The 61,474-nt window shown below is 52.6% G+C and overlaps 1 protein-coding gene and 1 pseudogene across 2 annotated transcripts in view; one reads left to right on the forward strand and one right to left on the reverse strand.

Moving 5' to 3' along the window:
* LOC309603525 (olfactory receptor 14C36-like) overlaps window positions 1–9,033 on the forward strand; it is a 24,979-nt pseudogene extending 15,946 nt beyond the window's left edge. The window contains exon 2 of the transcript in view: window positions 8,431–9,033. The product of the transcript in view is annotated as an olfactory receptor 14C36-like (transcript). The remainder of the gene's footprint in view (window positions 1–8,430) is intronic.
* Window positions 9,034–19,663: 10,630 nt separating this feature from the next.
* Window positions 19,664–55,067, reverse strand: LOC309603526 (olfactory receptor 14A16-like; the record flags this gene model as incomplete). The annotated part of the gene is made up of 2 exons (XM_082338350.1): window positions 19,664–20,478; window positions 54,953–55,067. The coding sequence occupies 2 exons, from the start codon at window positions 55,065–55,067 to the stop codon at window positions 19,664–19,666; spliced, it is 930 nt and encodes a 309-aa protein (XP_082194476.1).
* Window positions 55,068–61,474: the final 6,407 nt, after the last annotated feature.

Genomic DNA, 61,474 nt, shown 5'->3' on the forward strand with positions numbered 1-61,474 from the left:
TGCAGAGAAGTGTAAATCCTCTTTAGGTGTCCAGGACACAGGGAGAAGAGAGCACGTTTCAGTTTCCCAAATCCCATGGCAGTGCCCAAACCATCCTTTCCTTGGCCTCTGACATCCCGTTTCTTGAGATGCAAACCTGGTGAGTCTCCTGCTGATAATGCATCAATAAGCCTTCAGGTGCTTCTGTGATTTCCCTAAAAGCAGCAGGCTCTCTCTTTCTCTTCTCCATCAGCTGTATTCACTAGGCCTTCACTCACTCTACTGGCAGTTGCCTCATGTTCATCCCCACATTGCCTTACAGAGATCCTGGTGTCTCCTCAATTTGATGTTTAAACCCTGGCCCACAGAGCTCCATGAGAAGCCAAGGCTTGCAGAGACAGCACAGGACCAGTGACGAGTGGTGTTCCTCAGGGGTCAGTCTTGGGACTGGCGCTGTTTAACATCTTTGTCAGTGACTTGGACAGAGGGATTGAGTGCACCCTCAGCAAGTTTGCTGATGACACCAAGCTGTGGGGTGCAGTTGACACGCTGGTGGGAAGGGATGCCATCCAGAGGGACCTTGACAGGCTGGAGAGTTGGGCCCATGCGAACTTCATGAAGTTCAACAAGGCCATGTGCAAGGTCCTGTACATGTTCGGGGCAATCCCAAGCAGAAATACAGGCTGCGCTGGGAATGGATTGAGAGCAGCCCTGAGGAGAAGGACTTGGGGGTGTTGGTTAATCAGAAACTCAACATGACCTGGCAATGTAGTCTTGCAGCCCAGAAGGCCAACCGTATCCTGGGCTGCTTCAAAAGAAGTGTGACCAGCAGGGCGAGGGAGGTGATTCTGCCCCTCTACTCCACTCTTGTGAGGCCCCGCCTTGAGTACTGCATTCTGGTCTGGGGTCCCCAATAGAAGACGGACATGGACCTGTTGGAGTGAGTCCAGAGGAGGGCCATGAAGGTGATCAGAGGGCTGGAGCAGCTCTCCTATGAAGACAGGCTGAGAGAGTTGGGGTTGTTCAGCCTGGAGAAGAGAAGGCTCTGGGGGCAGCTTCTAGCAGCCTTCCAGTACCTGAAGGGGGTCTGTAAGAAAGCTCGAGAAGGACTTTTTATAAGGACATGTAGTGCTAGGACAAGGCGTAATGGTTTTAAAGTGAAAGAGGGTAGGTTTAGATTAGATACAAGGAAGAAATTCTTCTGTATGAGGGTGGTGAGGCACTAGAAGAGGTTGCCCAGGGAAGCTGTGGATGCCCCCTCCCTGGAAGTGTTCAAGGACAGCTTGGATGGGGCCTTGAGCAACCTGGTACAGAGGTGCTGCGCTGCACGTACAGCCTGGCCTTCACGCCTGTGCTGTGCTGCACAGATCCCTTGGCCGCAGGACAACCGCAGCAGCTCATTGTCCCAAGGCGCCTGCAGGCAGCTCCCACTCAGGACCAGCCCTTACGCCTCCTGCATGGCCTTGCCTGTACCTAACAGTGCAGCAAGGAGTTCTCATGAGAACATCCTTTCTCTTTCACTGTAGGAATGAAGAACAGAGTTGTTTTCTTGTAAGCAAAGCTAAGAGCAGCTTGAATGACCAAACCAGGAGACTGTCTTCTATGGGTGGGTCTGCAGGGCATGCTGTGTGGGGGTCAGAGGCCTGTTCAGTGCTACACCACTTGGGGATCCCACCATCTAAAGGCGCCTAAGATGATCTGCATGATTCTCTCCTTACAGGGCTAGTGCTAATGAACAGCATTTTACAAGATCCCTCACAGCGTCCGAGTGCCTTTCTTACTGGAATTACAATGAACCAGTGCCTCCAGTGAAAAACACTCTCTCAGCACCCTTGGGTGCAGCCCCTCTGGTCCCATGGACTGGTAAGGGTGTAGTTTGCTCAAGTAACCCCTGCCTTGATCCTCATCCACTGCTGGTTGCTCTCCTCCAGAGTTCTGCCCTGGCTGGCTGGGGTGGAGTTCATTGTCTTCATAGCAGCCCAGAGGGTTCCATGTTTTGGATTTGTGACCAAAACTCTTTTAGCTATTGCTGAACAGTGCTTAAACAACATGAAGACCTTCTCTGTTTCTCACGCTGCCCTTCCAATGAGTGGGCTGTACCGTGGTCTTCTGGTCAGGATCACTGCTCAGGTTTCCCTGTGAGAAGTCTGCGCTCCACCCTGGTGCCACAGCTGAGCTGCTGCGGCCAAATTGTGCACAGCCAGGAGGAGGTGGATCGCAGGCAGGAGGAGCTGGACCCCCGTGGCTTGTCACACAACTGTGACGGTTTGGGATGAAATGAGATGTGGTGGGACAGCTTGCTCGTGTGGGGTTCTGCAATGGAGGAAAACAGGCTCTGCTGGAGAGACTGGCAGAGAGGATGAGTCTGGGGGATGCTCCCTGTGTTGAGCAGATGCCCCCTGTGTTCTCCTCCATTGGAGGAGGACAGCCAGCAGTGGATGGGGATCGACTCAAGGGTTTCTGGAGCAAACTCAAGCACCGTTACAGAAATGGAGATGGGTCAGTTGACCAGGTCCCTGAACACAAGTATTGGTATGCCATGACGCCTGAGATTCCACTTTTTGGTCCAGAGGAATATGATAGCCCTTGAGAAGTCCTGGAATATCTCCTGACCCATGTGGTGGTTTAGGCTGTGAGGGGAATCCAAACAGCACCTCTGACTGGAGCAATTTCACCTTCGATGCTGACATACAGGGCAGATGGAGGGAATTCACACCTTCCAGGCACTCTGTGAAAGTGTTAGGTCTTCAGAGATGCAATATGGAGAAAATGGTGTTGTGTCAGTGTCCATCACATAAAAATTTGGCCTGCTTTGTGCTTTTGCCGAGTTTGGGATCTGCCCCTTGACATTTTTCAGTAAAACATTAAACTCCTCACACACACACACACTTGAAAGAAGGATGAAAGACAGACAGCACAAGTGAATTAAGGGCAACATTGTCTGACAGGTATTACCATGAAATGGTAAGAAAGGGTTAGCAATGAGAGAAAAAGCAGTGTTCTAAACACTTCATGCCAGTATCTAAATACTCTTAAGTTAGAGCTATCTTGTGAATTCAGAATGAATGACAAAAATAAAATGAAAGAAATTAAATTTATCATCATGCAGAAGAAGAGGAAATTTTAGAGCATTGTACTGTTACTGCTTTTAATGAAAACAGAAATAAGTCTGTAATGTGGCCGCTACGCCCCCAGCCAGTCACTCACTCACTCTTCTCTCCTGAGGGGTTGGGAGAGAATCGGAATGGCAAAGTGAGAAGAACTCATGGGTCAAGATGAGGAGACTTGAACAGGTAAAGCAAAAGCTGTGCCCACAAGCAAAGCAAAATCAGGAATACATTAGCTCCTTCCCATCGTCAGGCAGGTGTTTAGTCACTTCCAGGAAAGCAGGGCTCCATCGTGAGTAACAATTACCTGGGAAGAGAAATGCCAAAACTCCAAACGTCTTCCTCCTTCTTCCCCCAGCTTTTATTGCTGAGCATGATATCATATGGTGTGGGACATCCCTTTGGTCAGTTGGGGTCAGCTGTCCTGGTTGTTTCCCCTCCCAACTTGTAGCCAAAACCCCAGCCCACTCATTGGAAGGGCAGCGTGAGAAACAGAGAAGGTCTTCCTGTTTAAGCACTGTTCAGCAATAGCTAAAAGAGTTTTGGTCACAAATCCAAAACATGGAACCCTCCGGGCTGCTATGAAGACAATGAACTCCACCCCAGCCAGCCAGGGCAGGCTGGCCTTTTTGGAAGGTGTGAGAATGAGAACAGTGAAGAATTTGAGAGGGGGAAAAGGGAAGCAGTAAATTAAAGATGAGGCCAGGGATGGCCTCGGGACTGTTTGGGGTGCCTGTGATGCTGCCTTGTACCTGATGGGAATTATTTCCACAGTCAGAGGGAACCTGAGGGCTTTCCCTCATGTTGAGGACACGGAGGGTGGGGAATGAAAGTGTCATTCAGGCTGGAAGGGACCTGGCTAGATATCTGTAGAAAACATCCTCCTCAAAGCAGGGTCACACCAGGTTGCTCATGGTTTTATCCAGATGAGTCTGAGAAACTTCCAGGGATGGAGAGTGCACACGCTCTGGGAAATGGCTTCCATGTCTGGCTGTCCTCATGTTGCAAAAGTTTCTCCCTATATTGAGACTGACCCCCTCGTGTTTCAGCTCATTGCCTCCTGTGCTCCTGCCTCACAGCAGAGTGTCTTCTTGGGAACCTCACCGTAGGCAATGCAAGTCTGCTCCATCCTCCCCACAAAGCCCTCCATTCTCCCGGGTGAACAAGCCCAGCTCCCTCAGCCTCTCCTAACAGGACCTGTGCTCCAACCTTGACCATCTCTGTGGCCCTCCACTGAAATTTGCAGGTCCTCCAGCTTGCCAATGTCTCTCTGGCATTGCGGGCAACCAAAACCTGGGCAAGTATTCTGGATGTGGTGTTACAAGTGCTGAGCAGAGGGAGAGAATCACTTGCCCTGGCTGTGCTCCTGCTCACACAGCCCAGGATGGTGTTGGCCATCTTTGCCGATGGCTCATCTTTTGCCTAATGGAACCCAAAGACCAGCAGACCCTTTCCTGTGGAGCTGCTACCCGCCTAGACACTCCCTGTCCTATGCCATTTCAGGGCCTACATCCACATCAGGAGCAGGACTTTGGTGGAATCTTTACTGGATATCATGAGGTTTCTATGTCCTTTGGGATGGCAGCCCTGCCCTCCAGCCCTGCCCTGCTCTCCTCACTGGGATGTCTTCTACAAATGTATATCAAAAAGTACTCCCTCCTATCCTCCAGGTCATTTAAAAGATGTGAAACAGGGCAGGTTGCAAGCTAGACCCCTGCAGGACCCTACTAGCTAGATGCCTCCAGGCAGAGCACCACGCATGTACCGCACTCCTCCAAGCCCAACTGCTCTCCAGCAGGGTTTTTACTCAATGACATATCCACCCATGCAGCCCATACTGTCCTAACTTGGACACCAGAAATTTCTGGAGGGATGATGCTGAAACCTTGATGACTTCCAGGTAAAAGACCATCTCTGCTCTCCCCGCATCCAGCAATCGTGTCCTTTCATCACAGAAAGCAAAGAGGATGGTGAGATACAAGCTCCCCTGGGTAAACCCAGTCCCCTTCTCTTTCAGACACCCAGAAATGGGATCCGAGTGGACATGCGCTGGGGCACAGCCTTTCATTTCCCGGCTCATCATTTGGGCATTCTGCAAAGGTGTATGCATTGTAGAGGTGCTGCCAGTGATCAGGGAGTTCCCAGAGTCTTCGTGACCTATCAAAGATGCTGGAGAGTGGCCTGGCTGTGCCATTGGCCTGCTCACTCAGCTCCCTGGGATCCCACTGCTCCAGTCCCATGCACTGGTAAAAGATTGTTTGCTCAAGTGATCCCCGACTTGATCCCCATCCACTGCTAGTTGACCTCCTCCAGAGTCCTGCCCTGAGTCACAGAGGCCTGGGAGACCTTGCTGGGGAAGACTGAGGCAAAGAGGACACACAGAGTCTCACATCTATCTACACCTGCTCTTCCTAAATTCAGCAGCGGCCACACAGGATCTTTGTTTTTCCTTCAACTGTTCCTGAAGCAGAAAACACTCCTTATGGTGCCCTTCAACTGACTTTCAGGTTTACACTGAGTTTTGATCTGGACCCTTGCGGAGCTTGGAGGATGCTGTCCCTGAAGAGCAGCTGTCTTGAGCTCTGCCACCACGCCTTTGCAGTTTACTCCATCAGCATCACAGCTCTGTATCTGACTTTAACATACCGCTCATTCTGTCTGTGCCCCTGGCTGAAAGCACAGCTGCACATTTGGGCTGAAGCAACACAGCTGTGGAACCAGTGGAGCTCACATTTGCCATAAGGAACCCTGGTACCAAGCGTCCAAGACCCCGTGGGTGCAAAGGCTTTGCTTCAGAGCAGAGACAAGGCATTGACAAGAGAGCTGCATGTCTTTCTAGCCCCAGGTCTAAGGACCCAGGATGAAATGCCTCAATTCACTCAACGGAACATATCCTCCCAGCTTGGAGAAGTTAGATCCTTCCCTGTCACCTTCCTGGGTGTCCTAAGGATGGGACAAAAAAGTGATTATTATGCCCAACTATTTTTCTGATAGGAGTAATGACCCTGATGGAAGTAAGTATCTCTCCCCGCAGCTGAGGGAGGGAACATGAGTGATGCCTTGAGCCTGTTTCCCAGCAGGTTCCCCTGGAGCCCCAGGGACCCCTGGAGGGAGCCCAGAGGGGCAGAGAAAGTGGTGCCTTGGGCTGGGCCTCTGCTGCTGAGCTGGGCTGGGCTCCCGGGATGGAGGGAGCTGCTGGCAAGTGGGCAGCACTGCAGAGAGACAGCTCTGCCCAGGAGCAGCTCCTCTGCAAAGGGCAGCAGGGCTGAGGGCACTGCCTGCAGGCACCAAGGGGAGATCTGCAAGGCTCAGAGAGCTTAAAGGCTTCTCCAAAGGATTGCTGCAAGGGTGTGCATCCAAGGGTGGCCAGGGCTGTCCTTCAGAGCAGGGTCCCTGCACCCCAGGGGGCTGTGTGCTGGGGCAGGGACTCTGCCACCTGCCAGGGTCAGCACTCAGCCCTCCCAGGGAGCTCCGCACAGCTCTATGAGAAGAAGCTGTGGGTGGAAGGAGGCACCACTGGCAGGGCAGGGCAGGGTCCTTCTGCTGTTAAGAGGGTGCTGCGTGGGACCGCCGCTCACAGATTGAGCTCGTGCCCAGGTCATTTCCAAGGGGACATTTCATGAGTCCATTCAGGGTAGGGCTTTCCTGCTTGAGTCTCTGCTTTCCTCAATTTGTGCTTCCACTTTTCTCTGGCTCGGCTTGGTGGGAATGGAAACACAGTTGTGTGCTTTAGAGAAAGGGCTGAGACTCCTAAGCCATCACACTGAGGTTTACTGGGAACTTCAGCAAGTGCCTTCACCCCCACCAGCCCACAGATAACACCAGCATCACCTTTCCAGGTTCATCAGGGTTTCTGCGACCTGTTCTTTAACACCTGCGCACACAGAGCAGCTGCAGGGTGTGCTGTGCCCTGAGGGTGACTGCCCTGCACTGTCACCGGGAGGTGGTGTGCAGTGCTGGGTAAGCGAAAGGCTTTCCTGAGTGCCCCCTGTCTCTCTCCTTGCCTCCCTCAGCTGCTCTTGGTGTTGCTGTCAGGCTCTCTGGGAATGGGAGTTTCAGCTGCAGAGTCAGGCACTGATCTTGTGGGTCCTCCCATTTGGGTGTGTTTATGGCAATGAGGTGTCCCAGCTTTCCTCTAACCTGTGACGTTCTGGGCAATGAAGTCTGTGAGGCTCGGGAATGAGCTGACCCTCCCTTAACCAGATGCCATCATTAGCACAGCTGGCTACCTCCTTGGGGTGTCCTTCCAAGCTGTGAGCTGCCTTCCAGGATGCAAACCTGCCCTATAGCACCTTTATGTTATCTGAAGGCCCCATGGAGAAGTGCAGAGATGCTACAACAGAGAAAATGCTGTTGGGTTTGTGAAAAGAGCCATGTGTGTCCTAGGCTAAATGTGGGGTGTTGAGACCTTGAGAAAGGGTGAGACATTTAGTGGTCTGCAGTGGATCCCTCAGCTCTCAGCAGTGTCCGGTGGCTTTTCAGGGTAAAGTGGGAGTGTGATCACCCTCCACCTCAGAAAGCTGCAAGCCCAGGGCAGCTGGGAACAAGATGGATAAAAAGACTGGCTCTCCTCACTCTACACTAAGCCACAGGCACTCCTCTTGCCTTGTAGGACTCCCTCTGTTCTCCCTGAGGGCAGCACAAATGCTGAGGCTTTCTGACATCCAAACACAATCCCCAGGGGAGATGGAGGGAAGCTGTAAAACTAACCTCTCCAACTGCCTTCTGCCATCCCCATTCCTTAGCACTGGGAGTGCAGATGCTGACAGGCCCTTCTGTGCTGGGAGCAGTTTCATTTGACAAAGTCCAACACCAGCACTGGACCCTGCACCCACCATTCTCATGAACTCTGCTGTAGAGCAGGGCTGACTCCTCGGCAGCCAGTGGGAGGAGCCCCTGCTCCTCATGGCACATTCAGCCAGCACCAACCTGAGCTCCAGGCACGGAGCTGAAGGAAGGTCTGCTAGAAAAGGAAAAGGGTGGGTGCGTGTGTCAGGGAGACGGTCCAGGGAATATCGCTTTGATTTTGCTCAGAGAAGTTCATCCTAACTTGTCGCTGCCTTTTCCTCCTTGGACAGCACCCCATGCCCAGAGGAAGGACATGTCCAACAGCAGCTCCATCACAGAGTTCTTCCTCCTGGCATTTGCAGGCACACGGGAGCTGCAGATCTTGCACTTCTGGCTCTTCCTGGCCATCTACCTGGCTGCCCTCCTGGGCAATGGCCTCATCATCACTGCTGTAACCTGCGACCACCGCCTCCACACCCCCATGTACTTCTTCCTCTTTGCATTTTTTATTTCAGCAGAATTGTGTCTCCTCACCATCATGGCCTATGACGGCTACGTTGCCATCTGCAAAGCCCTGCACTACGGGACCCTCCTGGGCAGCAGAGCTTGTGTCCACATGGCAGCAGCTGCCTGGGGCACTGGGTTTCTCAATTCTCTCCTGCACACTGCCAATACATTTTCCCTCCCCCTCTGCCAAGGCAATGCTGTGGACCAGTTCTTCTGTGAAATCCCCCACATCCGCAAGCTCTCCTGCTCACACTCCTACCTCAGGGAGGTGGGGCTTCTTGTGGTTAGTGTCTTTGTGGGCGTCGGGTGTTTTGTTTTCATTGTGCTGTCTTATGTGCAGATCTTCAGGGCCGTGCTGAGGATCCCCTCACAGCAGGGACGCCACAAAGCCTTTTCCACGTGCCTCCCTCACCTGGCCGTGGTCTCCCTCTTTATCAGCATTGTCATGTTTGCCTACCTGAAGCCCCCCTCCATCTCCTCCCCATCCCTGGATGTGGTGGTGGCAGTGCTGTTCTCAGTGGTGCCTCCAGCAGTGAACCCCCTCATCTACAGCCTGAGGAACCAGGAGCTCAAAGATGCAGTGTGGAAAATGACGACTGGATGTTTTTCTGAAGCAATTAACTGTCCATTTTCTTATGCATATCACTTATAATGTATCTCATTACAGGCTCAACCTGTCTTTTGGAGGTTTGGTGGTTGTGGTATTTTTTTTTTTTTTTTTTACTCATTTTTACTTGTGATAATGTTGTGCACAAAGATTTGTCATTTTTCATACCATATCTAATTCACTATCTACCTTTCCAGCGTTACCCAGAGCCTTGAAAGGAGAGCCATGTTCTCTGTGCATTTAAAAAACAAAGGACCCTGCAGCGACTTTTTTGTCTGAGACTTTCCTTTTTCTGAGACTTTCTCTGGAGCTGCACAGCACTGTCTGTGTGGTGACGTGGAGGGGGAAAGAGTCTCAGCACAGCAGCACGGCCAGGCAGCACCAGCTCTTGGTCTTTCCCGAGCTGCTCTCTTTTAAATTCTGCACTCTCTTCCTGAGCCCCTCTCTTGGTGTAAGGAAGGATTGCTCTGGCAGCTTGGTCAGACTCCTTTTGCGTGGCACCCCTGTGACTGCAGGCAGGGACAGGCAATGGCCACTTCTGTGACAGAGCTGACCTCCAGAACAGAGTTTCCATCATACAAGAGGATCTCCTGATGGCAGTGCCTGAAATCTTAGGTCTTCTACTTTTTCTCTCAAGAGCAAGCCCAGGAAAGTGCCCTCAAGAGGAAAACACAGCCAAACTGTTTGAGTATTCGGTGTGGGAGCACGTGGCAGTGTCCTCGCACAGCCAGGCCTCCTGGGGGAGATAGGAAGGACCAGCAGAGCAGGCTCTGGGCTGAGCCCGTGGTCGCTGGGCACCCCAGAGAAGCTGCCCCAAGGCAACCGTCACAGAGCAGCCCATGACAATCACCCTTTCCAGCACTGGACTGTCACCCCACCTCGTACAGGCTGTTTATCCCTCCACACTGGCTCACCAAATGACTAGGTCAGAAGTCCATGTTTGTGTTGTACAGAGGTGAGATCACGGAGGAGATATTCCTGGAAGACATGTCAAAGAGTATTGAAGAGAGGGAGGTGATTAGAGGAAGCCAATATGGCTTCACAAAGGCCAACTTGTGCCTGACTCCTCTAGTGGCCTTACATGGAGTAACTGCATTAATGTACAACGGAAGAGCTACAGACGTCACCTGTCTAGCCTTCTCTAAGTCCTCTGATATGGTCCCCCACAACGTTCTTGCTGCTGCTAAGTTGGAGAGATACAGATGTGACAAATGAATTCTTAGATGGATAAGGAACTGGCTGGATGGGTGCATCCAAAGAGTTACAGGCAACGGATCCATGTCTGAGTGGAAACCAGTACCGAGTGGTGTCCCTCAAGGGTGCATACTGGGACCAGTACTGTTTAATATCTTCATCAATGACATAGTCAGTGGGATTAAGTGCACCCTCAGCAAGCTTGCAGATGACACCAAGCTGAGTGGGGCGGTTGATTCGCTTGAGGGGAGGGACGACATCCCGAGGGACCGTGACAGGCTTGACTAGTATGTCCGTGCAAACCTCATGAAGTTCAACAAAGCCAAGTGCAAGGTCCTGCACCTGGGTCAGGGCAATCCCCCCCTCTCAGTAAAGACTGGGAGATGAATGGATTGAGAGCAGCCCTGCAGAGAAATGCTTGGGGATAGTGGTGGGTAGAAACTTGGACATGGGCTGGCAATGTGTGCTTGCAGCCCAGAAAGCCAACCATATCCTGGGCTGCCAAAAAACCTGACATCCAGCAGGTCGAGGGAAGTGATTCTCCCCTCTACTCCGCTCTCGTGAGACCCCACCTGGAGCCCTGCGTCCAGCTCTGGGGGTGGCAACAGGAGGCCAGAGAGACACTACCACTGCTGCGATGCACTCCGGTTCTCTCCCCCATCCCGCCGGGGGCAGTGAGGGAGTGGCTGTGTGCTGCTGAGTTGCCCGCTGGGGTTAAACCATGACAGGTGGCCACATCCTATGCTCAGTGCTGGGCTGTGCGCCACCTGCTTCTCTCTGCAAGACTCACGGAGTGCAAGGTCTGTTTTGAGGAGGCAGCTGCACCTTGGCTGGGGAGATTTCTGTCATCTAAAGTAATCACTTCATTCTTGTCCCAGATACAGACCTGTGGTCCCAAAGTACTGCACTACTACTGGGATTTCACTGGAGCTCTCCTGCAGTGACACCATGACACTCCTGTCCTTTGCTTTCATAACCTGCTTTTGAGATCCAGTCCTCCCCTTCCTCTTCACACGGTCATCCTGTGTGTGCCTCAGAGCTGCCAGCCTGGGGCAGCTGTCCTGCCCAGCGTGGGCAGGCCAAAAGCCTTCTCCACCTGCTCCTCTCACCTCACTCATGCCACTGTTTTCGACAGCATCCTCATCCTCGTCTGTGTGATGCCCAGAACTGCAGTCCTGAGATAGTTTGACAAAGCCCCTTTTCCACACCATCCTCAGGCCCCTGCTCAATTCCCTCATCTACAGCCTGAGGAGCAGAAAGGTTGAGGGGAGGGAGACACTGAGAAAAACACTCAGGAAAGCTGTGAGCTGCACAGAGAGCCCATCAGAGTTGTTGGCCTGCTGGAAGAAACAGCTTCTGGTTCTCTTCTAAACAGGCCCAGAAAACCTGGACAGAGGCGTGCCGTGTCCTGGGCCCTCTCCTGGAACTGTGAGAGATGGAGGGGTTTGGTGTGGGAACAGGCAGTGAGGTGCTGGCAGGGCTGGCTGGTTTCCTTGTGAGACCTCTCTCAAACACCTTGTAAAGGCCAGAGCCCTCAGAGAGATTGCGTACGTGGACTTTAGCAAGGCCTTAACATGGTCTCCCTTAGAGCCAGATTGGTGATATCTGGACTGAAGAAGCAGACAATGAGGTGGGCGGGAGATTGGCTGGACGATTGGGCTCAGATGCCATCAGTGGTACAGAGTCCTCCTTGCAGCCAGTCATTATCGGCGTCTCTCAGTGACCAGCACTAAGTTCACCCTGCCTTGAGCAGGAGAGTCGGACAAGATGACACTCAGGTCTCTTCTAACCTGAGTTATTTGATGATTCAGTGAATCTTCTCCTTAGAGAGCTCTTTGAAGACAGGATAGGCAGAGGAAGGAGAAAAGACAGAGGCAGAAGTCGAGAGAGAAAATATTCCAATATAAATATAGTAGATCTTCTGAGCAATGTTTCTCCATTTGAACCAATGGTAAGAAAATAGTGGCTTCATAAAACTCTTCCCATAGCACGAGAGAGCGTAATTAGCTTGCCAGTATGTACCCTTGGCACTATTAATAAAAGAATTATGAAAAAATGAATGAAAATTCATAAAAATCCTAGCAATGCTGGAGAGGAAGACTTTTCCAGCTATTACATTGGGTTCTTTTCTGCAGAAGTTTCAAGTTTTTTCCTAAAATCTGCATTCACAGTTGGATTCAGTTATGCACACAGAGGGTGCAACTGCCCTGGGGCAGCTGAAGAACCCTTGTGCTTGTATGTTGGCTGTGAGGTCCCTTCTGACTGGCCAGCAGTGGGGACACAGGTGCTTGGAGGTCTTCAAAGCCATTACAATACAGCTCCCAACAAGCTGAAAGATTTGGGGAGGTCAGGGGAAGCTGGGACAAGGCAGATGGGAGCTTTGGGGGAGGAAAGAAGGGCTTGGCCAAAAGAAATGAAAGATTTGGAAGAGGTAAGATCCGTTCAGGTAATTTTGATGCCACTGTGAAAATGACTGTGAAAATACTCATGTTAAGCCTTTACCCTATTTCTAACCAGTAACCTTAAGTCCTAGCCCTACCCCTAAATGCTACCCCTCACCCTGAAGGCAATCCACTACTCTAATCCCTCATCTCAAAGTTTACCTCTAAACCAAAGTCGAAACACGTAACTCCTTGCCCTTACGCTTACCTTATTTATCACCCTACTCCCTTGCCCATACCCCTAGCATTGAAATGTTGGCCTTAACCCTAGCCTTCACTCCAGCCCTAATCAAAACCTTAATCCACAAAGCTAGCCCATGCCCTAACACTAACCAGCCACCCTCAGCACAACACCAAACCTACCTTATCAAACTTTGCCTAATCCCCAACCACTGAAGGCAAGATCTAGTCCCTAAACCCTAACCTGAACACCTCACCCCCAAGGGCCTTTTTCCCATGCTTTACACCCCCTTACCTTCAGCCCCATTCCTAACCCTAACTTAAACTTTTTGGCCCCTTGGGGCAGGAAGGGGATTGTGAGTTCCAAGAGCAGTCGCGTGGCATTGGATCAGGAATGTGAGGTTACTTGCATCTGATCAGCTCACAGGCCATGAGGAGGAGATGGGTGGGAATGTTATGATGAGGTCAGCTGTGCCTCGAGATCTCATGGGCCAGCAGCAGGCACAAGGCTGTGAAGGGGGCTGTGATTTCATGTCTCTCTCTGGAGTTGATAGGCCAGCAGCAGCAATGTGTCTGGGAAAGGGACTGTCAGGTCCCTTCTTCCTGAAACAGCTGATAGGTCAGCCATTGAATCATGGTTGGGATATATGCTGTTAGGCTCCCACCTGCCAGTGTCTCTGATAGGTCAGCAGAAGGCACATGGTTGGCAAGTTGATTGTGGGACTCCCTTTCCCTAAGTAACTGGTAGGCCCATCCAGGAAGAGGGCTTGGATATGGCTGTCATGTCCTTTCTGCCCGAGTACGTGCTGGGACAGAAGCAGGCACGAGGTTTGGTTGTGTTTATCCGAGAAGCTGAAAGGCCGGCAGCAGGCACGTGGCTTGGAAGATCATGGTGAGGTTACTTGTGTCTGGTCAGCTGGTGCAGCGAGTCTTGCAGATCCCGTCTGCAGAAGGGTTATCCCATTTTGCTGCTGGGATCACTTTCAGTGTTTTCTTAGAAGGAAAAAAATCCAAGTCATCATTTCTACTGACCCCAAAAGAGGCTGTTCACCTGTGATTTCATTGTTGCAGTCTTAGATATAGGGAAGGACATGAAGGTGACCTAATCACTGCTACCACGTGGGAGCTGCCTGCATAATTCTCATTACAATCAAATTTAGTCTGCAACCCAGGAATATGCTCAGCACAACACAGCCCGAAGACTCAGCTGTACGTGGAGCACAGCACAGCACAGGCCTGGGCCTGCTCAGGTTTCCTGTTGCATGGATCACTAACGTCTTGATGTACAATGGTCTTGTGGTCAGGATGCCTGAACTGCCTGAGGAAGGTTGGGAAGAGGATGAGTTGTCCTCTAAGGCAGCTGGAGATACGGACACAATTTTAGGACCTGGTAGTCCCTGAGAACTTGGAAGGCCATGGACCTCTGCTAGAAAGCCACGGCTGAAAGGAGGATGGAAGGTGATCCCTGACCCAACATGGTGGGAATGTTCTCCTGGATATGCTTTTCACAAGAAGACAAGGCAGGACTGGTGGAAGGTATGGAGGGCAGCTTTGGCTGCAGCGTGAGTGAGGTGGTAGAGTAGAAAATCCTGTGGGAAGTGAGCAAGACAAATTGTAGCGGTGCTGAGGAGAGAGGAAGGATGACCCTCCCCCACCTGCTGGCAGTGCTCTTCCTCATGCAGCCCAGGGTGCCGTTGTCCGCCTTTGCTGCAAAGGTGCAAAGCCTGGAGAAGAGAAGGCTTTGGGGAGACCTCCTAACAGCCTCCCCATACCATCTTGGATGTCAGTAAGGAAATGGAGCCGGGTTCTTCACTGTTGTGCATGATGGGAGGATGAGGGCCAATGGGCATCAGCTGAAACAAGGGAGGAGAAACTTCCTTCCCATCAAGACAGTCAAGCACTGAAGCAGATTTCCCAGAGAGCTTGTGTCATCTCCATCCTTGGAGCTTTTCAAGCCCCAAAGCAACCGGGTTTTTAGCTTTTCAAGCCCTAAGCAACCGGGTCTGAGCCCAGAGCTGACCCTGCTCTGAGCAGGAGGTGGGCTTAGACACCTCACGAGATCCCTTCCAGCAGAAATGAGTCGGCATTTCCTTCCACCACACATCACGCTTTCCTGATGGGTGGCAAAGCACTCAGGTTCCCAGTGACCACTGAAGTCAGCCAGAAAGAAGTTGGGTCGGATGATCTGTGGTGTTCTTGTCTCGCTCCAGGCATTGTTGCTCCCATGCAGGGCTGCTTGGCAGGTATCCCCAGACAGCCCTGGTTGGTTCCTTTGCTTCACCTTTTCTTTCTTTTTTCCCTCTTCCCACTCACAATTTCTTCCCCTTCACCATCCTTGTACCCTCCCATGCAAACAACCCATCTCTGTTTTCCCTTTCCTCCTTGGCCCTAGTTTGCCTTCCTTTGTACCCTCATTTGGTGTTTCTGAGCTTGTCGCCATGGGAATTCCTACCCTGGTCAGCAATGCCATTAAACTCGTACCTCCTTCTATTATCTGTAGTGTTTTGTAATTCCTGATAGTCTTATCTTGGCAGAGGCACCACATGGCAGCGTCAGCCATCTGTGCGCACACATTAACAGCTGGCCCAATGGAGCTTCACTCTTAGAGGACCTTGAGAAACTCTGGGATTCGGCCAGTAGAAACCTCACAAAGCTTTACACGGAGAAGCAGCAAGTCCTTTCTTGGGGGCGGAATAACCCCAAACACAAGGGCCGACTGGGACCTGGACCACTCAGGAGTGACCCTTAGGAGAAGGGCCTGGGCCTTACGAGGGGTGCCATCTGAGCCAGTGGGGCATACTCACCACGAGTAAGGCCAACTGCATACAGGGCTGCATTGGGGGGAGCATGGCCACCCAGACAAGGGAGTTATCATCCCCCTTGAATCAGCACCGGTGTGGCCACATCCAGGCTCGTGTGTCTGCATGTGGGGCTCCCGGTTGTGGAGGAAAGAGGAGGAACTGGAGAGGCTCCAGAGGAGATCTGCCAGGATGGGGAGTGGGGGCTATGTGGAGAAGTTGAGGGACCTGGGCTTCTGTACCTTTTGAAGTGGAGGCTCAGTCACTATAGTGGTAGCCTTCAACTGTTTGAAGGGTGGTTTCAGGGATGATGGAGCTTTTTTTGGTAGTGGGAAGAGAAGGAAACCTCCACAAAGTGCTGCTTGGAAGGTTCAGACTAGAGGTGTTGAAAAAGAAAGGTCACTCAAAGGGTAGCGTTGTGGTGCAAGAGGTCGCCCAGAGGGAGACTGGATCAGCCCATGGTTTTGCGTTTCAAGGAAGAGCCAGTGAGGATGGAGAGACATCAGTGAAGGTATAGAAATGCCAGGGTGAGAGCTGGTGGTAAAGGAAGATGGGTGTCTGTAGCTTGGAAGGCAAGAGGTGCAGGCATGGGGCAGTGTAAGACAGCCTGCAGTCGAGATGGGCAAGGGCTCTGCCAAGACTGAAAGGCCCAAAGGAACCAAGGTCTTTGTCCCCTTGGCTATGGCAGTGACCTCTGCCACTGAGGCCTTCAGGCAGAAACTTTATTTTGAGGCTCTGGACTTTGTTGCTTCCTCGCCCCCACTTGGGGATGCCAGGAGGTGTTGCACAGTTTTTCGACACTTGGCACTGCTCGCCCTCACATCCCACTGCCCCCAGGAAGAGCCCTGAGCCACACGTGAGGGACAGGATCTGCCTTGCCAGGGCCTGGGGAACAGGGCTTGGCCTTGCTGCTTGCTGATAAACCAAGGGGTTTCTCTGCATTACAGCCACCTGCCCAGTGCCTTTGCCTCCCTGCAATCACAGCCTCCAACTGTCTGCTCTAAGGAGTCCCTGGGGAGGCTTTGTCAGTAATGGCCCTCACTGGGGCTCATTAATGCTTCAAGGTACTTTGGGTTTTGTTCTGACTTGGACTTCTGGAGAGGGTTGTTCAATCTTCTCTCAGCATCTGAGGTTCATGGACTCAGCCCCAAACACACCATGGGGCTCGTTAAAATACAAAAAGCCCTAACAAGCTCTTTCTCTTCCTGTAATTTTCTTTAAGACTTCAAGACTTGTACAGCTAATTGGAGTTTTTTCATAGTGTAGTTAAGGAGGAAGATTTCAGACCGTACCTAATAAAAATGACTTTTTTTTAATTTAAAGCCTATATTTTATTAATTTTCAGTTTGAAGAAGAGGTAATAGAAGCCTACTCCAGCTGATGTTGATGCAGAGTGTCTCCTCAGGAGGTCTGGAGAGGGAGGAAGAGCAGTCCCCTGAGGTCTGACACTGTATGGACAACTTTGCTCCTCACCTCCCCAACCCCAACATTTCTCTCCTTGCCCACCTGGGACTGACATCACTGTTCTTGCATCAGACTTCACTGATCTCTGCAGCTGGATGGTACAGCTCCTTTGCACCATCTCCCCCCTGTTCTCCTTAGAGACCTGGCTGCACACACGTACAGAAGGCTTTTCCAATTTGTAAGGAGAGAAAATTAAAGCATGATCAGTCTTCATAAACAATAAACACGCTCCACAACCATATGCTAAGTACAAGCTGCCTCTAATGAGGTGGCCTCTCTACAAGGGATAATCTTATCAGAAATGTTTTAGATGGCTACAAAAAGATAGATATGAACAGAATTCAAGAGAGAGCTAAAGAGACAATTAGACTGCTGAAAGACAGGCAAGCTTCTAGCTACCTGAAGATCAAGACAGCTGCACAGGTGAGAGGCATCTGAATGAACAAGGAGTAAGGGGAGGGAAAAACTGGAGAATAATGGAAAGGGCCTTTGTCTAGAGAGTCTGCATCTGAAAAGATGACATTAGAAATGGTCGTTGTATCAGGACAGGTGAAAATGTATGAAAGAGAAATTAAATACACAGTATAGAAGGCAGAATAGTGGTAATGAAGTTAGAGGGGAAGATTGATATTTCATTGGAATATCCCTTTTGAAAGGTCACGGGATTGGTAGATGTCTCTTGGGAGTGAGGACAAGCCAATGTTGCACCCATCGTTGAAAGAGGCCAAAAGTGCAACCCCGGGAACCCCAGGCTGTACAAGCTCACTTGGGGGAGGAGTGAGCCTTCCCCTGAGTGCTCTTGGGGGACATTGCTGGGCACCTCAAAGAGCAGAAGGTGTCCAAATGCAGTCAGCATGGATTAGCCAAGGGTAAATCCTGCCTCACCAACCTGATGGCCTTCCTGATGAAGGAACTGCTTTTATGCACGAGGGGAGAACAGTGGATGTCCTTTACCTCCACTCCAGCAAGGCTTTTGGCATGGTCTCCCTCGATAGCCTTGTACCCACGTTAGGCCATTACAGTCTGGTACGACCTGGTAGCCAAGGCAGCCAGCAGAGTCCTGGAGTCTCACCAAAGAGTGAGGGCAGTGATTGTCTCCCCCTGCTCATCGCTCCTTAGACCACCTGTACACAACCGTGTCTATTTTGGGCCCCCACTGGGGAAGGGGAGGAGGGAGGGAGCGCCTGTGGAGCTGCTGGGCTCTGGGCCAGAGATCACCACCACAGCAAGGGAGGTGTTGGTAAGTGGCAGGGAGTTGAGTGGAGAGTCATCGAGCTGCTGAGGGGCTGGAGCACTTGCCTGGGAGGAGAAAGTGGAGGAAAGAGCCTTGTTCAACGTGCAGAAGGGAAGGCCTTGGGACCCTCATCGTGACCTGCCAGTCCCCATGGGGAGGTTTTCAGGAACGTGAAATCGGTCTTGTAATAGTATTGCTTGGCAGGAGAATAATAGGCAATAGGCAGTTGTTGAAATGAGGAAGTTTCTGGCCAGAGATAAGGCAATGAGATACCTGCAGAGCATGGGGTGCTTTGGGTTGTAAACAGAATGTAAACCAATCCTCTGACTTGGGATCTCATTCAATGGAAATGTTCAATATTTGTCATGACCAGGCCATGAGCAGCTGATCTAGCTGGAGCTGTCTGAGAACAGGCTTGGGTGAGAGACCACCTGTGGCAAAAGCTGTGGATTTTGGTGTGAAACGAGTGTCAGTAGGAAATGAGTTTCCATTGTATTAATAATGGCAATGGGGTTAAGTATGACTGAGCCCCAGAGGAGGATGGGGGTGACGATGCAGCAAAGGTCCCTCCTGAGGGCTGTGGTGTATGGCCAGAGATGGAAATGGCCAGTGTGTGGGACTCGTCTACGACAATTTCCCAGAGTCCTGGCCCTGGCAGTCCTCAGGCAGCTCCTGCAGCTCTCCACTCTCCCTTCCCTGTGCCTGCTGAGTCCCCACTGACTTCCATGGCACTGCAGAGTCCTCCTTCGTGGATACATCAATTTAGAGCTTTACTTTTGGAGGACTTTTTACCCTTGATGACGTTTCACCTTCTGAGTCTGCATTCATTCCAACCCCACCTGAGTTATGTGATGAATCCCCATCGTCTCCTGACCCCTCCAAATTCATTTCCAGAGAGTCTGGTACATGCCATCAGTCCTGTCAGACATGAAGCAACCTGAGGTAATAATGAGGAGCTGATGGACCATCTCCACTGCCACTGAACACCAAGAAGAGAGCCTTTAAATCAGAACTTTTAATCCGATGGAAGCCAGTGTTACCATGCGCTTAACCCCAAAACCACTGAGAACACAAGGAGAACAGAAATTTTAAAAGGCCAATTCCTTGGACATTTTCTTGGAAGCAACCTTGGAGGAAGAGCCCAGCCTTCAGTCATTGCACCCAGGAGATCACCTTTAATAGAAGAGCTGCAATCTGACAGGCCACATTTGACACAGTATTGTGCAGGGGTCAGACACAACAGGATCAAACCTCCACAGAAGGAGGATAAACCCAGAAAATTATCTCTCCGTAGAATTATCACGAGTGAAAAAAAACAGACTCTTTGTCTGGGAAAGATGTAGAGGAGCAGAGGCAGGTTATTGTCATTGAAACAGCACCCATTGGATCAGTTTCCATAAGGTGCCCTTGAGCTCCCGGTTTCTCATGCTGTAGATGAGGGGGTTCACAGCTGGAGGCACCACTGAGTACAGAACTGCCACCACCAGATCCAGCGATGGGGAGGAGATGGAAGGGGGCTTCAGGTAGGCAAACATGCCAGTGCTGATAAACAGGGAGACCACGGCCAGGTGAGGGAGGCACGTGGAAAAGGCTTTGTGCCATCCTTGCTCAGAGGGCATCCTCAGCACGGCCCTGAAGATCTGCACATAGGACAGCACAATGAAAACAAAACACCCACAGTTCACAAAGACACTAATGACAAGAAGCCCAGCCTCCCTGAGGTAGGAGTGTGCGCAGGAGAGCTTGAGGATGTGGGGGATTTCACAGAAGAACTGGTCCACAGCATTGCCTCGGCAGAGGGATAGTGAAAGTGTATTGGCAGTGTGCAGGAGAGCATAGAGGAACCCATTGCCCCAGGCAGCTGCTGCCATGTGGACACAAGCTCTGCTGCCCAGGAGGGTCCCATAGTGCAGGGGTTTGCAGATGGCCACGTAGCGGTCATAGGCCATGATGGTGAGGAGAAAATACTCTGCTGACATCAAAAATACGAACAGAAAGATTTGTGAAGCACATCCTGCGTAGGAGATGGCCCTGGTGTTCCAGAGGGAATTGTCCATGGCTTTGGGGACAGTGGTGGAGATGCAGCCCAGGTCAAGAACAGAGAGGTTGAGGAGGAAGAAGTACATGGGGGTGTGGAGGCGGTGGTCACAGGCGATGGCAGTGATGATGAGGCCGTTGCCTAGGAGGGCAGACAGGTAGATGGCCAGGAAGAGCCAGAAGTGCAAGAGCTGCAGCTCCCACGTGTCTGTGAATGGCAAGAGGAGGAAGTGGGTGATGGAGCTGCTGTTGGACATCTTTTGCCTCTGGGCATGGAGGACTGTACTAGAGGACAAAGACAGCGAAAAGTTAGGAGAGATTTCTCTGAGCAAAATAAAAGACATTTCTCATAGAACCCCTCTTCCCAAAATGTCTCTCTCTCCATTCAGGAAGGTGTTTGGCAGGTCCCTTTCATAAGCTCTGGTTGGTGCTGGCTGAGGGTGCCCCAGGGAGCAGGAGGTTCTGCTGGGGGCTCTGCAGGACTCAGTCCTGCCCTACAGCAGTAGGAAAATAGGAACTCAGAGTGACTGCACATTAAATCCACTCGTGATATCACAGACATTTTCAGCATTGTCACTTCAAAATCACTCTACTGCAGAGCAGAAAAAATGGGAAATTTGTTTTCATAGAATAATCGTTAGGATTGGAAAAGACCCTCAAGATCATCGAGTCCAACCGTTAACCTAGCACTGCCAAGTCCACCACTAAGGCATGTCCCGAAGCACCACATCTACCCATCTTTTAAATACCTCCAGGGATGGAGACTAAACCACTTCCCTGGGCAGCCTGTGCCAATGCCTGACTACCCTTTCGGCAAAGAAGTTTTTCCTAATACCCAACCTAAATCTGCTGTGGCACAGCTTGAGGCCGTTTCCTATCATCCTATCACTTGTTACTTGGGAGAAGAGACCGACCCCCACCTCGCTACAACCTCCTTTCAGGTAGTTGTAGAGAGCAATAAGGTCTCCCCTCAGCCTCCTCTTCTCCAGGCTGAGCACCCCCAGCTCCCTCAGCCGCTCCTCACCAGCCTTGTGCTCCAGACCCTTCACCAACTTCATTGCCCTTCTTTGGACACGCTCCAGCATCTCGATTTCCTTCTTGTAGTGAAGGGCCCAACACTGCACACAGGATTTGAGGTGCGGCCTCACCAGTGCCGAGTACAGGGGCACTACCATCTCCCTGGTCCTGCTGGCCACACTATTCCTGAAACAAGCCAGGATGCCATTGGCCCTCTTGGCCATGTGAGCACACTGCTGGCTCATATTCAGGCAGCTGTTGACCAACACCCCCAGGACCTTTTCTGCCAGGCAGGTCTCCAGCCACTCCTCCCCAAGCCTTTAGTGCTGCATGGGGTTGTTGTGACCCAAGTGCAAGACCCAAGTGCAGAGCGACGACAGCCACTCTGGCCATCAGCCCTGCTCTCAGCTGCCCTGTGCTGGCAGCTCTTCCACCGGGAGGACTATCGCACTCGGGTGTTCCCCCCAAAAGAAAGAGGCCACTGCTGGGAGCAGAGGAATCCAGTTTCCAAGTGCAGATCTCCAAACCCCTCACGCCATCTCATTGTACCTGAGGAGGATCTCAGCTCTGTCCTCCCAGCCAGGGACACAGAGGGCTCATGACAGCTGCCCACAGGCAGCCATCCAGCAGCATCTCAATGGCCTTAGCACCGAGGTGTCTTCTCCATGGGGCTCCTGCATAACACAGAGATGCCCTGGGAGAGCTGTGCCCTATGGGAGGGCAGCCTGCAGCCCAGCAGGACCTCCCAAGGACAGAGTCAACTGTCCTGAATTTGTTACGTCCTGAAGGGAGGGTGAGATCCCTGCCAGCCGCACCCACTGCAGTACCCAGAGCCCCACAGGTGAACAGGGTGCGAGCTGGGTGCTTTTCCTCCATGGCCATACGTGCATGACAGCACACACAGTGTTGGTGTCTGAGCTGCACTTGAATCCTCACCCCCCCCCACCAGTGAGTGTAACAGTAAGAAAAAGGGCGTTAGGGAGAAGAGGAGAACATGCCAAAGGACACCTGCCAATGGAGGCACGAGAGGGACACTCTGTCACACGCTTGAGTTTTTCTCCTCTTTGATGGTAAGGCTGCTGGGTAGGGCAACTCATGGCCAAGTCCCCATGACATTAAGGGCAGAGGCTCTGCTGTGTGAGTGAGGAGACCAGGGGGTTGCTCCAGTGAAAGCACCTGCACTACAGGGGGTGGCAGGGAGATGTCTGATTCCCCACTCGCACAACATTTCTGGGAGCAGGTCTCTCTTCCTTCCTGCCCATGGCTCTGCTGCCTGGAGCTCTTCTTGGCCACGACCTCTTTCTCTGTCCCCACATCTCCTCCCTGTCAGTGCTCACAGAGCCCATCCTACCTGCTGTGTGCTCAGCTCTGCCCTGCAGGCACCTCCTGGCAGCAGGGCATTGCCCAGGGGCATCTCTGTGTGTGCAGGGGCTAAGGAGCAGCTCAGAGAACTCCTAATGAGAATTGGGGTCTCATTGCCTATTCCGGAGCAGAGAAGTAAATTCCCATCTCCCATTGCCCACCCAGCCAACCAAGAGTGGAAAAACTCAAAGCACAGATTTCTTCCCTTTCAGGCAATCCCCTACCTTGACATCCCTCTTTAGAATGACTCTCTGCAAATGTCCTCTCGGTGATGTAGAAGTCTGAGCAGCCCTGACCCATGCTGCACCCTCTGGACAACAGAGGGATCCTGCCCTGCTTCCACCCACAGGTTCTCCCCGCAGCTTTGAAGGGTGTTCCCTGGGCAGGCTGAGGGCTGACCCGGTCAGACGGCAGAGTCCCTGCCCTGGTGCACAGCCCCCTGGGGTGCAGGGACCCTGCTCTGAAGGACAGCATGGGCACCCCTGCATGCACACCCCTGCAGCCATCCCAGGGACAAGCAGTCATGTCCTATCCTCTGACAGTGTGGCAGGACAGAACATGTCCTTCTCCACAGTAAAGGAACCCTGAGAGCCACCCTGCAATTTTTATCTGCAGGATGATGTGCCATGTCTAGGAGACCCCTCCAAGACACTCATGGGCATTGCCCTGCTGCCAGAGACTTACTCTGTTAAGGACTGTGAAGATTTCTCCTCCAGTGAGCTCTCAGCATCCTCCCACCTCATGCAGCCTTTAAGATTACTCTTACTTCTCTCATCACCCCTCGCTGCCTGCAGGCAGTGCCCTCAGCCCTGCTGCCCTTTGCAGAGGAGCTGCTCCTGGGCAGAGCTGTCTCTCTGCAGTGCTGCCCACTTGCCAGCAGCTCCCTCCATCCCAGGAGCCCAGCCCAGCTCAGCAGCAGAGGCCCAGCCCAAGGCACCACTTTCTCTGCCCCTCTGGGCTCCCTCCAGGTGTCCCTGGGGCTCCAGGGGAACCTGCCGGGAAACAGGCTGAAGGCATGTCTGATGCTGCCTCCCTCAGCTGCAGAGACACAATTACTTCCAGCAGTGTCATTTCTCCTATCATGAAAAGACATGAGAATCCCCTTTTTTTGTCCCATCATTAGGCAGGACACCCAGGAAGGTGACAAGGAAAGATCTAATTTCTTCAAGCTGGGGACTTATCCTCAGTTCAATGAAATAGGCATTTCATGCTGGGTCTTTAGAGCTGGGGCTAGGAAGACATGCAGCTCTCTTTTGCCCACACCATGTCTCTGCTTTTGCACCCACGGGGTCTTGGACCCTTGGTACCAGGGTTCCTTATGGCGAGTCAGAGCTTGCTTGGTTGCACAGCTTTGTTGCTTCAGTCCAAATGTGCAGCAGTGCCCTCAGCCAGGGGCACAGGCAGGAGGAGCTGGAGCTGTTCCTGAGCAGACAGAGCTGTGACATGGTGGCAGAGCTCAGGACAGCTGCTCTTCAAGGACAGCATCCTCCAAGCTCAGCAAGGGTCCAGATGGAAACTCAGTCTAAACTTGAAAGGCAACTGAAGGGCACCATAAGGAGTGTTTACTGCTTCAGGAACAGTTAAAGAAGAAACAAAGGTACTGTGTGGCCACTGCTGAATTTAGTAAGAGCAGGTGTAGATATGTGTAAGATTCTGTGTGTCCTCTTTGCCTCAGTCTTCCCCAGCAAGGTCTCCCAGGCCTCTGTGACTCAGGGCAGGACTCTGGAGGAGATCAACCAGCGGTGGATGGGGATCAAGTCGGATCACTTGAGCAAACTCCATCCTTCCCAGTGTATGGGACAGGAGGGGCAGCATCGCAGGGAGCTGAGTGAGCAGGCCAATGGCACAGCCAGGCCACTCTCCATCATCTTTAGAAGGTCATGGAATCTGTGGCAACAGAAAATGGGAAAATATAAATGTTGCAGGCACCTTTTTAAAATGCCCAGAGGATGAGCAGGGGAATGAAAGGCTGTGCCCCAGATTGTGTTCACTTGGATCCCATTTCTGGGTGTCTGAAAGAGAAGGGGACTGGATTTACCCAGAGGAGCTTGTATCTCACCATCTTCCTTGCTTTCTGTGATGAAAGGACAGGATTGCTGGACCCAGGGAGGGCAGTGGTTGTCTTTTGACCTGGAAGTCAGTGAAGTTTTCAGCATCACCCACCTGCTCCAATATTCTTACGCCCACGTTAGGATATTATGGTCTGCCTGTTTGGAAAAACAGGTGGGTAAAAAAACAGATGGATGGTTGGGCTCAGAGGGACATAGTCAATGTTTGGCACTGTGCCTGGAGGCATCTAGCTGGTAGGGTCCTGCAGGGGTCTCTGCTGCCACCTGCCTTGTTTAATGTGTTTTTAATGACCCAGAGGAGATGAGAGGGTGTATTTTCATAACATTTGTAGAAGACAACACATTGAGGAGAGCAGACACTACAGTGGAGGGCAGGGTGGCCATCCCAAACGACAAAGACAAGCTGGAGTAATGGGCCAATAGGAACCTCAGGATAGCCAATAAGTTGTGCCCTTGATGTCGACTAAGCCCATGACACAACACGGACCAGGGACTGTCCAGGTGGGCAGCAGCTCAGAGAAAAAGGCTTTGGTCCTTGGGTTCCATTAAGCAAAAGAGGAGCAATCAGGAAAGAAGGCCAACAGCATCCTGGGCTGTAGGAGCTGGAGCACAGCCAGTCTGCTGAGCACTTTTGACACCATAGCCAGAATATTTTCCTAGGTTTTGAGAGAGAGACCTCGACATAGTGGAGCCAGGTCAGTGGCGGGCCACCAAGGTCAGCAGGGTAGAAGAACTTGAACGGGGAGAAGAGGCTTAGAGGGCTGGGCTTGTTCAGACAGGAGTAGAGAGGATCTTGTGGGAAATATGTAGCAGCATTGCATGGTTCCCAGGAAGATGGAGTCAGGCTCATGTCCATGACACAAGGACAAGAGGCAATGGGCTGAAACAAGAGAGGGTCAGCCTAGAGAGAGGGAGAAATTATTCCAGCATAAGGATAGTCAAGTGCTGGAAGCTGTTTCCCAGGGAGCGTGCAGTGGCTCTGTCCTGGAATGGGATCAAGATGTGTTTGGATAAAGGCCTGAGTAGTCCGTCTGACCCTGCTTTGAGCAGGAGGTTGGTCCAGACACCTCCCGAGGTCCCCTCCATCCTCAATGATGCTGTCCTTCCTTCCCCCTCATGTCTGCAAACTAGGGAAAGTGCTCAGGTTCTCCCTGACCCCAGAAGTCATTCACATCAGGTTCAGGGCTGCTTCACAGATGTCCCCAAACTGCCCTGACACATACAGATTTTTTTACCTCATGTGCATGGTTCAGCCTGACAGATGGGGAACGCCCACTGCTTGGGGTGTCTGTGCTCAGTCATGCCCCATGAGCTGACCTGGCTGTCCTCCCCTCCTCCACTCCTCACACTTGGGTGGGTGTCAGGAAACCTCCCTGAGCCTGGAGGATGCACAGCCCTCCTGGGGTGAGGTCCCACCACTGCAGGGGAAGAGGAAGGGTTGGTGAGACACAGGGGCATGCAGAGAGGGAGCAGTGCAGGTGCAGCAGTGAGTGCATTGAAGGCAGGAAGAAGACTTGACATGTCGGGGGCTGTCATGCTGAAGTGAAATAGGTTGAGTCTTGATTTGGAAGCAGCAGCAGAAGGAGGATGGGCAGCTGAGTGCTGGGATGGGGAGCTAAACAGAGGATTCTAGCATGTCAGTGTAGCTATGGTGGGGATGGCCAAGGGCCTTGGTGGGGCTTTCACACCCCAACAGAACGGAGGCCCTTGTCCACTCAGCTATGGCTTCTGTCTCTTCCACTGAGACCCACGAGAGGACATGAGGTCCTTACAGCTCCAGCGCCTCGTTGCCTCCTCCTCGCCCACCCTCCATAGAGCCTGGGAGGTATCCTACCACTGACCCGTGCCTGCCATCACACACTCCCACATCACAATGCCCCCAGGCAGAGCCCAGAGCATCACAAGAGGGAAAGGAGCCCCCTCTGCAGGGGATGGGGGTCAGGGTTTGGCCATCCTGTTTGGTGAAGCACATCAAAGGTTTTCACAGTGTGAAAACTTCACATTTCAATTTCCTCCTGTGCCAAGTGCCTCCGACTCCCTGCTTCACCAGCCCCCAGGGACAGGAACCTTCTCTGCTCATTCCCTGCATGGTCTCTTCAGTGATGGTCTTCAGCAGGGCCTGCTAACACCCTCTGAAACCTTCAGCTGTGCTTCTTTTACTTCTCTGGAGGCTTGGTCAGTCTTTCAGGAGCTGCAGTTCAGGAACTCGGCACCAGAGGGCTCATTGCAACACAAAACACCCCAAGGAGCCTCTTCTGGGCATAACTTTCCTTTAGTCCTCAATTCTTACGTGGCTTCCTAGAGAGATTTCAGGCGTGTAGTCAAAGTGAGAAGATGTCAAAGCAAAGAGGCAACGTGAATCAAATGCTCGATTTTGAATAGGCAGTTCTGCATGAATCCCAATGTATTTGGGTTATAGGAATGTCTTCAAGTGGAATCTTGCACCATCAAGACCCATGTGGATGGACCACCACAGCTACCGTCAGCAGGGGGAATCCCCATCTGCTAGGCTGAGGCATGCATTCAAGATGCAAACCAGTGCCCACTTGTTCCAGGCCTCCAGGCAGAGTGTGGCCCATTCTGCATGACCTTCTAAGCCTCTGTCAGCTCATTTTGATGTTCATTTTGATGTTCCTTTTCCCTGCAACTCTCAAGCCTATGGGAGCTTTCGCTTTGGCATCCTCCCTTCATCCTGGGGCAGGTTTTCTCAATTCCTCCTTTGCATCTTCCCCTGCTTCCACCTCCTGGGGGCTGCCTTTTTGCTCAGTTTATACCAGCAGCCCCCTGAGATGAATGTTTCTCTTCATGGCTATTCAAAGAGATCATTCTTGTCTTTGGAGGAGGCAGTCCTGTAAGGCCTGTCAGATTTCCTGAGCTCCTTTACCCTTCAGAGCTGCTTCCCATGGCACCACCTGTATCAGTTTCCCACGTATGTCCAAGTCTTGTCTGGGGTGCACCCATCTGTGCTCCACTGCTGGCCTTCCTCAATCCTCTTTGGCACCTGGGACCCCGCTATTTCCTGGTCACGACAGCCAAGGCTGACACTGATGATCACATCCCTGACCAACTCTTCCTTCTTTGCCATACCAGATCCAGGGGAGCATCACGCTTCTTGGCCCACCTGGCAGCTCTGCTAAGAAGTCATCCCAAGATCCTCCAGACTGTTGGCACCCTGTTGCTTTGCCTGGCCAGTGAATGCCAGGGCAATTACAGCTCCCCGTGGGAACCTGTGCATTGATCTTCAGACTGCCTCACATTGCTGACAGAAGACTTTCTCCTTCTGCCGTTTTTGATCAAGTGGATCGTAACTGCCAACACAATGTCACCCTTACTGACTCCTCTGGTCCTTAATGACAGGCTAACCCGACCCGCTGCCTGTCATATGAAGAGCCTGAATAAATCTGAGCTGGGCCTTCATACAGGGGTCATCCCCTCTCCTCAGATTCCCCACCACTCTCTCCAGCAGAGCCTGTATCCCTCCACTGCAGCACCCCAGGTAAGCAAGCTGCCCCACCACATCTCAGTTAAGCCAAAACCACCCCAGTTCTGTGACAAGACATGGGGCTCCAGCTCCTCCTGGCTGGGCTCCAGCTCCTCCTGCCCATGCACATGTTGGCCGCAGCACCTCAGCTGTGGCACCAGAGTGGAGCTCAGACTCCTCCCAGGGAAACCTGAGCGGTCATCCTGACCGGAACACTGTACCTGGAGCAGTCAGTGCTGGGCTGGGCTGGGCTGTGCTGGGCTGCATGTACACCATAGCCTTCACACCTGGGCTGTGCTGCACAGATCCCTTGGCCGCAGGAGAAGCTCAGCAGCTTGTTGTAACAGAGGAGCCTGCAGGCAGCTCCCACTCGGTACTGGCCATTATGCCCCCTGCGTGGCCTTGCTTGTATCAGCCAGGGCAGGAAGAAGTTCTCCTGAGAACATTGCTTCTGTTTGACTGTAGAGATGATAAATAGACTTGTTTCCTTGTAAGAAAATCCTGCAATAGCTAGAATGACCAAAACAAGAGACTCCCTGCTATGGATGGGGTCTGCATAGTGTGCTGCATTTGGGTTGGAGGCCCATTCAGTGCTACACAACCTGGGTACCCACCATCTAAAGGGACATAAGATTCTCTGTAGGATTCTTTCCTTACAGTGTTAGCTGTCATGCAAAGCATTTTAAAAAATACCTTACAAAGTCTGAGTGCCTGTCTTACTGGGATCATATTGGCCCAGCACCTCCTGGTGAAAAACACTCTCTCAGAACACTTACTTACAATCATAGAATTGTTTAGGTTAGAAAAGACCTTTAAGGTTATCAAGTCCAACCACTAACCTAACACTGCCAAGTCCATGACTAAACCATGTCCCTAAGCACCACGTCTACCCGTCTTTTCAACACCTCCAGGGATGGGGACTCAACCACTTCCCAGGGCAGCCTGTTCCAGTGCCTGATTACCCTCACAGGGAAGAAATATTTCCAATCTAAACCTCCTCTGGTGAAACTTGAGGCCATTTCCTCTTGCCCTAGTGCTTGTTACTTGGGAGAAGAGACCGACACTCGCGTCGCTACAACCTCCTTTCAGGTAGTTGTAGAGAGCAATAAGGTCTCCCCTCAGCCTCCTCTTCTCCAGGCTAAACAACCCCAGTTCCCTCAGCCGCTCCTCATAAGACTTGTGCTCTAGACCCTTCACCAGCTTCGTTGCCCTTCTTTGGACATGCTCCATCACTTCTGTAGTGAGGGGCCCAACACTGAAGACCATATTCGAGGTGCGGCCTCACCAGTGCCGAATACAGGGGGACAATCACCTCCCTGGTCCTGCTGGCCACACTATTCCTGATACAAGCCAGGATGCCATTGGCCTTCTTGGCCACCTGAGCACACTGCTGGCTCATCTTCAGCCAGCTGTCGACCAACACCCGCAGGTCCTTTTCTGCCAGGCAGCTCTCCAGCCACTCCTCCCCCAGCCTGTAGCGTTGCATGGAGTTTTTGGCTGACCAAGTGCAGGACCTGGCCCTGAGCCTTGTTGAACCTCATACAGTTGGCCTCAGCCCATCGATCCAGCCTGTCCAGGTCCCTCTGTAGGGCCTTCCTACCCTCCAGCAGGTCAACACTTCCACCCAACTTGGTGTCATCTGCAACTTACTGAGGGTGCGCTCAATGCCCTCATCCAGATCATTGATAAAGATACTAAGCAGAAGTGGCCCCAGTACTGAGCCCTGGAGAACACCACTTATGACTGGCTTCCAACTAGATTTAAATCCATTCACCCCAACTCTTTGGGCCCGGCCACCCAGTCAGTTTTTTACCCAGTGAAGCGTATGCTCATACAAGCCATGAGCCACTAGTTTCTCCAGGAGAATGCTGTGGGAAACAGTGTCAAAGGCTTTACTAAAGTCTAAGCAGACAACATCCACAGCCTTTCCCTAATCCACTAAGCAGGTCACCTCTTCCTGAGTTCCAGTCAAAGCTCCCTATTCAGCCAGACCCATCTTATCCCCTGCCGTCTTTCGGCACTTGGGGATGGCTTGCTCCTGCTCCTTTAAGGTCTCCTTCTTGAAGAATGTCCAGCCTTCCTCGACTCCTTTGCCCTTCAGGACTGCTTCCCAAGGGACTCTGTCAACCAGGATCCTAAACAGGTGAGAGGCTGCCCTCTGGAAATCCAAGGTAACAGTTCTGCTGACCCTACTCCTTACTTCTCCAAGAATCAAAAACTATCATTTCTTGATCACTATGCCCTAGACTGCCTCCAACCGTCACATCACTCATCAGGCCTTCTCTGTTTGCAAACAACAGGTCCAGTGGGGCGCGTGCCCTCATTGGCTCCCTCACCAGCTGTGTCAGGAAGTTATCTTCCACACACTCCAGGAACCTCCTAGGCTGTTTCCTCTCTCTGTATTTTATTTCCAGCAGGCATCTGGTAAGATCAAGTCCTTCATGAGAACAAGGGCTAGTGATGGTGAGACTTCTCCCAGCTGCTTATAGGATACTTTGTCCACCTTTTCATCCTGGTTGGGTGGTCTCTAACAGACTCCCACCATGATATCTGCCTTGTTGACCTTCCCCCTGATTCTTACCCATAAACACTCAACCCTGTGGTCACCATCATTAAGCTCTAGACAACCAAAACAGTCCCTAACGTACACGGCTAACCCCATCACCTCTCCTTCCTTGCCTGTCCCTTCTGAAGAGTTTAGAGCCGTCCATTGCAGCACTCCAGTTGTGCGAGTCATCCCACCATGTTTCTGTGATGGCAACTATGTCACAGTTTTCCTGCTGCACAATGGCTTCCAACTCCTCCTGTTTGTTGCCCATGATCAAAAAAACTGAAATCTTGCCGGAGACACCAGGCTCGGAGCCAGGTATTGATCTGCTGGCTCTTCCTGTGTCTTCCCTCATCATTCCCTGCAACTGGAGGGGTAGAGCAGAACACTGCTTGGGCTCCTGATCCCTTAACCAGTCAGCCCAACGACCTGAAGTCTCTCTTGATTACCCTTGGACTTCTAGTTGAAACTTCCTCACTGCCTACCTGAGAAACCAATAATGGGTAGTCATCTGAGGGCGGTACCAGGGCAGGAAGCTTTCTCTTCACATCTTTAACCCGGGTCCCCGGGAGGCGGCAGACTTCCCTAAGAAGTGGCTCCAGTATGCATATCGGGCTTTCTGTTCCCCTCAGGAGAGAGTCTCCTATGACAATGACGCGTCTTTTCTTCTTTGTGGAAGCTGTTTTGATGCAGGGTGTAGGCTGACTTACCCTTGGTGACACCTCCAAGCTGGATGTACCATCGTCCCCGGCGTTGTTTGGTTCCACTTGCAGAGCTTCACACCTGTTTTGTAATGGCACCTGGGAAGGTGGGGCAGTCACAGAGGAGACTCGCCTGTGCTGCACCGGGCAGGAACTTGTCACCATTGCCCCCTATCCCTTAAGTCACTATGTTCAGCCAGGTGGAGAGAGGATAAGGCATCTTCTGTCTCATGGGTCCTGTCTGCCTGTTGGGCCTGTCTGAGGGAAGGTAGGGTGTGATTCCAGTAATCCATCCTCTCTTGCACTCCCTCATACTCCTCAGCCTACTCACCTCCTCCCACAGCTCCATCACTAAGCAGAGGAGCTCCTCTACCTGGGCGTGCCTCCCACAGGGGTGCTCACTGCTGCCGTCCGGTACTGGCGTAAGCGCAGGGCAAACCCTGCAGCCTGACACCTGGGTGGCAGCGTGTTCCCACTGGAGCTCTGTCTGGGCAGCTGCGTCCGTCGTGGTGGGTGCAGAGCTTAGCGAGGCCATGTTTTTTTGCCGGATGCTCCCTGGTTGATCTTCAGGGCCCTTCCTGCACGCCCTTCTGCGTGAACTGCTGCGCCATGCCCTTTCTGACGTGTCGTACCCTTTCTGATGCACGACACCCTTTCTGACACGCCATGCCCGCCCTGTTGGTGGTGCTATGGGTCGCTCGCGCTCCCTAAGGGCTTCCTTTATACGTGGCGGAGGCTGGGCTGCTGTTGCTCCTGGCCCCGCCTAGGTCTCATCAGCCCAAAGCTGCTCACTGTGGCAACTGAGGCCAAGCAGAGTTCCTCAGGAGATGGTCTGGATGAATAGGAATAGGAGAAGGCTGATCTCACTTGTTCTGTAAGCAGAAAAATAAAGAAAACTGGAAAAAGAAGAAAAAATGATTTATTCTTCCTTATTATTTAAATCTTCTATGCTCTTATTCTTCTCATTCCGTCTTCCTTGACAAGATAGCTATAATTTAAAAGTATTTAGATTCTGGCATGAACTGTTTAGAACACTGCTTTTTCTCTCATTGCTAACCCTTTCTTACTGTTTCATGGTAATACCTTTCAGACAATGTTGCCCCTGATTAATTTCTGCTGTCTTTCATCCTTCTTTCAAGTGTGTGTGTGTGTGTGAGGAGCTTATGGTTTTACCAAAAAATGTCAAGGGGCAGATCCCAAACTGGGAAAAAGCACAAAACAGGCCCAATTTTTATGTGATGGACACTGACACAACACCATTATCTTCATTTTGGATCCCTGAAGACCTAACCCTTGCACAGAGTGCCTGCAAGGTCTGAAGTCCCTCCATCTGCCCTGTACATCAGCACTGAAGGTGAAACTACTCCAGTCAGAGGTGTTGTTTTGATTCCCCTCACAGCCTAAACCACCACATGGGTCAGGAGATATTCCAGGACCTCTCAAGGGCTATCATATTCCTCTGGACCAAAAAGTGGAATCCCAGGGGTCGTGGCATACCAATACTTGTGTTCAGGGATCTGGTCACATGACCCATCTCTATTTCTGTAATAGTGCTTGAGTTTGCTCAAGCAAAGTCAATCCTCATCCACTGCTGGATGTCGTCCTCCACAGGAGGAGAACACCAGGGGCATCTGCTCAACACAAGGAGCATTCCCCAGACTCATCCTCTCTGCCAGTCTCTCCAGCAGAGCCTGTTTTCCTCCATTGCAGAACCCCACACAAGCAAGCTGTCCCACCACATCTCATTTCATCCCAAACCATCACAGTTGTGTGACAAGCCATGGGGGTCCAGCTCCTCCTGCCTGCGATCCACCTCCTCCTGGCTGTGCATGTTTCAGCCGCAGCAGCTCAGCTGTGGCACCAGGGTGGAGCGCAGACTTCTCACAGGCAAACCTGAGCAGTGATCCTGACCAGAAGACCACGGTACAGCCAGCTGGGATGCACTGCACATACAGCCTGGCCTTCACGCCTGTGCTGTGCTGCACAGATCCTTTGGCTGCAGGACAACCTCAGCAGCTCATTGTCCCAAGGGGCCTGCAGGCAGCTCCCACTCAGTATCAGCCCTTCTGCCTCCTGCGTGGCCTTGTCTGTACCTAACAGTGCAGCAAGGAGTTCTCATGAGAACGTCCTTTCTCTTTGACTGTAGAGATGAGGAAAAGAGGTGGTTTCTTGTAAAAAAAGCAAAGAGCAGCTTGAATGACCAAACCAGGAGACTGTCTTCTATGAGTGGGTCTGCATGGCATGCTGTGTGGGGGTCAGAGGCCTGTTCAGTGCTACACCACTTGGGGTTCCCACCATCTAAAGGCACCTGAGATGATCTGCATGATTCTCTCCTTACAGGGTTAGTGCTAATGAGCAGCATTTTACAAGATCCCTCACAGCGTCCGAGTGCCTTTCTTACTGGAATTAGAATGGACCAGTGCCTCCTGGTGAAAAACACTCTCTCAGCACCCTTGAGTGCAGCCCCTCTGGTCCCATGGACAGGTAAGGGTGTAGTTTGCTCAAGTAACCCCTGCCTTGGTCCTCATCCACTGCTGGTTGCTCTCCTCCAGAGTTCTGCCTCAGAGCACAAAGGCCTGGGAGACCTTGCTGGTGGCAACTGAGGCAAAGAGGACGTAGAGTGTCTCAGCCTACCTACACCTACTCTTACTACATTTAGCAGTGGTCCCACAGTATTTCTGATTCCTCTGTAGCTGTTCCTGAAATAGAAACAGCTCATCTTGGTGCCCTTGCATGCCCTTTTCAGTTTCAGTTTTGTTTTGGTAGGACCCGTTGCTGTGCTTGGGGGATACTTTCTTTGAAGACAAGGTGTATCCAGGCACACGGTGAAAATGGTTCGTCTGTTCCTTGGCTGTATCATCGTGGGTGTGAGTAAAGACCCCAGTGTGATGTGCTTTGTGTTCAGGCAATGCCTGCAGCTTTTGGGAAGAGAAGGGACCTTGCCTCTCTGATGGCATCTGATGACTGATGCCTCTGACTGATGGCATCAGTCAACAGCACACAGGCACCAAATCACACTGCTTGCAATGCCTTCTGGGGTGTCTGTCACACACCCACCCTGAATGGGAATTGCTTTCCTGTTGGTAAATAGAACCATCATAGAATCAAAGAATGGTTTGGGTTGGAAGAAACCTTAAAGATGATCTGGTTCCAACCCCCCTGCCATGGGCAGGGACACCTTCCACTAGACCAGGTTGCTCAAAGCCCCATCCAAGCTGTCCTTGAACACTTCCAGGGAGGGGGCATCCACAGCTTCCCTGGGCAGCCTCTTCCAGGGCCTCATCACCCTCATAGAGAAGAATTTCTTCCTTGTATCTAATCTAAACGTACCCTCTTTCACTTTAAAACCATTACCCCTTGTCCTAGCACTACAATGCCCTTATAAAAAGTCCCTCTCCAGCTTTCTTACAGGCCCCCTTCAGGTACTGGAAGGCTGCTAGAAGCTGCCCCCAGAGCCTTCTCTTCTCCAGGCTGAACAACCCCAACTCTCTCAGCCTGTCTTCATAGGAGAGCTGCTCCAGCCCTCTGATCACCTTCATGGCCCTCCTCTGGACTCACTCCAACAGGTCCATGTCCGTCTTCTATTGGGGACCCCAGACCAGAATGCAGTACTCAAGGCGGGGCCTCACGAGAGTGGAGTAGAGGGGCAGAATCACCTCCCTCGCCCTGCTGGTCATGCTTCTTTTGAAGCGGCCCAGGATACGGTTGGCCTTCTGGGCTGCGAGAGCACATTGCCGGGTCATGTTGAGTTTCTGATTAAGCAGCATCCGCAAGTCCTTCTCCTCAGGGCTGCTCTCAATCCATTCTCAGCACAGCCTGTATTTCTGCTTGGGATTGCCCCGAACATGTACAGGACCTTGCACATGGCCTTGTTGAACTTCATGAGGTTCGCATGGGCCCACCTCTCCAGCCTGTCAAGGTCCCTCTGGATGGCATCCCTTCCCACCAGCGTGTCGACTGCACCCCACAGCTTGGTGTCGTCAGCAAACTTGCTGAGGGTGCACTGAATCCCACTGTCCAAGTCGCCGACAAAGATGTCAAACAGCGCCAGTCCCAAGACTGACCCCTGAGGAACACCACTCATCACTGCTCCTGTGCTGTCTCTGCAAGCCTTGGCATCTCATGTAGTTCTGTGGGCCTGGATTTAAACATTACATTGAGTAGACACCCGGATCTCTGTAAGGCAATGTGGTGATGAACATGTGGCCACTGCCAGTAGAGTGAGTGGAGACCTGGTAAATACAGCTGATGGAGAAGAGAAAGAGAGAGCCTGAGCTCTCCGTGTGGCACATGGCTCCAGTGGTTCAGACGAATAACTCTCAAGGCTGCCCTGAACATAATGAGTGGGGGCAGGTTCACTTGCTCTCATTTGGGCATCAGCTGTCATTTCAGTTGGCCAAAGAAAATTCCCAGCAGCCTCTAAGAGGATTCCCCCAGATGTTGGCCTGTCTCTACGAACGGCTTCATTAGAGCTTGCAGCTGCCTGCACAGACCACTCCTGGCACCTTCAATGTCACCAGGCGTTGTGTCTGAACAGCCCAGTCCTGCCCTCCATCCCCATTAACAGGCATGGGAACTGAGGCAAGGAGCTCACATGCGGGTGCCTATTCTGTGCCCACTTGAACACCTGATGCAAGAGGACTCTCACCTCCTGTTGGTTTGTGTTGTGCGTGGGAGGGAGCTAAGTCCCCTTCTAGCCCCAGGACTGCAAACCCACAAATGAGATGTGTCTACTGACTCATCTGCATCCCTTCCCTCAGCAGGGGTAACGCAGATCCCTCCTTGTCACTGTCTGCTTGTCCTGTCTCATGATGGGACAAGGTAAGCTGATTCTCCTGCCCAAATCTTTTTCTGATAGGAGAAATGACAGTGCTGGGAATAATTGTGTCTCCCCAGCTGAGGGAGGGAAAAGAAGTGTTTTCATTCAGCCTGTTTCCCAGCAGGTTCCCCTGGAGCCCCAGGGACACCTGGAGGGAGCCCAGAGGGGCAGAGAAAGTGGTGCCTTGGGCTGGGCCTCTGCTGCTGAGCTGGGCTGGGCTCCTGGGATGCAGGGAGCTGATGGCAAGTGGGCAGCCCTGCAGAGAGACAGCTCTGCCCAGGAGCAGCTCCTCTGCAAAGGGCAGCAGGGCTGAGGGCACTGCCTGCAAGTGCTGAGAGGAGAGGAGTGAGGCAGAGAGACTGTAAGGCAGTGTGGAGTGGGAGGATGGTGAGAGCTCACTGCATGGGAGAGATCTTCACAGCCCTCTACATGGTAAGTCCCTGGTTGCAGGCCAATGTAGCTGGTGTTCCTGGAGGGATATCCAAAGGCTGCTACATCCCACAGACTATGGGATTTTCAGGAGGACTCTCGCAGTTTCTCTAATGTAGAGGAGGAGGACATGCTGCAGAAGAGGACTTCCCTGCTGCACCATCAGAAAGAAAAGGCAATACAGCTGCCTTCTTCTGGGGTTTTGAAGGTCGGTGTGCACCTGTGGGTGCCCAGGGCTGTTCTTCAGAGCAGGGTCCCTGCACCACAGGGGGCTGTGCACCAGGGCAGGGACTCTGCCATCTGACAGGGTCAGCACTCAGCCCACCCAGGGAGCACCCTTCAAAGCTGCAGGGAGAACCTGTGGGTGGAAGCAGGGCAGGATCCCTCTGTTGTCCAGAGGGTGCAGCGTGAGTCAGGGCTGCTCAGACTTCTACATCACCCGGAGGACATTTGCAGAGGGTCATTCTAAAGAGGGATGTCAAGGTAGGGGATTGCCTGAAAGGGAAGAAATCCCTGCTTTGGGCTTTTCCATTCCTGGTTGGCTGGGTGGGCAGTGCGAGATGGGAATTTATTTCTCTGCTCTGGAGTAGGCAATGAGACCCCAGGTCTTATCAGGACTTGTCTGAGCTGCTCCTTAGCCCCTGCACACACAGAGATGCCCCTGGGTAATGCCCTGCTGCCAGGAGGTGCCTGCAGGGCAGAGCTGAGCACACAGCAGGTGGGATGGGCTGTGTAAGCACAGAGAGGGAGGAGATGTGGGGACAGAGAAAGAGGTCGTGGCCAAGAAGAGCTCCAGGCAGGAGAGACATGGCAGGAAGGAAGAGAGAACTGCTCCCAGAAATTCTGTGGGAGTGGGGATTCAGGCATCTCCCTGCCATCCCCTGCAGTGCAGGTGCTTTCACTGGAGCAACCCCCTCGTCTCCTCACTCACACAGCAGAGCCTCTGCCCTTAATGTCATGGAGACTTGGCCATGAGTTGCCTTCCCAAGCAGCCTGACCACCAAAGAGAGTTAAAATTCAAGGGTCTCTCTCTGTCTCCCTCTCCTGCCTCCCCTGGCAGGGCTCCTTTGGCATGTTCTCCTCTTCTCCCTGCCGCCCTTCTTCTTACTGTTACACTCACTGGTGGGGGGGGGGGGGTGAGGATTCAAGTGCAGCTCAGACACCAACGCTGCGTGTGCTGTCATGCACATATGGCCATGGAGGAAAAGCACCCAGCTCGCACCCTGTTCACCTGTGAGGCTCTGGGTACTGCAGTGTGTGTGGCTGGCAGGGATCTCAGCCTCCCTTCAGGACATAACAAATGTAGGACAGTTGACTCTGTCCTTGGGAGGTCCTGCTGGGCTGCAGGCTGCCCTCCCGTACGGCACAGCTCTCCCAGGGCATCTCTGTGTTATGCAGGAGCCCCATGGAGAAGACACCTCGGTGCTAAGGCCATTGAGATGCTGCTGGGTGGCTGCATGTGGGCAGCTGTCATGAGCCCTCTGTGTCCCTGGCTGGGAGGGCAGAGCTGAGATCCTCCTCAGGTACAATGAGATGGGGTGAGGGGTTTGGAGATTTGCACTGGGAAACTGCATTCCTCTGCTCCCAGCAGTGGCCTCTTTCTTTTGGGGGGAACACCCGAGTGCGATAGTCCTCCAGGTGAAAGAGCTGCCAGCAGAGGGCAGCTGAGAGCAGGGCTGATGGACAGAGCGGCTGTCCTCACTCTGCACTAAGGGACAGTCCCTGTGCCCAGTCTCAGCACCCACAAGGTTTCCCTTGCAGTGCAGCGGAAATGCCAGGCATTGCTGCATTCAAACCACTCCTCAGCTGTGCTGGGGCAACTAGAGCAGAAGGCACAACCCAAACTCCCCACAGCTCTGCTCTGTGGTCAGGTGAATCGGGAGCCAGAATGCTGAGAAGTTTTCTTATATCACAAGCAGAATTAATCTGAGAGCACCCTATGTTCCTATTTACCTGCTGGTGTAGAGCAGGATTGACCCCTGCAGAGCCCCCAGCAGAGCCTCCTGCTCCCTGGGGCACCCTCAGCCAGCACCAACCACAGATCATCAAAGCTCTTCCTGAAAAGTGAAAGGCAGTTTGGAAGCATTCTGTAAGAAATTGAATAGATTTTTCTGAAAGCAGTCTGCCCTAAGTTCTCCCTTCCTTTACCTCCTTGAACAGATCCCCATGCCCAGAGGGACACAATGTCCAACAGCAGCTCCATCTCACAGTTTCTTCTCCTGGTGTTTGCAGACACACGGGAGCTGCAGCTCTTGCACTTCTGGCTCTTCCTGGCCATCTACCTGGCTGCCCTCCTGGGCAACGGCCTCATCATCACCGCTGTAGCCTGTGACCACCGCCTCCACACCCCCATGTACTTCTTCCTCCTCAACCTTTCTTTTCTTGACCTGGGCTCCATCTCCAGCACTTTACCCAAATCCATGGCCAATTCCCTTTGGAACACCAGGGACATCTCATACTTGGGATGTGCTGCCCAGCTCTTTCTGTTTGTCTTTTTGATGTCAGCAGAATTGTATTTTCTAACCATCATGGCCTACAACCGCTACGTGGCCATCTGCAAACCCCTGCACTACGGGACCCTCCTGGGCAGCAGAGCTTGTGTCCACATGGCAGCAGCTGCCTGGGGCAATGGGTTTCTCAATGGTCTCCTGCACACTGCCAATACATTTTCACTACCCCTCTGTCAAGGCAATGCTGTGGACCAGTTCTTCTGTGAAATTCCTGAGATCCTCAAGCTCTCTTGCTGAGATGCCTACCTCAGGGAAGTTGGGCTTATTGTGGTTAGTCTCTTAGTAGCATTCAGCTGTTTTGTTTTCATTGTGCTGTCCTATGTGCAGATCTTGAGGGCCATGCTGAGGATCCCATCCGAGCAGGGTCGCCACAAAGCCATTTCCACGTGCCTCCCTCACCTGGCCGTGGTCTCCCTGTTAGTCAGCACTGCCATATTTACTTACCTGAAGCCCCCCCCATCTCCTCCCCATCTCTGGACTTGGTAACGGCACTGCTGTACTTGGTGGTGCCTCCAGCAGTGAACCCTCTCATCTACAGCATGAGGAACCAGGACCTCAAGGATGCCTTATGGAAACTGATCCAATGGGTGCTGTTTCACTGAGAATAACCTGCCTCCCCTCCTCTGCATGTTTCCCAGAGTTTATCTTATGGCACAATTCTGCTTTTTTCTCTCATGATAATTCTACTTAGAGAGAATTTGCTGGGTTTATCCTCCTTCTGTGGATGTTTAATCCTGTTGTGTCTGACCCTCGCACAACACTGTGTCACATGTGGCCCATCAAATTGTAGCTCTTCAATAAAAGGGGTCCTCCTGGCTGCAGTGCCTGAAGGCTGGGCTCTTCTTCCAAAGTTCCTTCCAAGAAAATGTCCAAGGAATTGGTCTTTTAAAATTTCTGTTCTGCTTTTATTCTCAGTGGTTTTGGGGTTAAGTGCATGGTAAGGTTGGGTTCCACTGGACCAAGTGTTCTGGTTTTAAAGGCTCTCTTCTTGGTGTCTAATGGCAGTGGAGATGGTCTATCAGCTCCCCATTCTCTCCCCAGCTTGCTTCTTGTATGATGGGACACATGGCATGTACCAGACTCTCTAGAAAATACTTTGGAGAAGTCAGAAGAGGAGACGATGGGGACTCCCCACATGCCCTGGGCTTGGAATGAATGGACACTCAGAAGGTGAAACACCCTCAAAGATTAAGTCCCCCAGAAATAAAGCGCTAAATTCTGGTACCTATGAAAAAGGACTCTGCAGTGCTATGGGAGTCAGCAGGGACTCAGCAGGCACAGGGAAGGGAGAGTGGAGAGCTGCAGGAGCTGCCTGAGGACCCTCAGGGCCAGGACGCTGGTGCTGTCCTGGGGAGTGGGGCTGGTGGCAGCAGAGGAGGGGGAAAATTCAGTCAGGTTTGGGGTTCACCTACAAGATGAATTCAGGAGAACCAGAGAGTGCCTAGCCTCTGTTTCCCCATGCCCTTGGAACCAGCACGAGCCGTGGGGCTGATGGGGAGCCTGAACCCCGCTGCCTGCCCCCCAGCAGCTGCTGTGGCCTTCAGAGGGGCTGGGGCTGTGGGGTGAGTGCCCAGAGCTCTGCAGCAGCCTGCGCTGGGCAGTGCCATGGAGCCAGCCCAGGCTGGGCTGCTCTGCTGGGCTGGGCTGGGCTGGGGAGAGGGCAGGGGAGGGGGGGAGAGGTGGGGAGGGTCTGGGCTGGGCTGGAAAGAGCCCGGGAGAGAAAACCACCAGTGCAGAGCTAAGGTGTGTGAGTGTGCAGGGTAGGGGCAGCCAGCACTCCCAGTGCAGAGCCAGGTGTCATGGTGAAGGAAGCAAGGCATCAAAGGTGCAGAAGAGAGGGTCCTGGTCTGTGCCATGTGCCCTGAACACGCTGGGAAAGCTGCCACAGGAAAACTGTCCCAGCCCAGTCCCACCCACTGGCCATTTCCATCTCCGGCCATACACCCCAGCCCTGAGGAGGATCCTTTGCTGCATGGTCACCCCCATCCTCCTCTGGGGCTTAGTGATACCCAACTCCACTGCCATTATTAATCAAAAGGAAACGAGTTTCCTACTGACACTCATTACACACCAAGTCCCAGAGCTCTTGCCACAGTTGGTCTCTCAGCCAAGCCTCTTCTCAGACAGCTCCAGCCCAATCAGGTGCTTGTCTCAACCAATTTTGAAAATCTCCATTGACTGAGATCTCCCCAGCTGGCCTGGGTCTTTGCTCCAGTGTTTAGCTCTGAGGGATTTCTGATAAACCCAGCTCTCTCAGCCTCTCCTTCTCCATTATGTGCTCCAGGCCCCAGCCATCCTTCCGGCCTCTGCAGGACTTGCTTCAGTCTGTCAGGATCTTCCTTGTGCTGCTGAGCCACAGGCTGGACACAGCAGTCCTGCTGTGCTGGTCCTGTAGTGGGTTAGCCTTGGCCAGCAGCCAGACACCCACCCAGCTGCTCACTCGCACCCCCAGCTCAAAAGTACAAAGGCAGAAGATAAGGTGGACTAGCTCATGCGTCAAGATAAAGACAGGGAGATCACTTACTCATTACTGTCATGGGCAAAGAAGAGTTGACTTGGGGAAGATCAATTGAATTTATTGCCAATTAAAAGAGATTCAGATAGAGAGAAAGCATAGCAAAAACATTCAAGACCGTTTCCCCACCCCACTCCTTCTTCCCAGGCTCAAATTACTCCATTGCTCCCAATTCTTCTACCCACCCCAACCCCAAGAGGAGCTGGGGGGATGGTGAATGGGGGTTATGGTCAGCACAGAACATCTCTGCCACTCCTTCCTCCTCACACTTCTCCCCTGCTCCAGCGTGGGCCCTCTCCACAGGATCCCACTGTGTTTGCCATCAGGGCTATGCGTTGTTCCTTTCTTTCCATCTTACTTTTCTCCTTCATACTCACAGAATGACAGAGTTGTTGAGATTGGAAGGGACCTCTGGAGTTCATCAAGTGCAACTCCCCAGCTGAGACACGGTCAGCTAGAGCAGGTTGCTCAGGACCTTGTCTAGGTGGGTCTGGAATACCTCCATGGATGGAGGCTCCTCAGCCTCTCTGGGCAACCTGTTCCAGTGTTTGACCACCCTGAGAGTGAAAAAGTGTTTTCTTGGGTTCAGATGGAATGTCATGTGTTTTTATCTGTGTCCTCCACCTCTTGTCTTGTCAGTGGGAACTACTGAGAAGACTTTGTTTCCCTTGTCTTCATTCCTTCCCATCAGGTATTTATGCAGATTCATAATATCCCCCAAGAAATTTTTTCTCCTGGAAAATTAGTGAAAAAATTAATTTTTTCTCTAATTTTTCTCTGGAGTGCTCCATACAGGATAGACATGGACCTGTTGGAGTGGGTCTAGGGAGGGCCACAAAAATGATCAGAGGGATGGAACACCTCTGCTATGAGGAAAGGCTGAGAGAGTTGGGGTTGTTCAGCCTGGAGAAGCAAAGGCTCTGCAACTGCTGCCTTTCAGTAATTAAAGGGGGCTTAGAAGAAAGATGGGGACAGACTTTTTAGTAGGGCCTGTAGTGATAGGACAAGGGGTAACGGTTTTAAACTAAAAGAGGGGAGATTCAGACTAGATACAAGGAAGAACTTTTTTATGATGAGGGCAGTGAAACACTGGCACAGGTTGCCCAGAGAGGTGGTAGATGGCCCATCGCCGGAACCATTCAAGGTCAGGTTGGACAGGGCATTAGCTGTGAAAAGCAGCTGGATGTGTTGCTTGGGGATTCACAGCTTTGGCAAATCCCCAGAAAACCACCGCTTTGTGTTAGAAGCAAAAGGCAGGGAGGACAAAAAGACATTTGTAAAGCCTAGGTACACAGTGAGGTGGGGAAGCTGGGGGGTGGCCAAAGTCTGCAGGAGAACTGCTGCAGGCATGGGACAGCATGGAAGAGCCCATGGTGGAGATGACTGAGGGCCTTGGTGGGGCTGGGACTTGCGCAACACAACCAAGGTCTCTCTCCTCTCAGCTATGAATATCATCACTGCCACCAAGAGCCACGAGGGGACACCATTTCCTTACAACCCCATGGCCTTGGTGCCTCCTCATCCCCCCCTAGAGTCCAGGCAGTCCTAGGGTTGTCCTGCACTCGTCATCGCACACCCCCACATCACACTGCTCCATGAAGAGCCCTGAGCAACGCATGAGGAAAAGGATCTCCCTTCCCAGGTGCCAGGGATCAGAGCTTGCCCATCCTTCTGGATGAAACCCATCAAGGGCTGACGTGGCAGCAGAGCCACCTGCACATTGCCTTGGTCACCTGGAACCAGTGCTGACCTCTTGCCACTTTAAGGCAGCCCCCAGGGAGGGGTACCTCCAGCCGTGCTTCCCTTCATGGCTTCACCTGTGATGGCCCTCAGGGGGCCCACTGACACCCTCAGAGTCCTGGAGATTTGAATCACATTTTAAAGGCTTCTTCAGCGGCTTGTTCCATCTCCTTTCGGTAGCTGCAGTTCAGGAACTTGGCAGCAGAGGGCTCCTGGAAATGCAGATACCCTAACATGCCATGGCCCTCTGCAGTTTTCTTTAATGCCTCCCTTCTTGGGTGGTTCATTAGGGAGAGTTCAGGAGTATAGTCTAAATGAGAAGATGTCAAGGACAAATAACATTTTTAAAAGATTTATGCATTTCATTATTTTTCTGCTTACAGAATAAATGATATAGACAGTCTCCAAGTCATATTGATCCCGAGGGTCTCATGATGAAGTATGAACATGCGGGAAAAGTAAGACCCTTTTTGTCAGACACTCTAGAGACACTCTTCATCCCACCCACCCCAACCTGCCATTTCTCTCACCGGTCACCTGAAACTCACATCACTCATGTTAAAATCAAAGCTTTTCCCACTCAGGCTGGAGCTGAATGTCTCAGCCTCCATTTCCTTCTGCTTTCCTTGGAGAAGTGGCTGCACAGAGACACAGCATTTCTCTTAGTTAACAAGAACAAAAACAAAAAAAGGAAGAGTGGTTCAGTGAAGAATAAAAAAAACATTCCTCAGGTGTCTATGAAGTCCAAGTTGCCTCCACTAAATCCCACTTGTACTTTTGAGGGGAAAATCTTCAGTGAGATTAGTAGGAAAGGACAGAGAGAAAGGCAATGAAGGAGTTGGCTACAGAGACAGTCAGGAGACAGGAGCAGCAAGCTTTCAACTGCCTGAAGCTCCAAGCAGCACCTGGGTACTTGGGAGGGGTCTGAGGGAATGGAGAGTAATGGGAGGAGGAAAACCAGAGGGACACTCAAAAAGGCATCTGTGCAGACAGTCTGCTGGAGAAGATGACTTGAGAAAGGGTCAGTTGAATCAGGACATGTGGGAATACCTAGAAGATTAGTGAGATTCAGTACACTCCATACTGGACAGAGCAGTGGCCAAGCAAGTGCCGGGAAGATCAAGGTTTCTTCTCCCGAGAGCAGTACACATCCTGGAGAGTTTCATGATGGCAGCACAGGAAAACATTCTCTCTCTCTGAAAAGTATTCAAACATTTCAGCTGATGAAAATGTTCCTATACTACATAAATGTTGAGAAAATGTCCTCATCTTTGCAGGCCGAGCTCAGTTCCTGACCAGAAGCCTCCAGTGCCACTTCAGGAGGTCCTGGTGTGCCTGATACACTCACCTGGGACTGGGAGTGACCACAAGGGGCTGTGGGAGACCTGGACCCTCCAATGGAAACTGCAGATGGAGGGTGGCACCAGGCATCTGTGCTCCTGTAACTCAACACACCCTGGTTTCCAAAATTGTTCTTAAAAAAAAAAAAGGCACTCCTATTTCTAAATTCCTCCTTCTGAAGTGAGTCTCTGCACCCACCTCTTCTCTGCTTCCATTACCTATGGAGCTTCCTCTTCCAAGAAGTTCCCTCTTCACCCAAGCTGGTCTTGTCAGCTATGTACTCACTGCTGCTCTTTGTGAGTGATTCTCTCAATAAAGACCAGCTGTACTGAGTCATGCTGCCCTTCACTGCTGCCTATGGGATGCCCACTAAAAGCCCCCTGAACAGGCCAAAGTCTTCCCCTCTGGGGTCTGACACCTGCACTCTGCTCCTCTCCCTTCTCAGGCTGCTCAAGAGCTGCACCCCCCTATTTCATGGCCTCTACAGTCAAGGATGACCCTGGTGTTCAGGTCCCTGACCACTCTTCTTGGTTTGCAAGGACCTGATCCAGGTGAGCATCATCTCTGTTGGTCCAGCTGGTGGCTTTGCAAAGAAATTGCTCCAACACCCTCCAGAAACCTATTGGGCTGTTTTCACAGTGCTGTGTTCCCCCTCCAATGAATGTCAGGGTCATTAAAGTTCCCAGAAAGAGCCCCATGTCACTGATCTGGAGACCTCCTGGAGTTGCTTAAGTAAGAGCCTGTCCACCTCCTCCCCTTGATCACCAGTTCCTTATCTCCCACCACAATGTCGCCCTAACCAGCCTCTCCTCCGATCCTCACCCACAAGGACTCACCCAACCTGTTGACTTTCCCAGCAAGGAGCTCCATACATCCAAGCAACTCCTTCACACAGAAAGTATTCCTCTTCTGGTGCTCCCAGCCTGTGCCTCGTGAAGAACCTGTATCCATCCATAGCAGCACACCAGCTGTGGGAGGTGTCCCACTGTGCCTCAGAAGTCACAGCTTGTGACAGACCTCGGGGCTCCAGCTCCTCCTGGCTGTTCCCAGTCAGAGGAGAGTGTTGCACATCTGGGCTGCAGCCCCTGAGTTGTGGCTCCAGGCCAGCCTCACCCTTGTCATGCTGAACAGGGACACCAAGCACCCAAGAGCCCATGTACGCAAAAGCTTTGCTGCATGGCAGAGACATGCTGGAGCGGATGGCAGACGGCATTGTAAGAAAGACTTGAGGTGCCCCAAAAGAGAGCAATGCCTGCTGTCCCCAAGGTCCGAGAGCAACAGGGCTGGGCTGGGCAGCCCTGGCAGGAGAGGCCATTGCTGCCTGTGGTGTCCCTGCAGCCCCGGAGGGCCTTTGGTGGAGAGAGGCACTGATCTCCTGGAAGGACAAGGTGCTGCTGAAAGCGTCCTTGGGTGTGGACATCCTGTGATCTACGCCCACTCGAAATTCACTGGGCTCTTTGAAGACTGTATCGTCAAGAGGGTGAGTAAAGGATGGGGCAGAGGAGAACAAGGAGAAGCTGAGAACATAGGCCCACAAGTGGAGAGCCCAGTGCAATGTGCTTCTTATCATGCGGTGCTTTGCATCTCCTGGATAAGAGATGGGACAGGGCTGGCCTCACTGCAGGGGTGGCAATCAGTCACTTGCACACAAGCACCGAAGGAATCCGAGATGCCGCCTGAGGTGTCTGTCACGCACCCGCTCGGAGGGGACATGGCTTCCCTGCAGGTCCTGTGCTGTCCCTGCCAGCCACACGCAGTTTTGGTGGAGAGCCTTGGCGTCTCACAGAGCCCTACAGGCCTGTATTTGGCCATTCAATGAGCAGCTGCCCTGAATTAGGTTAGGCTCCATGGGGCTGTGTGAGACAACTCTTGTTACAGGCAACGGACAGCTAGTCAATACAGCTAAAGGAGGGGAGAAAGAAAAAGACTTCCCTCTCCCTCTGGCACAGAACTCCATTTGGTCAGCTGGACACGTCTCTAGGTGGCCCTGAACAGCGTGAGTAGGGACAGGGGGTGATGTCCTAAATGTGGGCATCTGCCGTCATTTCACCTGGCATCCTCACCAGGCTGCAGGATGATGCCATCAGTGACCATGGGACCACAGAAAAGGAGTGCAGGTACCTATTTTTAGCAGACAGCATGACTGAAGCAAGAGGAATTTCACCTCCTGTGGGTTTGTGGCAGGCAAAGGAGGGAGCTGAGGTCCCTTCCAGCCCCAGGACTACAACTCCAGGAGGAGATGCCTCCATTGCCTCAGCTGATTGCCTTCTCTCAGCATGGGTAAAGGAGATGCCTCCCTGCCACTGCCCAGGTGTCCTGTCTCATGATGGGCCAAGGAAGGGGGATTCTCAGACCTAACTGTGTCTCGGAGAGGAGAAAGGGCACTGCTGCAAAGAAACGTCTCTGCGGAGGTGAGACAGGCAACATGGGTGATTCCTTCAGTCTCTTCCCAAGGAGGTTCCTGGAGAGCCCCAGGGACACCTGGAGGGAGCGCCGAGTGGGGTGGGGGGCAGAGCAAGTGACGTCTTGGGCAGGTCCTCTCCTCCTGGGCTAAGACAGGCTCCTGGGATGGAGGGAGCTCATGGGAAGCAGGCAGCAGTGCAGAGAGACAGCTCTGCCAAGGAGCAACTCCTCTGCCAAGCGCAGCAGGGCTCTGGGAAAAGGCGTAGGGCAGAGAGAGATTAAAGGCAGGCTGAAGTGGGAGGAGAGAGGCGAGCTGCAAGGGAAGAAATCTTTCCAGCCCTTGTCACGGTAAGTCTCTTGGGGCAGGGCAATGCAGCTGCCGTTCCTGGAAGGGTCTCCTAAAGCGTTCATAGCCTCCAGCCTACGGGATCTGTCAGGAGGCCTCCCAGCCCAGGGGTCATGGTAGACAAGGGGGAAGGGGTGAAGGCAGGGTGTGCAGCCAGAGCTGCCCAGGGCATTTCAGGGGGACATTTCCAGAGGAAGACCGTGGCAGGGGATCCCTTGAAGGTAAAGAGCTTTTCTGAGGCTATGCTTTCAGTTTCCTGCTGTTTCAGGAAAAGGGGAAAGGCGCTGCTACCTTTGGAGAGGCAGACTGAGAGTCCTGAGCTGCCACCCTGAGAGATCAGTAGGTCTGGTGGGAGGCAAGTCAACTGCTTCCATCCCCTCCTCTACCTCCAGAGAGCAGCAGCATCACCTTTGCTGTCCTCAGCAGGGTTTCTCTGACCTGCTCCTCACTGCCTGCAAACGGGGAGTACCTCTAGAGAGTGCCTGGAATGGGGAGGTTTCTTCAGGTCAGAGCTGAGCAGACAGGAGTTGGTGATGGGGTCTGTGATCCCTGACAGGGGGAAAACAGTTCCCACCAGGGATAGCTCCAGGCTGCAAACACATGGGCAGAGTGTTGTAGGAAACTCCAACCAGCAATGTCATGGGAGGGAGCCTTTGGAAAGCTCCCTGTCATCCTCTCCAATGCAGACACCTTCCTCTAAGCAAGACCCCTGCTCTCGTCTCCCACCCAGCACAGCCTCTGCCCTCAAGGCTGTGTGGTCCAGGGCAGGAGTTGCCTCCTCTGCAGCCAGAGCTCTGGCACAGCAGAGGGGCTTCTCCCGTGACACGGGGCCGCTTCCCTCTGCAGGGCAAAGGGGCTGAGAGCGACTGCCCGGGGCTTTTGCTAACCGGGAGGTGCTGAGCTCTGCTGGGTGAGGAGAAGGCTTTCCTGAGTGCCTGGCTGCCTCTCCTCTCCTTGCTTCCCTTAGGAGGAGAGTCACAGGGTTTTCCTTTGTTTCTCCACCTGCTTGTGCTGCTCTTCTTCCTGCTCTTGGGGTCTCTGGCAGTAACAGTGGTGGTGTGGGGCAAGGGGTGGGGGTGCTGAGTGCCTGCTCTGGCCCTGACCTGGAGGGCGCTGCCCTGGAGGTGTGTCCATGGGACCAAGGTGCCCAATCCCTCTCTTAGTTTTCCAGGCCTGAGACACTGCTTCCCTTAGCACTCATCACCTTCAGACACCTGATCATGCTGGACAGGGAGTCCTGCGGGGCTGTGAGCATCACTCCAGAAGGGCACAGCTCTCCTGTAGGACCTTGGTGATGTCTGAGAGCACCTGATCTGCCCATGCCAATCAGCATCCTTGTCCTGTGCTCTCCATCATACTCTGCAGAGCTGTGCTGGAAAGGAGAGGTGTTTTGAAATCTGCACCTTGAACAGGACCCCTCTGCTCCCAGGACAGTCCAGTGGCTTTTCTGGAGCAACCTCTGTGTGCAGTCCTCCTCCAGCTGCAAGCACAGAGCAGCTGGGCACCAGGCTGATGGACAGAGCAGCCCTCCTAGATGGGAGCACTGACCCAGGTTTACACTGAGAGCAATGGGGCAACGGGGGAATTTTTTCAGGTCTCCCTGTTTGTCAGCACTTGACTTTTGCCTACCTGAAGCCCCCCTCTCCATCTCCTCCCCATCCCTGGATCTGGTGGTGGCAGTTCTTTACTCAGTGGTGCCTCCAGCAGTGAACCCCCTCATCTACAGCATGAGGAACACAGACATCAAAGAGGCCCTGCGGAAACTCTTTGAACACAGACTACTGCAGCATCAGTAAGGTGGCCATCATCCTCAGGAAAAGCTCGCGTGATCATATATTTCTTGGTTTTGTTTATTTTATGTCATATATTACTTCCACTTAAGTAATATTGTTATTACCCACCTGCCCGTTTTTTCTGACGCAAAAGACCCCACATAGATATGGAGCCAGGCTCCCTGTCTAGGGAAACACAATAAAGAAACCAGCAGAAAATTCTTTGACTCTGCTCCCATCTCGTACAACTCCTCTGGAGCTGGGGGTGCAGCCCCAGCATACAAGAGCGGTCAAGGAGCCACGAGCCCAGCTGCCACATGGAGGAGCAGGCACTTGTGGACCTCGGGGCTGCCCCTCACTGCCTCAGTGGGCAGATCCTTTCTGCCACCTTCACGTTGGGGCTGCTGCTTCCCTGGAGCCATGGCTGTGGACAACAGCAGGACCTGGTCTCTTCAGAGCAGCACTGCCAGCTCAGGGGCCTGTGGAGAGCGTTGGGTGGGAACCAAGACAAGTTGGCCAGGGGAAAGGGGTGGCCAGGAAAAAGAGCAAGGGAGCATTTCTGCGCCTGCAGGGGGGAATCCATAAGAAAGAGAAACCTCTTTCTGCAGGCATCCACTTGGGGCACGCTGCTCTGTGCCCTGGCCAGGACTCTTGTGCTGGCGTGGGAAGGGGGACTGGCAAAGATGGGGCATGGTCAGTCTGTGGCATCTCCTGGACCAGAGACCATGCTTCCTGCAGTTTCCCTAACCTCCATTTCCTCATGCCAGGGTGAGCCTCCAGCCCTGAGGCTGATGGGGAGGCTGACCCGTCTCTGCTCCCTTCAGAGGGGCTGGGGCTGTGGGCTGTGGGGGGCACTGCCGTGGGGCCAGCCCAGGCTGGGCTGCTCTGTGGGGCTGGGCTGGTGAGAGGGCAGGGGAGATGGGAAGAGCCAGGAAAGGTCTGGGCTGGTCTGCAAAGTGCCCAGGAGAGGACACCACCAATGTTAGCTGAGCTGTGTGACCAGTTCGTGGAGAACTGTCTCCCATGGCAGGGACCCCATGCTGGAGCAGGGGAAGAGTGTGAGGAGTCCTCCCCCTGAGGATGAAGGAGCAGCAAAGACAACGTGTGGTGAACTGACCACAACCCCCATTCCCTGTCCCCCTGCACCGCTCGCAGGAGAGGAGGTAGAGAAAATCGGGAGGGAAGCTGAGCCCAGGAAGAAGGAAGGGGTAGGGGGAAGGTGTTTTAAGATTGTTCTTTTGTCTCATTATCTTACTCTGACTTTTGACTGGCAATAAATGAAATTAATTTCCTTGAGTTGAGTCTGTTTTGCTCATGACAGGAATTGATTGTGATCTCGCTGTCCTTATCTTGACCCACGAGCCTTTTGTCATATTTTTCTCCCCCTGTCCAGCTGAGGAGGGGGACTGATACAGTGGCTTGGCAGGCACCTGGCATCCAACCAGCGTCAACCCACCACAGAAGTAGAACATTTCCTTCCCTTTAAATTGTTTCCTTAATTTCTTCGTTGCTTCATTTTATTTTTTTGACATTTTCTGAATTGTTCTGTCGTAATCAGGCCTATAACATTAAAACCAGTATGTTTGTGTCTCACATGGAGTTCAGTGCCCTCAAACACTCCCTGCCCAGGACTGGCCTTGCCACTGCTCGCCCTTTCACACAGCCGGTCACACTCTGAGGGGCTGAGCTCTCTCAACCGTTCCAGAGAAGAAGGGTGACCGTCTTCAGAGAAACGCTCTCTTTCTGCATGGCCAACATATTTGTGTTACCAGCACTTCTGGAAGGAGTCCCGAAATCAGCAAGACACACTCCCTTCACATTCCCTCCGCGGTGCGTGAATTGTCACCCTATTTTAGGTGCAGAAAGGGACAAGATTGTCCTTACCCAACACCAAACACCTCAACGCAGGTGTCTACCTCTAATCGAGTTGCCTAGGCTTCCCTTTGCAGTAAATGGAGAGACAGAAGATGTCTCAACCGAGATGCCTGGAGATTTCCTGGTGACCAACTAATGCTCCAGAAGGGAGCCCTGGGTCACATTTCCAAGCACCTTATGGGTACATCTGTAACCCTGGGGCAGCTCAGACAGCAACAGCCTCTGCATGTGGGCAAATGAATCCAGACCTGAACGTAGGTCTTAGTCTTCAGTTGAAACCTACTTAAAACTTATTCTAGGCAACAGCTGAAAAGAATCTTCATTTGCAGAATGTCAGGTATTTTGGCTGAGTGGTAATACTGTTTTCCTCTTTTCATTTTTGTATTTGGGAGGACCACATGAGCACAGTACATTACTTCCCCTCTGCCAGCATATTTATATGCAGCTGTTCATCAAAATACATTTCCTACCAGTGCTCTCAGTGGAGAAATTTTCTTCTGAAAAACTACTCTATCTATAGTGACCTATTTCCCATCTCTTCTTCAGCCTCTCTGCCCTTTCTCCTTCCTGTACCTCGTTTGTCTTTACAGAGAACTCCAGGTAAAGATTGATTGAGTAATTCAATGTGGGAGATATTTCTGGGCATCATCCAGTTCCCCTCCCTGCCCCCGACTCAATGGAGGGCTCCCCCCAGTTATGTGTCGTCCACAAACACGTCGAGGGTGAACTCTGTCCCATTGTCCAGGCCACCACTAAAGATGTCAGACAGCATTGGCCCCAGCACTTCTCTGGGAGGGACGCCTCTAGAAACTGGCCATCAGTTGGACTTTCTAACAAGGATCCTTATGTTCCCCCCAGCCACCATGACATTTCAAAGCCAAAGGGCAGCAGCCTTGCAATGACAGCAGCCATTTCCCCCAGCCCCCTTGGGTGCATCCCCTCTGCTCCCAGGCACTTGCCTGTGTCCAGCTGGCACTAGTGCTCCCCAGCTGCAGCCTGCTCTCACATGGCTGAAGCTTTGCTACCCCAGAGGCTGCTGGGGGACTCAAGGGCCAGGGAGACTTGGGGGCAGATCTTACCAGGCAAGGGGTGGGGAAATGAGGGAATGAGATCCTCAGCCTCTTCCATGCCTGTGCAAGGCCTTTTTGGACAGCACTGGAGGTCCAAGTAATTGAATCTTGCTTTGATTTGTGTCCCTCACTGTCAGGAGAGTACCTCAGGCCAAATTAGCCTCAGATCCACACTTGGCACATCACCTTGGAGGGGTTTCACTTGGGAAGAAGAGCCCAGGAATGAGGAGCTCAGCTTCATGGTGAAAAACATTTTCCTTATCTCCAGGCTGAATGCTCAGTGGTATTTTCCTCCCAATATGCACCATCATTAAGAGCCTGGCTCTGTATTCCCCATGACCTCCTTGAAGTCACTAGCAGGCTGGGCTGAGGTCCCCCTCAGCCTTCTCTTCTCAAGGCTGGACAAGCCCAGCTCCCTCAGCCTCTCCTCACCAGCAAAGTGCTTCAATCCCTGCCTGTCCTGCAGGCCCTTTGTTAAACCCACTACAGCTTGCCAATATCATCCCAGAATTGAGGATCTGAAACCTGGACAGAATATTCCAGAGAATCCCTTCCCTCCATCTCCTGGCCATGCTCCTGATCACACAGCCCAGGATGCTGGCTGCCTCCCTTGCTGCCAGGGCTCATGACCGCCTCCTGTCCAGCTTGCTGACCACCAAGACCTTTCCCACAGGGCTGCTCCCAGCCAGGCAGCCCCCAGACTGTGCCATTGCCAGGGTGAGTCCCCTGCAGGGGCAGAAACTGGCATTTGTCCTTGCGGCATTTCATGAGGTTCCTGCGAATATGCGCTCTCCTCCTTGAACCTCTTCACTGAGCACAGAGGCCTGGGAGACCTTTTCACTAATGACTCAGGCAAAGAAGGCCTTGAGTCCCTCAGCCCCATTGCTGGCTCCTGATTATTAGATCACTGTTATTGTTCAGCAGCAGCCCTGCATTTGCCTTGTTCAGCCTTGGTCTCTAACACAGCAATTGATGCTCTTCTCTTTGCTCCTGACTTTTCTTGCAGCCCCCAACTCCAGGTGGTCACCCCCTGGCAGCTGCTTCGTGCCCCCTGTCAGTGCTCTGTTGGCACTGCGGGGCAAAGGGTGTATTCCGTGCGAGGAACAGTTTCTCTTGCATGATCTCCATGACATCCCTTTGTGCCCTGTCCCCCTTCTGTTCCTCCTACTTGAGACAGCCTCCCCCAGGTCCTGGAACCTACCCAGCCCTATCTGCACCCCATGTAAGATTTTGCAGATTGCCCTGCCCCGGGGTCTGCCAGGGTCTGGACAAGGAGAGAGGTCAAGCAGGGCTGGCCGTTCCCCCAGTACAGGCCCTGAGCCCAGCAGGAGGAGGCAAAAATGGCCATGCAGCCAAATTCACCCATAAACCTGTGGAGAGTAGAGAGTGCTGCAAGTGGACAAATAGGGAGGGCACCAGTGAAATCTCCCTCCAGTCCCATTCCTAACACATCGCCCCATGCCCTCCTTCCCTCAGCCCATGGAGAACACCAGCACAACAGCACGGCCTTGTGGGGGGCAACTTCCTCAGCCTGTTCCTGAGCTCAGCTTTGGAAGAAGAGCCCAACCTCCAGACACCGGCACTAAGGAAATCCCCTTTTATTATAGAGATGTGACATGGGAGGCCACTGTACCATCAGGACAGACATGCGCGCATAGACAGACTGGGTTCATGCCTCTGGAGAAGCGGAGTGCATGCAGACATTCCTAGAGAAACAGAATTATCACAGATAAAATGCCCAAAGCACAGGAGATTCCCCAAATACATTGGAAATCACTTGTGAAGAGACACGGGCAGCTTATTGCTGCTGAAAGACTACGGATTGAATGAGCTTCTTCAGTGCCTCCTTGAGCTCCTGGTTCCTCATGCTGTAGATGAGAGGGTTCACTGCTGGAGGCACCACCAAGTACAGCAGTGCCGTTACCAAGTCCAGAGATGGGGAGGAGATGGGGGGGGGCTTCAGGTAAGTAAATATGGCAGTGCTGATAAACAGGGAGACCATGGCCAGGTGAGGGAGGCACGTGGAAAAGGCTTTGTGGCGTCCCTGCTCAGAGGGCATCCTCAGCGCGGCCCTGAAGATCTGCACTTGGACAGCACGATGAAAACAAAGGACACAAACGCCACAAACACACTAACCACAAGAAGCCCAGCCTCCCTGAGGTAGGAATGTGAGCAGGAGAGCTTGAGGATGTGGGGGATTTCACAGAAGAACTGGTCCACAGCCTTGCCTTGGCAGAGAGGGAGTGAAAATGTATTGGCAGTGTGCAGGAGACCATTGAGAAACCCAGTGCCCCAGGCAGCTGCTGCCATGTGGACACAAGCTCTGCTGCCCAGGAGGGTCCCATAGTGCAGGGGTTTGCAGATGGCAACGTAGCAGTTGTAGGCCATGATGGTGAGAAGGCAATACTCTGCTTCTACCAAGAAGGCAAACAGAAAGATCTGGACAGAACATCCAACGTAGGAGATGTCCCTGGTGTTCCAGAGGGAATTGGCCATGGATCTGGGGACAGTGGTGGAGATGGAGCCCAGGTCAAGTAAAGAAAGGTTGAGGAGGAAGAAGTACATGGGGGTGTGGAGGTGGTAGTCACAGGCTGTGGCGGTGATGATGAGGCCGTTGCCCAGGAGGGCAGCCAGGTAGATGCCCAGGAAGAGCCAGAAGTGCAAGAGCTGCAGCTCCCGTGTGTCCATGAATGCCAGCAGGAGGAACTCGGTGGTGGAGCTGATGTTGGACATCTGCTACCTCTGTTCATGGGGTCCTTTTCTTAGAGGAAGAGTCAATGAAGACCTAGTGGAGACTTCTCTGAGCAAAATCAAAGCCTTTTTCCTAATTCATCACCCTGCTTCACTCTGCCCCCCCCCGCCTACTCCTTTTCCAGGAGACCTTCCTTCAGCTCAGTGGCTGCTGCCCTGGCTGAGCATAGTGTGGGGAGCAGGGCCTCTGCCTCACACTGGCTGAGCATGCCATGAGGAGCAGGGCCTCTGCCCACTGGCTGCTGAGGAGTCACCCCTGCACTGCAGCAGTGGGTTCATGGGAAGAGTGTTGGTAAGTGTCAGTTCTGGTGTTCGACTTCGTAAGATGAAACTGCTCCTAGTGCAGAAGGCTTTGTCAACATCTGCAATCTCAGTACTAAGGAATGGGGATAGCAGAAGGCAGTTTGAAAGGTTTGGGGGTTTTAGAGCTCCCCCCATCTCACCTGGTGAGTTTTCTTGGATTTCAGAAAGCCTCAGCATTTCTGCTGTACTCAGGAAGATCAGCGCGAGTCCTGCAAGGCAAGAGGAGTGCCTGTGGCTTAGTGCAGAGTGAGGGGAGCTTGTCTGTCCCTCCAACTTGTTCTGAGCTGCCATGGCCTTGTTCTTCATGAGATGGAGGGTGATCACACTGTTTTGCTACCCTGAAAAACAACCAGACACTACTGAGAGCAGAGGGATCCAGTGCAGACCGCTAAATGTCTCACCCTTTCTCAAGGTCTCAGCACCCCACTTTTAGCCAAGGACACACATGACTCATTTCACCAGCTCAACAGCATTTCTTCCTTTGTAGCATCTCTACACTTCTGCATGGGGCTTTCAGATAACAAAAGGGTGCTAGGGAACAGGTTCACATTCTGGACGGCAACTCACAGCCTGGAAGGAAACCCCAAGGACACAGCCAAGTGTCCTAACGATAGCATCTGATTCAGGGAAAACCAGCTTGTTCTCCAGCCCCATAGACCTCATCGCCCACAGCCCCACAGGTGAGATGAAAGCTGGGACACACCTGCATGAAAGGACCCACAAAATCAGTGTGTGACTTTGCAGCTGAAACTCCCATCCCCAGAGAGCCTGGCAGCAAGAATGGAATAACAACAGCAATAACACAGACCAGTGGAGAAACAAGGCAAAACACAGTGAGGGTGTGGCTGAGAGAGGCCAGAGCAGAGGCATTGGGGCACTCAGACAGCGTTCCCCTTCCCCAGCTGTGCACGCCACCTCCCAGACACCACCATTGCCGCGCAGCTGCTCTCAGCCCCTGCGCTCTGCAGAGGGAACTGGGCCCGTGGCTGCAGAGCTGCACCACGGCTCTGCTGGAGCTCTGGCTGCAGAGGAGGTGGTTCACGCCTTGGAGCCCCCAGCCCTGAGGGCAGAGGCTTTGGTGGGTGGGAGAGGAGGCAAGGGGGCTTGCTCAGAGGAAGGCGTCTGCATTGGGGGGGATCATATGGAGGTTTCTGAATTCTCCCTCCCATAACATTTCTGGGTTTATTTTCCTCTCATTCCCAGAGCATATTCCTGCTGCCTGCAGGTTTTCCTGCTGGGAGGTGTTTCCCTGCCCCCTGTCTTTTCCCTGTCAGCAATCACAGACCCCCTCCCAACCTCTGTGCGCTCACCCTGGCCCCACAGAAACCTGCCTGTTTGCAGGGCACTGGCTGGGTGCATGTTCCTGTTTGCAGGTGGAAAAGGGCAGGTCAGAAGAACCCTGATGGGTCCAGCAGAGGTGATGCTGGTGCTGTCCTTTGTCAGAGAAGTGGCTGAGGGCACTTTAGGAGGCTCCTATCAGACTTAGTGATCACTCGCTCAGCAGTCTCCATGACTTCTTCAAAGTTGCCAGCTCCTTTTCCATCCATCCATTTTCCACTACCCCCCCACTCCAAACAGGAAACTGAAAACACAAAGTGAGGAAATCTTCATTATCTTTATCGTAATCCCTGCCAGGACCTCCTCCTTGAAACATCCCTTAGGAAATATTCTGGGGCTGAACTGGAGCTGTGAGCAGCCCTGACCCATGCAGCACTCTCTCGACAGCAGAAGGACCCTGCTCTACCACAGGTCCCTTCTTCCACCCACAGATTCTCCCCACAGCGCCGTTCGGAGCTCCCCGGGCAGGCTGAGCACTGACCCTGGCACACAGACCGCTGGGGCACAGGCACCCTGCTCTGAAGGACAGCCCTGGGCATCCCTGGCTGTGCACCCGGCTTAACATCCTTGCAGTCATCCCCGGAGGAAGGCAGCCATCATGCCCTGTTCCTCTGATGGTGCAGCAGGGAAAACCTGCTCTGGAACATGTCTTCCTCCTCTGCAGTAGAGAAGCTGTGAGAATCCTCCTTAAAGATCCCACAGGCTGTGGGATGTAGCAGCTTTTGGAGATCCCACAATGATCTGCAGATGCAATGCCCTGCTTCTAGGGACTTACCGTGTCAAGGGCAGGGAAGATTTGTCCTACAATGAGCTCTCGGCATCCTCCCACTCCTGGTTGCCTTTCACCTCTCTCTGCCTCACTCCTCTCCTCTCAGTGCCTGCAGGCAGTGCCCTCAGCCCTGCTGCCCTTTGCAGAGGAGCTGCTCCTGGGCAGAGCTGTCTCTCTGCAGTGCTGCCCACTTGCCAGCAGCTCCCTGCATCCCAGGAGCCCAGCCCAGCTCAGCAGCAGAGGCCCAGCCCAAGGCACCACTTTCTCTGCCCCTCTGGGCTCCCTCCAGGTGTCCCTGGGGCTCTAAGGGCTGACAGCGCCTGAGAGGCAGCAGGGTCTCTCCTGGGGAGCGAGGGCTGACACAGACTGATGTCATCACTGCCTGTCCCTCTCTGAATGCTGGAGAGATGCATTTTAGAAGTGGCATTTTCCCAAACATGGCGTGGGGGTCTACGAGAGGTGTAAATGTTCCCGTCCCTTTACCCCTCTCCCCATCACATTCCCAGGCGGGACACCTTGGCAGTGACAAGAACAGATCATTTCCCCCCCCCCAGCGCAGGACAGGGATTCAGCAGAGCCCATAAGGTTTCTCCTCACCAGAGACTGCAGTGGGGTTCAGCTCTCCCCCATGCACCCCACAGACCCACAGCACCTGGGATTCCTCTTGCTTCCATGGGGATGGGGGGGTGGCAGTCAGCTGCTCTCACACAAACTCCTGGTGGCATTTGAGGTGCCAGGGGTGGTCCAAGACTTGTGGATGTGTCTGTAAGCTCTGATGGAGCATACCTGGGACACCCACACCTGCCTGAGCATCAGCTGTGGGGCTGGTGGGGAGGGTGCCTTGGTCACCTCACATTACACCCAATGTTTAGGGCATCTGAACATGTCAGATTCACATTTCCATGGCAGCTGCTGGACTTTCAGCTGACCAAGAGGAGGAGTGCACGAGAAGGAGGGTCAGATCTGTCTTGCAGCACCATCCACTCCACTCCCTAGAGCTCAGCTCACTGCAAAATTCAGGCACATGCACATCCCTGCAGTGAAGGCACTCACGTTATTTCAAGGCTCTGTTTTAAATGGCATCATAAAGGCTGGAGTGCAGGCTTACCTCACCTAGGGACTTTCTCAGGGGTACCTTGTGTTCCTGGAGATTGGCACAAGGTGCTGCCGAGCCAGCTCAGGCAGCAAACTTCTCTCTTGCAAGGCCATCATGGCCCAGGCCTGCATTTCTCTCCCTTGGGGACTGCAGGGTTTGTTGTCTTCATGAGCACCTCATTTCATCATTACATTGCCACCTGCCATCCTTCCCAGCACACCTTTGTTCTGAAGCAAAGCCTTTGGATATGCGGGGTCCTGGGTGCTTGGTTCCAGTTTTCTCCATGAGAAGCCTTTGCTGAGCTGCTGCAACCGGAGTGTGCACCAAGGCCCTCAGCCTGGGACACAGGCAGGAGCATCTGGAGCCCTTTATTCCATCACAGAGCTTCTGAGGGAACCACGGCGGTGACGTGGTGGGAGAGGTTGCACAGCTTTGGGTACTGTGATGGATAGATACAGGCTCTTTAGGAGACACTGGAGGTGGTTGGGGAAGGTGAGAGAATGAGACCGGGACATGCCCTCTATGAAGGATGGGGCAGGTTGAATGTATGGTGGGGCAGAAGACAGGCTGCGTGAGTGTTTGTGGGTGAGGAACAGAGGAGAAACCAGTGAAGGTGACATGAAGGTGGGAGTTAGACCCACTCAGTCAGGGTGAGGAAGTGGACAAAGTCTTCTGTAGGCAGCCTGAGGAAGTCCCCATATCAGCGACAGTTGCACTCACTGGATGGGCAAAGTGCTTGGGTGCAAACAGTCCCATGGGGTCCTGGAGAGTCTTGGGGTCAACTTCTTTTCCCAGCTGCCAAGCTGGCCAAGAGGGTGAGTCAGGGCCGGTCAGGGATGTTGAAGTGTCAGCCTTGGCTGTGATGACCATGAAAATGTTGCGTCCCAGTTCCCAAGGGATGTAAGGCAGGAGACCAGCAGAGCTCAGGTTTCGGATCTCTCTGTGAGAGAAGCAGACATTGCCCTGCTCAGGGCTCTGGTAGTAGGAGATCCCATGGAGAGGAAGCCCTGAGAGGGAAAAATCTACGAAAGCTGAGAGGCCTTTAAGGACGTGTTAATTCCCGGTCTGATTGTCAGGCTCAGGGAAGGTTTGTAATGATCCCAAGGGCGAAATTAAGACACAAACGAGGTCATATGCCGCCAATCAGACGTTTTATTGGGTAAATATAAAAGAGTAAAGCGATAGGAAAGGCAGGAAATATTAGGAGGAAATTAAGCAAGCATTCAGAGAGATAAGCAAAGGATAGTCACCACCATGGATCCAGCGGCGTCCCGTTGGTCCTGTCTTCATTTTTTTGGTGGTGGATGGCCACACTCAGGTGTCGTTGTGCCATCTTTTATCTGGTGTTGGAGAGGGAGTTTGCCCTCTCGTTTCCGTTTGGTTACCCAGGGCAACATTACGTACCCAACACATGCACATCTACTGGTGGGGCAAGCGGCCTGACCGAATACCAGTTGGTGTCCTATTCTTGGTGGTGCCCGATAAGCCAAGGAATGGCCTGCTGCTTCAGCAAGTTTGCACAGGTTTCCTTGCCAGATGGTGCTACCTGATAAGCCAAGGAATGGCCTGCTGCTTCACCAAGTTTGCACAGGTTTCCTTGCCAGATGGTGGTACTTGATAAGCCAAAGAGTGGTCTGCCCTCGGGTCTTGTCACACAAAAGAGTGGTCTACTGTCCGGTCTTATCAGATAAACACACACAAGCAAGCTTTGAGACAATTGTTCTTAACACTTCAGTCTCTTACAGATGCATCTCCTTTGGGGAGCGTGGTAACACCTTGCATAACGTCTGGACTATAAAACCTCCCAAACCCAGCAACAATCACGACAAAAAACCCACACCCACACCGGTCCCTCAGAAAAACCCCAATCCATGGCATGAGAAAAAGTTGGAACCTCTTATTTCGGTTTACCTGCTAACAACTCTCACTATTCTTGCTTGCCCTTCGCTAAGAATTTTTTAAAAGCTTTCCTCATTGCATTTGTAGTGTAAAAAAAGATCTTCAAGCTACAGAGGAATGGTGAAAAGGATTTAAAATCCCTGCTCTCACTAGAGAATTCATTAAAACCCATCTTCGTAACAGACACTATACAATTTCCTGAGAAGATTGTAGTTTATCAAGGGCCAACGTTCGATATATTCCTTACCTGCTTAGATTCACCTAACAGAGTGCGAGCCGTTCTTTTTCACCGCTTGTCAACCTTACACGTGGATTTTTTCAATCTTTACTTCCAGCAAACGGGATGTAAAATATGGTGGCTCATCTACCGTGAAGGACGAGGAGAAAGAAGAAGCTACCACGTTGGCAAAAGACAGAGTGGGACCAGTTGAAAAAACGCAGCGCCCATGAAGTCTGAGAACACGACTTGAAGGAAAGACCAAGTTAACCATCAGGAGAGAGCATTTGGCGACGGAGCTAGGGAGGAAGCTCGGGCAGCACCAAAACTGGCAGAAGTGGTGACCAACCAGCAGCAAAGGTGTGAGGCCCAGGATGCACGGGAGCTGGAGACTGATGGTGACCAGGCCGCCTGTGTCCTCTGCCTCCAAAACGAACTGCTGCTGCAGAGGCCACTCTTCCTGAAGTGCATCCTGCAGTTGTTCGAGCATTCCCATGGCCCCGCATTCCCCACAGAGCTGCCATGGCCCAGGCGGGACCATGGGGACCCGGTGCCGGCCTGGCCCCCCGCCGCCCCCAACCCCAGCTCTCGATGCATGGCAGCGGCTGGGGCAGCAGAACGTTTTAATGACTGCAGATTTCTGTCTCTTGGTGACCCAAAGAAATGGGATCCTCCGTGTCAAAATAGAATAAAATGGAAGTCTGAGGTCCCTGGCATCACATGGAAGAAATCCTCCTCCTCCCTCCTCCTACTCCTCCACCTTCTCC

This window comes from Platalea leucorodia (assembly GCF_965183815.1).
Source record: "Platalea leucorodia genome assembly, contig: HAP1_HAP1_SCAFFOLD_119, whole genome shotgun sequence".
In the NCBI taxonomy this organism is placed as follows: Eukaryota; Metazoa; Chordata; class Aves; order Pelecaniformes; family Threskiornithidae; genus Platalea; species Platalea leucorodia.